The 70,527-nt window shown below is 41.9% G+C and overlaps 6 protein-coding genes and 1 non-coding gene across 9 annotated transcripts; 6 read left to right on the top strand and 1 right to left on the bottom strand.

The window, feature by feature from the left end:
• Positions 1-7,683: 7,683 nt before the first annotated feature.
• On the bottom strand, positions 7,684-9,167 carry LOC103696560 (uncharacterized). Its single transcript, XM_008778232.6, has one exon. It carries the CDS (start codon positions 9,041-9,043, stop codon positions 8,420-8,422), a length of 624 nt encoding a protein of 207 aa, XP_008776454.1. The 5' UTR covers positions 9,044-9,167; the 3' UTR covers positions 7,684-8,419.
• Positions 9,168-24,810: 15,643 nt separating this feature from the next.
• Positions 24,811-32,103, top strand: LOC103696555 (WEB family protein At2g38370-like). The gene is made up of 2 exons (XM_008778228.4): positions 24,811-25,191; positions 30,404-32,103. Exons 1-2 carry the CDS (start codon positions 24,988-24,990, stop codon positions 31,898-31,900), a joined length of 1,701 nt encoding a protein of 566 aa, XP_008776450.1. The 5' UTR covers positions 24,811-24,987; the 3' UTR covers positions 31,901-32,103.
• A 391-nt stretch (positions 32,104-32,494) lies between these two features.
• Positions 32,495-32,576, top strand: TRNAS-UGA (transfer RNA serine (anticodon UGA)). The gene has a single exon. It is a non-coding gene; the product is annotated as a tRNA-Ser (tRNA).
• LOC103699662 (uncharacterized) lies at positions 32,571-41,570 on the top strand. Of its 3 annotated transcripts, none has more exons than XM_089928068.1 (6): positions 32,578-32,737; positions 33,244-33,316; positions 33,793-33,888; positions 36,548-36,732; positions 40,903-40,962; positions 41,194-41,570. In XM_089928068.1, the coding sequence occupies exons 3-6, from the start codon at positions 33,798-33,800 to the stop codon at positions 41,338-41,340; spliced, it is 483 nt and encodes a 160-aa protein (XP_089784194.1). In that variant the 5' UTR covers positions 32,578-32,737; positions 33,244-33,316; positions 33,793-33,797; the 3' UTR covers positions 41,341-41,570. The 3 variants fall into 3 exon arrangements, with proteins under 3 accessions (XP_089784195.1, XP_089784194.1, XP_089784196.1); XM_089928070.1 differs by lacking the exon at positions 32,578-32,737 and adding an exon at positions 36,842-37,039 and having other exon boundaries at positions 32,779-33,316; XM_089928069.1 differs by lacking the exon at positions 33,244-33,316 and having other exon boundaries at positions 32,571-32,737.
• Positions 41,571-45,471: 3,901 nt separating this feature from the next.
• LOC149751066 (uncharacterized) lies at positions 45,472-46,193 on the top strand. The gene is made up of 2 exons (XM_089928322.1): positions 45,472-45,574; positions 45,681-46,193. The coding sequence occupies exons 1-2, from the start codon at positions 45,536-45,538 to the stop codon at positions 46,041-46,043; spliced, it is 402 nt and encodes a 133-aa protein (XP_089784448.1). The 5' UTR covers positions 45,472-45,535; the 3' UTR covers positions 46,044-46,193.
• Positions 46,194-52,653: 6,460 nt separating this feature from the next.
• LOC103720413 (CBL-interacting serine/threonine-protein kinase 14-like) lies at positions 52,654-54,331 on the top strand. The gene has a single exon (XM_008810101.6). The coding sequence runs from the start codon at positions 52,752-52,754 to the stop codon at positions 54,078-54,080; it is 1,329 nt and encodes a 442-aa protein (XP_008808323.4). The 5' UTR covers positions 52,654-52,751; the 3' UTR covers positions 54,081-54,331.
• Positions 54,332-60,196: 5,865 nt separating this feature from the next.
• On the top strand, positions 60,197-62,372 carry LOC103720418 (adenine/guanine permease AZG1-like). The gene has a single exon (XM_008810107.5). It carries the CDS (start codon positions 60,473-60,475, stop codon positions 62,111-62,113), a length of 1,641 nt encoding a protein of 546 aa, XP_008808329.4. The 5' UTR covers positions 60,197-60,472; the 3' UTR covers positions 62,114-62,372.
• Positions 62,373-70,527: the final 8,155 nt, after the last annotated feature.

Genomic DNA, 70,527 nt, shown 5'->3' with positions numbered 1-70,527 from the left:
TGCTTGGAAATGTATGTGCATATAACATAAAGTTTTTAACAGAGGCATGACCATCTAATGTAGGTTTTCGACTAACAAAATGGAAGGGCTTCAAGAAGGTCATGGAACAAATGTATCTCATCACTGTAAAATCAACGGTTGCCCTCATTCCTATAGGAGCTTCAAGTAAAACATAGCCACCGATTGCAACAGGACGTGGAAACTAGTTAGGCCTCAAGACTGTCTTTATCTGCTATTATTTGCATTTATCCTCTACTCCGAATCATAAAGAATACTGAAGAACAACTCTTTCTGAGAAGCAATCCATTGCTTCATCATATCAACAAGGTGTCCAACCAGCTTGGGCTTGTCTCAGAAGAACTGCATCGACTTGAAACTCCCCCTGCTAACACAGTCCAGGTCATATTCCGCACTTCCTAGTTTGTGCTATACTCTTCTAACTTCTTACCTCCAGGGATTAAAAATTGAACATGGTTTTCACAAAACGTTCTATACGTTCCTCTTAGTTCTATATTATGCCGGTCTGTGAGGATCCGTGCGGGCGTGTGTTTAGTCCCACATCGGTTATTCGCTGGGTAGATCTTGGGTACTTATACAGGATCAAGGAACCCAAATAATACCTTCCGGCTAGCCATTTTGGGTGAGGTTCTGGGTTGTTACAAATGGTATCAGAGCGGACCTGGCCCATAACCTATGTAGACTAGGGGACACTGCAGCACGGATCTATTGGGGCTGACCACGGGCCGATCGTGGTGTTTGTGATTAGATTTGAATGAATTTCAACTCTTAGCCTGACGAGGACATCAGGGCTTGAACGGGGGAAGTATGTGAGGATCCGTGCTAGCGTGTGTTTAGTCCCACATTGATTATTCGCTGGATAGATCTTGGGTACTTATACAGGATCAAGAAATCCAAATAATACCTTCCGGCTAGCCATTTTGGGTGAGGTTCTGGATTGTTACACAGTCAGTAGCCTATCAGTCAATCTAATTTCAGCATTTTTAACAATTTGAAAATGTTCGTAGACAGTTGTGTATATATGTTCTAAAATGTGTGATTAATCTGAGAATTGTTCCTTTGGTCGTTGGGTTACATAATTGTTTCTGTCAAGTCTTTGCTGTTTTCCCTTATTTATGTGCTGACTTTATATCATGGCTCAGAGTGCTTAAATACATATGTTACGTACGTACGTACTATATATGTATTCATGCATGCATGCCCGCCTGCCTTACTGCCTCTCTCTGTCTGTCTTTCTGAAAACCTAAACCTTCCACTTTTGCAGTGAGATTGGGCTGTCGGGAGTCATCTTTGGGTGTGGCATGATCTTCTTATCTGCTCGTTCCATCCAATCAAGTGTCTTAGTTTGGCTTTCGGTGTTCCTTTTGGATTGCTAGGAGCAATGACGTTGGGACTTGCAACAGACTGAACAATCTATGTAACCAGGTGCATCAAGAATGCCAACGACCCATTGAAGATTCTGTGATTGACATGGTTTTGTTTCTTTGCTTGTATCTTCATTTTTCTGAAGCTTTTCTTGGCATGTCTTCAGAACAATTAATATTGGGACAGCAACAGCAGGTCAAAACCAACTGAAACTGATCCTGTAGAGCATTTTTTTTCCAGTGACACGATTTCAGCCATTAATTATTCTCTGGTCCTGAGTTCTTGCACCATCCACCAGACCTGTCTGCTTGTCTCCTTAGCACTGGACAATACGGTGTTATGAGCCTATAAAACAGATCCTGCTCAAGTAAGCTCATCTTTCTTTGAATGTCAGTTTGCAGCATGATCAGCCCGTGTCGCAATCTTTGCAATTAAGTTAGCTGTTGGGATCCTCCCACACGCAGACAAAATTTCTCATATTGGAGGCGTTACAGGTTTTTCTTTTTCTTTTTCTTTTTTAGTATGGATTCTTGTGATTCTTGTTCTGTCCTGGTATGGATATAATGCTTTTTATTTCTTGTCACAAATTAATGGAAATATATTGAAACATACATCTTTTTAATTTCTTCAGATGAGATCATATGTACTAAGAATGTAATACTTCAACCCAATTGGTCTATCACCATGTTATTTGCTTGTCTGATCTAAAAAATATCTTCTTGCTAAGCTGCTTCAGACAAAATATTGTTATGATTAAAGTTACGTGTCTTTGCTGCTTTCATTAATTTGTTGGCCAGGTTATGTGGTAAATTTGTGAGATTTCTTGGATGATTCACCTTTTTAAAGGCTATAGTTGAAATCATACAGAGAAAAAAATAATCACTCTTTTTCTGACTCCTTCAAGGGAGAAATATTTCAGTGGAGAAATTCTGCTTTCCCTTAGTAAATATAAAAGAAGCCAAAGTCACGGAAGTAAACATTATATTCCAGGAATTGGATTTCATGGGAATTAAGATAAAAAAATGATCAAATGACCAAATTCTGCATTTCCTGAATGGGCTTGACCTATATCCAAGTAGTTTGCAGCAATACACTAGGGCAGTGTTTGGTTCAAGTTCCAAGCCTTGTGCCTTCACAGCTTTCAAAAGCTGGGCAAGATACAGCTATTCTGGTGGAACTTATGCGAAGCATAACTATTGCAAGGAAAGTTGTTATAAGACATTCCTTGTATGAATCCCTCATTCATGCCTTCCTCCTTCTCTTATGGACAAAAACACCCTAAGCCTTTTATTCTAGAAGCTGCAGCCCAATAAATGCAGGAATAACTTGTGGGATAATTATTGCACAGGCATAACTATTTCTATTCTGTTTTTTCTTATTTTCGAACCAATTGCAGCCTAAAGCATCAACATTATTTACCTAAAAATTGTTTGAACCGTGCAAGAACACAGTGCAGGTATAAAATGTTTCCACCTAAAGATCTAGAAAAGCTACAGCTCTGAAACCAAGGCTGCAATGAGCTTTAAACCTTTAATATCACACTCATGGGCCGGCAAGCATGTCCAGACCTCCAAAGAACCCTAAAATATGCCCATAAAGCTCATAACTAACAGGCCTTAAATCTGAAATTGAAGCATACAAGCATAGTTCTTGATCTGGCCATGAGGTCATAGTGGTCAGCAGAGCCTGGAATTTCTTAAAAGCAAGAATTATTGGAAAATAAACCATTTTTCCTAGTCGTTTCTTTCTCCTTCTCTGTGAAATTAGATCTATATCCTATTGTTGAACTGGAGTTTTTTAGCTAATGTGAGTTGAAAATTGCTTTCTATTTTGGAATCTGTATTGAAGAATTTCAGTTTGATAACAACTTATGCAGTGGATGGATATTAACTCATATTTTGCTTTCGAGATCACAAACTCAAAGGCACGTAGAAGACTTTGAAATTAAAACAATGAGCATGATTGAAGTAATTCATGGCCAGCAATGGTATGATCCTTGTTCTTGAATCTTTCCATCTTTGTGTTTGCACCACATGATTGCCTTAATCATGCAATCTTTTTCACTATGCATTCATGGCTTGGTCATACATCTGATACTTTATCAGATGGATCTTATGCAACTTGACTAAAATTAATTTTGATTGTTGTGAGCAGACACAATATTCTGGCTGGCAGAACAATAAAAGCAGAGCCTCAAAACAGGTCAATGACACAGTGACATAATTTACATGTAATTACAGCCTAAACAATAAAACTAAGAGATTCGACAAGTTTTGTTTGTTCTGACAATATAAATTAAGGTCTAAAAGTTGTTTGCAGAATATCTGTTACACCAAGGGTTTACAGCGAGGACCAGCTCGTGATGAATTTTGGTTTTTCAAAAGGCTTTAAGTGGGTAAATTTAAAAGCTTGAAAATTATTGTGCAGTAATTTCAATAAAAGAACTACATAATTACTAGTTGCACAAGAATACTCAATTTGCATCCAAGAAGATCTAATTAATAAAATTATAGTACATCAGCAATAAAATAGCATAATTAATGGTATTTTGATCTGATAAATGGAACCTTAAACATCTAGAGGATATGTAAAGAAAGGAATAGGACATCGGATGTAATGGCATCATCACAGTTAGGTTTTCTCGCCAAGCGGAAGGTAGAATGTCGAAGACATCATCAACTATGGAGGTTGGAATATTGATGCTATCTGACAATATTTAAACCAGCTTGACAAGGCTAATAGAACAGGGAAATCAAATATTAGGTTTCCTGTGGTGACCCACTTTATAACTCTAGTTAATATTTGGAAGAAGACAAAAGAAAGTATGCTCCGGGTATCCTGGAAACTGGAAAGCTTCATGAACGTACAAAATAAATATGCTCAAGATCTCAAATAAGGCAAGTTGGTGGATGAGGTTTAGGTTGAGGTCATGAAAATGATGTAGCAACGTAGGAGTGAAGGATATGTAAGCGTATGGGGCAGAAAATTAAAAATGACATTTCTTTCAAAGTTTTGTTTCACCACAATTAGCCATATTGCCTGCTGGTTTTTTTCTCATTTTATTTAAAGTTACTCTATTTTTTATTCTTCAGGGAGTTGGACTTTGCCAACAGGAAATTGGTTCCTAGAAACTATATCATCATTGTGACTGGATTTAATTATTTCAATTTTTCAAGTTATTAGTCTTGACTGCAACTCTATAGAAAAAATTGGATAAAGCCTTGAGTCATGCTATATGTAAAGGTAAAAGCATGGAGGGCGCTCTCAAACAATTCCTACATGCTAAAGCTTATTTTGTTTTCGAAGGGGACAATTCTAGAATGAAAGATTGGGGATAACTCTGTCCATATCTGCACCCAAAAAAATAATAATAATAAGGAGGGAACGTGGTGGTTAGAGAATGGTATACCCTTAGCTAAGTGTAGTATACTTGGGCTTATTTCAAAAACTGAATGCAGTTCACATTTCTATGCCAAAGTATGAGATGACACATGATGGAGCAAGTGTCACAAGGAATTTTTTTGTTTATTGTTTTATTTTGGCAATGGTAGCTAGACCTCTAAGTGAGGAATTATAGACACACATTTGCCAGCATCCATCCTTATATAATGTGGCATTTAAAGGGAGAGAAGATTAATTAGTAGAGAACACACAAAATGAGGCACAGAGGAGTAGGTAGATGGCATCCATTACAGGAATTTCTGCACAAGAACTCTGTTGGAATTAAGTATATCTTAGAACTTCACCTTGAGTGAACACTTGGAAAGCTACATATCACTGTGTTCCAGTTCCTTGTGCTGCTAGGATATCATAATGATATAACTTGGAAAAGAGATATTCTAATACAAATGGATTGTCATAACCATGCTATCAATATTGAAAAATATCATATCAGATTGTTCGAACTTGGTGAAGTTTGAATTAAGATTGCTTACTTGTGTAAAGATAGTAGCATCCCCATATTCGAGGTTAACTACTTAGGAATTCACATATCAGTTCTCTGCTCTCTGTTTTTGTGCTCTTGTTTATAATTAAATCTTGTCGAAGCCTTAACATGTCTTTCCTACTGAGACTAGTTTCTACACTATTATCTGAGTTGATCCTTAAGTTCAGCTTTTATATCAAATTTGATACCTGCGGCAAAGGATTTGATTGGCCTTTCAGTTTTGATGACTGCTTGTGCCTGCTGAGAGATCACACCTTCTCCTATTATCAGTCCTGAAACCATACTAAATCATGCTTGGTTTTTTCAATTGATGCAATCCAAAACATATACTTGATGGGATCCTAAAACATTATCAATGGGAGGATTATAATACTCCAGTGTTGGACCCATTGATCAATACACCAGCCATGCGCCAGGTTGACTGGTGGGGCTACATTTATCAATGTACCAATTGAAGTGACAGTTGCACTAACAAGTTTACTCAACGACCAACTACAGTACTTCGTATTTTTTAAGAAGCGGTATCTTTGTAGATCTGATCTTTTTTTCCCCCTCAAGGTACATGATACTGTATCCACTGCATAACTGAGATTAATTCTCTTGGTAATTGGATTACAAAACCCAACCACTTACTGTAGTTTATACTACTGGCCTTCCATGTGAGCTTACTAGCAACAACTAGAAAGAATGCTAAAGAAAAATTAGGCATTGCCGATGCTTTTTAATGTATATACCGATGCGAAAAAGCATCGATAGTTTTATTTGCAACGCTTTCTAAAGTGTCACAAAAGCATCGGCTATACTACCATCAAAAACTAACTTTATGATGATCTTTAAAAGCATCGTTAATTATAAAAGACGCCAAGGCTTGCACTAGTTTTATTTCTCTTCCTATTCTCTTATCTTTTATCCATATGTTTGTCCTAAATATTAATTAGATTTTTTTCTGGTTGCAGCGACCCACAGGCTCACATTAACTAATTGATCTGGTCTTTAATATATGGTGGGGAATTAAATAGTAGGGTGTACATCCTACCAACTCCCTTAGTAGCTGAGCCCATCTCTGTGAAAGAAGTCGGTAGATTGGCCCACTGATTGTTTAACCTCTTTAATATCCACAGATCCCTTGGTGAAGCTGAAAACAACTGCTGAGTGAATAATTCTCAAGTTTAACTTTGAACAAAAGACAGCTTAGAGGTCTAGAATGGTTCCTTGACTTTAATATCTGGAGGTTGTTGCGACTTTACTAAGATCTTGTGAAGGACAAGTATTAGGAATCGTAGGCAAGCTTGAGTGAATCACATGCAATGTATATGATTTTAAGCAGTGCTTGTCTAACTAGAAATCTCACTCATAATGACCCTAAAATGGTGTGGCATTTCCTCGCGGATTCATTCTTGTAGGTTGCGAGGAAAAGAAGATACGAGAAATTTCAACATCAATTGATCTGACTCTAGAGTGTATGTAGTTAATTCCTAAGGCTTTATTTGCGCTTTTATCATTTCGGGCTTTCGTAAACTGTGAAACAATCCTCTGAATAGGTAGATACAATTAGAAGCCCTTCTAGAGGAAAAGAAAATTACGGTTGACGTGTTGATGGATCATGAAACAAAGGTATCCCTCCCATGAAGCTCTCAACCCTTTTCAAATGTAGGAAATTAGTCACAAGTCTCTTGATACACCACCAAGAGACATACCATCAGAGTTGTTAGAACCTTCAATATCTGAGGATCATTTATCATCAGATATGTCTAATAGATTTTTATGAACCTTTTTACTCTGTTTGAACACCAGTCCTGGATATTAGTCTCATACAAATTCTGTTTTATGATGCATTATTTGGCATTACAGAATGCACAAAATTTTTACATAATTGCCAACCCATCAGCTCAACCCTTTCAAGCCACTTACACATGCAACTTCTTCAATGACTCACAAATATCGAACATTAAAACAAATCAAATAGCACTTTATGCAAAATATTTGATGAATTTGAATATACCGAAAATTAAGCAGATTCTATCTAGCAGTAAAAAATATTTTTCGACCTAGAGTCATTCTTCTTTTAGAGTAAGAAGGAAACTCTTCTAACTCTAACTGAACCCATACAGTTATCAAACTATCCCCTTCTAATATTTCCAAAAAAGAATGCAACAAAACAGCGTTTTAGTTTTTTGTTTTTTTTGGTAGGTAAGTGTTTCAGTTAGCTTATTAGCAGTAGTGGAAATCCTACTTAATTGGGTTTCTCAAAAAAGCTACTTCAGAATTTTTTGGTCAGAGTAAAAAAAAGAAAGAAAGAAAACTGGAACCCGCCTTGCTGACCGCAAGCTAGTCCATCAATTTCGCACCTAAAATGAAACACAAGGAGATCAGTCTCATTAATTAACCGAGCTGCTCCTCGATTCATTTAACTACTGCAAGACAGCCCAGTTTTCTTTTACTAACCCTGTCCCCTATGCCTCACGCTTCCTCACATGGAGAGAGAGACAGAGAGAGAGATTCCAATACACTTGCAAATAGAAATAAATACCGAGAAGGAAGCTGCACCCATCTTTCCTCACTTGATGTTGATATATGAGCAAGATTATCGATAATCCCAATAATAATGTCGAACACTCACCAGATGCCACATCAATTCAACTAGAGTGCTTAGCACTAACAACAATAGGAGACAACTGCCTCTGTTTTCTTCTCAACAACCCGGGTCACTTTACACAAAGGCCATGTAAAGCTTATTTCTCATTGCATTTGCACCAGGTCATCCAGGCCAATGCAGAAGCTGCTATCTTCACGCATCCATCAAACAAAACTCTATTTTTTCACCATGTCAACTTATACATAATAATAATTATTAAGAAGGAAAGCAGTGTGAAGAAGAAGAAGAAAAGGAAGGGCTGTGGTAGAGAATGCAAGGGAGAGCACGAGCTATGCTGATACAGACGTTGCCCACGTTATTCTTAGCATTGACAGGACTTGATGATATCTAGCTATAACATTCTCGGCTTTGCCCGCCTGCTCTTTGGTGGGTGATGAACACTAAACAAACGTTACAGCCCAAAACCAGAACACTAATTTGTGGAGTTAAGCCTTTTAGGAAGCAGTACCTTGCCTGGATCCATGATCAACGATCGACAACAATGTGTTATTCATGTTAACGACCGAGTGGCATCCCCTGAGCCTGTCGGTAGCCCCTCGCCGCATTCTGAAGCACAGAATCGAGGTCGGGGACCCATTGTCGGATTCCTCGTCGTCGCCCGGGGAGGGGAATGACAACCTCGAGCTTGAGGACCGCCGGCGCTGGTGAGTGCCTTTGGAGCCTATTGGAGAGAACAAGGAGGAGGAGGATGACGCCGGCGAGGATGACAGCGAGACGGACGGTGAAGGCGGTGCATGTGCCTTCCTCAGAGTGAGCCTGGGAAGGATGGTATGGATGAGCTTGGACTTGGAGGACTTCTTGGAGCTCGTGCTCGCCGGGCTCGAGTAGTACGAGGGTGGAGGGGTGAGGGGAGGGATGGTGGTGGTGGGAATGGTGTTCTTTGGCGTCCCAGGCTGGGACTCCCACAAGAAAGGCACAGACCCAGAGGCCACCCCATAGTAGACTCTGAAGGAAGAGTTGGCCGGAGAGCTCTCCTTGGAGAGGAGCCTGGTGTAGAACTTGTCATCCTGCCTTATTTGGAAGGACTTTTGGGGAAGATCTGAGCTTTTCGAGAGCATCTTTGGCTCAGAGGGTGAAGAGAGAGGAGGAGGAGTAGGAGGGTGGACTTTAAAGCCTCTTCAAAGGAGCAAACACCTCAGGCAAATGAATGCTTGATTTACGCCAGGGCTTTTGGGTTGTGGCTGTGAAGTACCCCATGAAGAAAAAGGCTTTGGACCCCCCATATAATATATAGTTATGGACTCAGCACATGAAGGCAAGGTTTCTGACTTTAGGAATAGTGGCAAGGTGCAACCTAGGATTTAAATTTTATCATGACCTTATAATAAGTGGTGTGAGCGAGGGGGCTAACATTTCTTAATCACCTGTGCCGTGGATCTTACTCCTTTGTTTAATTAGGATGGTAATTGACTAACTAACTAAATTGGAGACTATCGACCTCATGTGATGCAATAAATGCGGAGGTAAAGGAGATTGAATCACTGATGCAACCAAACTAAATAAGGTTTAGGGTCTGCCAAGTCGATGTGGTTGGCCATGCAGATTGGAGGATATAGATTTTAGAGGAGAGTGTTGGATAGAATTAATGCAGGAGTGGAAGACGAAGAAAAAGGATGGTTGCGAATAATTTGTGCTCTCGGTGCCGCAATGGATGGAGACTTTTTAAGGTTGTCTAAGAGCTCATGTCGCTACAGAGGCAGAGAAATTTTGAAGAATAAATTGATAGCTAATTGTTACTGGATATTGGACCCGGGGGCAATCTTCGGTCGAGGAGAGGGAGCGGCAGGTCCTCACTGGGGAGCGGCGATCCGTCGGCGAGCGGCGTCCTCCGTCCGGGTGCCTGCAGACAAATCGGTGGCCGGGTTTTCCGGCGCCGGCCCTCCGACGCTCAAGTCAGATGGGTGGCAAAATGTATAAAGAGAAGAAGAACAGTGTTTGTAGAGCGTGGAATTTTTTTCCAACCCCCCCTCTGAGGAGCAAAGGTCCCCTTTTATAGGAGGGTCGGTTTACCTGTGATGTGATGGGGCGAGGCCATTGTACGGCTCGGCATGTTGCTCAGATCGGCGCACGATCGAGTGAATTATTGCGTTGATGTCGAAGGTGAAGTCGTCGTACGACCCGAGCTGGCACGCAATCGGGCGAATTATTGCATTGGTATCGGGAGTAAGGCCGAGATCGGGAACTTATCATAGCTGATTGGACTCCGCTAGGCTGACTTGCCGTGGAGAGCTGTGAGTCCGTAGATAACAGGAGCCACGCGCATTAATTGTGGAGTAAGCCGGAGATCTGCATTAATTGTGGAGTAAGCCGGAGATCCGCATTAATTGTGGAGTAAGCCGGAGATCCGCATTAATTGTGGAGTAAGCCGGAGATCCGCATTAATTGTGGAGTGAACTAGAGGTTTGTAGGGGTCGTGCGCAATAAATGCCGGGGCAGTGGCAGGATATGGCCCTTGGCCGGACCTCAGAGGGGTATGGCCGTGGTAGGTGGCTGACAGGAGTAGACCTCGGGTGTCAGAAATTTTCCGGGTCGGGAGTTCTGAGGTCGGATATGTTGAGGTCGGACGTTCCGAGGTCGGACGCCGACTTCGGCTATCCAGGGTCGGCGATTGTGCGACTTCTTAGGGGTACTTGCGTCACTGGGGGGGGAAAAATCTTATTCCCCCAATACTACCCCCCGACTTCCGAGTTCGAGCAGCTTGCAGGCTCGGACGTGGGGAGTAAAGACTATCATTAGAGTTGGAGGGAATCTCATCCGCACCCTTACGCTTCTCGGAGCCTTTATGACGGGACCTGCGCCCTTTGGCGCTTCGAGGTCGCTTTATTCAGCGAATTTATGATAGGGCTCGTATCTTTATGTTTTTCGAAACAGCTGTAACAGGGGTGGCGCCTCTTGGATCTCCGAGATTGCTTCGTGCGGCGAACCCATGATGAGGGTCCCCGAGCCCGACGAGGCGGCGCCTCGATTTCGTGGTCGAGGCTCCCCGTCCATCAATGAGTATGCCGTTTCGTGCTTCGAAACAGACACTCGGCATGATCTGAGGTCGGACGTTTCCGATCTCGTATTATCGGATGATTGATCTGGGAAAGTGGAGGCTACATCGGGGCTCCACGTGTCCCAGAGATTTATTAAATGAGGGGAGTGGGGGTGACGTCCGCTCGTTCTTCAAGGTGATCTGATCCTGCGGACCCATGATGAGGCCCCGGAATTCGATGGGACAGCGTTTCGATTTCGTACCCGATTTATTGGTCCGGAGTGAATGCGGTGCCTCGGCCTCCGAGGTCGACACGTGGCGTAATCCGGTCGGGGGATGGGGACCGACCCTGTCGATCTGGGCCGTCAGGGGGGTCTATATAAACCCCACGGGTCTGTCCTAAGGGTTCCATTTGGTTGCCTTGCATTTTCGCCGTCCTCTTTCTTGTTCCACCCCTTGACTAAATCTTGCCGTCGGTGCCCGGAGCGATTTCCGGCGATGTCCCGTAGGTTCCTATCCTGTAACTGCTAGGGCCCTTCTTCCTCCTCCTTTCTCTGTTTTCAATCTAGTTTCATTCTTCTGCAAAATGGGTCTCGGTCCTGAGGAGGTAGGGTCAAGTCTGTCGTGGGAGGAGTTGGAGTTGATCCGCTCCCGGTTTTTCTTCCAGCCCGGGTTTCGTCTCGAAACTGCAGGGCCGAAAGATAGGGTGACGCGGCCGCCCCCCGGTCGGATCGCGGTCCATCGCGAGACGCTCTGGGCCGGCCTGCGGTTCCCTGTTCACGAGTTCGTGAACAACTTGCTGGTCGAGTACCAACTCGTCCCAGCACAGCTTGCTCCGAACTCGTGGAGGACTATAATCGGGTTCCTATCCTTGTGCCTCGGGCATGGGATCCCGATCTCGGTGAGCGTTTTCCGCCGGTGTTTTTTATTGAAGAAAAATCCGGCGGACGCGGAGTGGCTATACTTCGCCTTTCGGGGCGGTATGTCACTTTTTCATGGGGCCCCTTCCTCTATTCATGAGTGGAAGGGGAAGTTTTTCTTCCTCGCGTCCGAGGCGCCATGGGGGTTCAACCCGAGGTGGGGGCACCCTCGGCTGAAGACCCTCAACAAGCTCTCCGAGCCCTCGGGGAGGGAGCTGAGGGTCCTGGACTCTTTGCGGGCCCTCAGAAAGGGGTACGACCTGACCGAGCTCCTTCGGGAGGACGCCCTGGCGAGCGTGGGTCTGAGCTTGGCGCGCTCCGAGGGTAAGAGCAGTTGCATTACCTTCTTGTCTTTCCTTTTCACTTACATTGGTCTAACACTTAGGAAAATTTTTGATCTCAGATATTCCTCACATGCCGACCAGCAACGTATCCCTCTTCTCCCGCCTGAAGAGGCGAGAGGCCGAGGCTGGGGGAGCTATTCCCCAGCCTCGGAAGAAGGCGAGGTCGGCCGGTGCTTCTACGTCGGCCGGGGCAAGTGGCCCAGAGGCGGGGGCCTCCGCAGCCGACCCAGGGCGGACGCGGGTCGCCGGCAACACGGGCCCAGCGGCCCCCCTTTGTCCTCCCCCTATCGCCCAGCGGGAGGGGCCGGCCGTGGTCCAACTGCGGCGCCCGGGGCCCGAGCCGACCCGAGGCCCCGAAGCGAGCGGCTCCGGGACCTCAGGCTCGGGTGTGCCGGGCTTTTTTTGGGCTTTCCGAGAAGAGTCGGAGCCGGACTCCCCTGTTCCCGAGAGGAGCTCGGCTATTCATGATGCCGAGGTCGCACGCTCTGTATTCCGGCGTGCGATGCTTCCAGCGGACCGGGCCGAGTTCCGGAACTTGCCGTTGGAGGAGGTCGTTGACGGTACCTACTGCAACACCGCCCGGGTAAGTCCTCTTCGGAATCTCCTCGAAGTTATTAGTGAACTTGTGTGCTTTTCAACTCACGACCATCTTTGTTCCTTTCTTTGCAGCATATTTACGAACTTGACACCCTGGTGTTCATCGCCCAAGGGTGTCAAGAGGAGGCCCGGCGGCTCGGCCGATAATTGGAGCCGGCCAAGAAAAGAATCGCCGAGCTGGAGGCGGCGTTGGCCGAGGCCGAGGCTCGGAGGGAGGCTACCGAGGCCGGGCGCCTCGCTACGGCGGAGGTGCTCGAGGAGGAAAAGGCCGCCCACGCCTTGACCAAGTCGGCCTTGCGCGCTTCGGAGGCGCGCCTGGGGGAGGCCCAATGCGAGGTTGCGGGCCTCAAATACGAGGGCGGGGTCTTCCGCCTCAAAATCGAGCAGCTTGAGGCCCGGGAGAAGAGGGCGCTCGAGCGGGCCGAGCATGCCGTGGAACTCTTCAAGGAGTCGGAAGAGTTCCGCGATATGTTGGAGGAGGAGACGGTGGATGGGTTTCTCCGGGGTTTCGATAACTTCCGGAAGCAGATGGCTCGGATCTGCCCCCAGTTCGATCTTTCGACGGTTCGTCCGAGGATGAACCTGGGCTACGGGTCCGATACGGACGACATTCCCGCCATTTTGACATCCGAGGCGGGATTGTACGAAGGTGACGCCGCCGAGCCCGTGACGGCGGTGGCCGAGTCGGAGGCACCTGCCGAGGCCCCCGCTACAGATCCCGAGCCCGCACCTGCCGAAGGCCCCCAGGTCATCACCGTGGACGACCCCGAGGGTGATGCGGACGCTGCTGCCGCCGCTTAGGACTCGCATATATTTTTTCTTTTTCGTTGTAATCGAGGTCGGCTTTTGAATGGCCGACCTCCAATTTTGTAATTGGCCTTCCGGCCCTTTATTAATGAAAGGTCCCTTTTATCACTTCGTTTTTCTTCCTTTCTCTTGTCGTAAATGAGGCCGGAGCCTTAACCTATCGTTCCTCCGACTTTTAACTTTGCATCTTAGTTTTCGAGTTGCTTAACGAAGTCGCCCTTTTTCTTTGGCTATATCTTGGCCTTCTTAAGTTCTGGTCATTCCAACCAAAGGGAGCTCCGAGCTTAGATTTCTAGAAAATTTCTCTAAGTCCTACAACTCGGATCTTAGAATCGCGGAAGTTGCCATGTTTGGCCTTTAGGTTCCCAAGGCATCGAGGTCGGGCCTTAGCCCTTCAAGTAAGATCGTGCTAGGCTTGTATGTGCCGCTATTCGAGGAGTCTAGTCGGGCTTCCGAACTTGACTCTCCGGATCGTAGGATCATAGAAAAAGTCGGTGCCGTCCCGCAAGGAAGAGCATGAGCCAATAATCGAGTTGTCGCCAGGGTTTCCTAATTTTCATCCTCGAATTTTGCCGAGGTCTCGGTACCCTTAAAAGATACCTCGGCCCTTCCGGACCCCATTGGTATGTCTGCGGTCACGGTTGTCTTCGTAGCTCGACATGGAGACTACGTATGGGGGCCGAGTTGGGCCCTAATTTATGAGGACTTGCATAATTCGTGGAGACTTGACGGGCGGAGCATGCATAATGTTGATGGGAGATCGGTCTTAAGCCGACTCATGGGAGTGGTCCGACTTTGGGCGAAATAAGGCTCCGACTTCGACTGAGATTCCGCTAGCAGTGCGTAGATAAAATCTGACAAGGAGGGCGTCGAGTTAGATGTACCTTTTGCATTCTCAGAATTATACTCCACATGGCGGAGTGGGTTGTTTCCCTTCCTCGTCAGCTTTCGGAGTCGTTTTTTGACTTGTTAGGGGACTCGGGCTTCTCACGGACCCGATGACGCCCGCCGAAGTCGAGAGGATCTGGGAAGGCTTCATTGATCCGTAGCTCTTTCCGAGGTCAAGGGAGTTTGAGATCTTACGGTCGGACCTCGGGGCGCCCCAACCTTGGTCGAGGGATCTTGCGTCAGGTCGGCGGGTCTGAGGACGCTTTGCTGACCTGCGGTGCATCCCGAGGTCGAGGGAGTTTGGGACTCTACGGTCGACCCTCGGGGCATTCCGACCTTAGTCGAGGAATCGTTCGTCAGGTCGATGGGTCTGGGCACGCTCTATCGACCTGCGACGCTTTCCGAGGTCGAGGGAGCTTGGGACTCTACGGTCGACCCTCGGGGCATCCCGACCTTAGTCGAGGAATCGTTCGTCAGGTCGATGGGCCTGGGCACGCTCTATCGACCTGCGACGCTTCCCGAGGTCGAGGTAGTTTGGGACTCTACGGTCGACCCTCGGGGCATCCCGACCTTAGTCGAGGAATCGTTCGTCAGGTCGATGGGTCTGGGCACGCTCTATCGACCTGCGACGCTTCCCGAGGTCGAGGGAGTTTGGGACTCTACGGTCGACCCTCGGGGCATCCCGACCTTAGTCGAGGAATCGTTCGTCAGGTCGATGGGTCTGGGCACGCTCTATCGACCTGCGACGCTTCCCGAGGTCGAGGGAGTTTGGGACTCTACGGTCGACCCTCGGGGCATCCCGACCTTAGTCGAGGAATCGTTCGTCAGGTCGATGGGTCTGGGCACGCTCTATCGACCTGCGACGCTTTCCGAGGTCGAGGGAGTTTGGAACTCTACGGTCGACCCTCGGGGCATCCCTACCTTAGTCGAGGGATCTTGCGTCAAGTCGATGTTTCGTCGTCCTGCGATACTTCCCGAGGTCGAGGAAGTTTAGAGCTCTACGGTCGAGCCTCGAGGCATCCCGATTTTAGTCGAGGAATCTGAGGATCACAGACGACCCAACATTAGAGGAGAATTATAATCATTGAAATAGGCGAATCATTCGCAGAAAAGATACTGAGTCCATAGTCCTGATTGTCTGGAACCCCTAGGAGTTTCATTGGTAGTACATTCGTAGATTTTCGGAGTTCCAGCTTCGCGGAATCAGAGTCCCCTTTAGGGACTTTAATTTGTATGCTCCGGGTCGCTGTACTCGGGCGATCTGATACGGCCCTTCCCAATTTGGGGCGAGCTTTCCTTGCTCGGTTGGTTGAGAAGCCTCGGCTCTCTTGAGGACGAGGTCCCCTACTTCGAAGAGCTTGGGCTTGACTCTGGAGTTGTAGTATTGGGCCGTCCTCTGTTGGTATCTCGCCATACGGACCCGGGCGACCTCTCGTGTCTCTTCAACGAGGTCCAAGTTGCTCCTAAGCCGGGAGGAATTGGTGTCGGGGTCATAATGCTCCACCCTTGAAGAAGAGAGGCCGATCTCGAGCGGGATGACGGCCTCAGTGCCGTATGCTAGGTTGAAGGGGGTCTCTCCCGTCGGTAGTCGGAACGTAGTCCGGTATGCCCAGAGGACGTTGTACAAGTTCTCGACCCACTGTCCTTTGGACCGATCAAGCCTAGCCTTGAGCCCCTGCAAAATAGTACGGTTAGTTACCTCAGTTTCTTCGTTTGTCTGGGGATGGGCAACCGAGGTGAAGCGGTGGTCAATGCCGAGCTCAGAGCAAAATTTCCTGAAGTGGACATTGTCGAACTGCCGACCATTGTCGGATATAAGGATACGGGGTAGTCCGAATCTGCAAATTATGGACTTCCACACGAAGTCCCGCATCTTTTGCTCGGTGATCCGGGCTACAGGTTCGGCTTCGACCCATTTGGTGAAGTAGTCGATGGAGACGACCAGGAACTTTCTTTGTCCGGTGGCCAGGGGAAAAGGCCCCAGAATGTCGATCCCCCATTGGGCGAACGGCCGGGGGCGATAATGGAGGTCAGCAGGGCTGAAGGTCGGCGCTGGATATTAGCGTTCCGTTGACACCGGTCGCACTTCCGGACGAAATCCGTCGCATCTTTCTGGAGCGTGGGCCAATAGTATCCTTGCCGCAGGATCTTATGGGCTAATGCCCGACCCCCCAAGTGATTTCCACAGATTCCTTCATGGACCTCTCGGAGGGCATAGTCCGCCTCAGAGGGGCGGAGGCATCTGAGAAGAGGAGAAGTAAATGATCGACGATAAAGTCTGTTTTCGTACAAGACATACTGGGGAGCTTGGCGCTTGATTCGACGAGCTTCTGCCTCGTCATGGGGTAGGGTTCCGTCCTGAAGGTAGCAGACGAACCCGTCGATCCAGCTCGGTTCAAAGTCGATACACATGGTAGGTTCTGGCTCCTCCGTGCTGGGAGCCTGTAGGTACTCGAGCGTTGTCCCCTTGGGAAGCTCGCTCATGCGGGAGGTTGCCAGCTTGGACAACTGGTCTGCCCTGAGATTCTCCGCTCTGGGAATGTGCTAAATGTCAAAAGAGTTCAGAGTAGACGTGAATTCCCGCACCTTTTGGAGGTACTTCTGCATGGATGGCTCTTTTGCTTCGAAGTCTCCCTGGATCTGGCTTACCACCAGCTGGGAATCACTGAAGGCTCTTAAGTCTTCCACTTTCAGTCCTTTCGCCAGCTTGAGCCCGGCGATGAGAGCCTCGTACTCAGCCTCGTTGTTCGAGGCCGGAAACTCGAGGCGCAAGGCTTGGAGAAGAGGAATTGGTAGGAGCGAACCCCAGTCTTCAGAGCCGACATGGCTATCGACTGGTCTAGCTCGCGAACTTCCCACGTGGCGGCGGTAAAGCGGTCCAGATACTCCTTGAGGGATTCCCCCTCCTTCTGTTTGATGTCCAAGAGGAAATCTGACGTCCGTCGTTGACGTCGGCTGGCAGCAAAATTGGTGGCAAACTGCCTGCCGAGTTGCTCAAAGGAGGATACCGTGTTCGGCTTCAGTCCAGAAAACCAAAGCCGAGCGGTCCCTCGAAGGGTTGCTGGGAAGGCCTTGCAGAGTATGGCCTCCGAGGACCCTTGTAGAGCCATAAGGGCTCGATAACTCTCAAAATGGTCGAGGGGGTCGGTCATTCCGCTGTAGGGCTCTACTTGAGGCATTTTGAACCTTGCGGGGACCGGCTCATCCTCGATCTGGCAGGAAAAGGGGGACTTGGTAGTAAATTCGAAGTCTCCCTCCTGCCTCGCCTTCTTGCTGTGGAGCGTTGCAATTTGGCGCTCCAAATGCTCAACTTTCCTGTCGAGCTCCCCCACCCGTGGGATTGTCGCCGTAGTCTGCGCCGGCCAACGGTGGTCTGGGGCTGACTCAGCCTCAGAAGGTTGGGGTCTTCTGTTGAAATCTTCCCCCGGTAGCTCTCTTTGGGGGGAAGTCCGCTCTTCATTGTTGGCTCTGGAGGAGCCATGCAAATTCTGGCCTGGGAGAACCGGGCCGTTGGGAAGAAATTCCGGCAGGACCTGGGCCTGCGGGGGAAGCGTTGGTAGGGCCTCCTCGCGCCGCAGGCCTTGAACGGCGGCGGCCAGGGCCTGGACTTGCTGTACCAGGGCATTAAACTGTTCCGGCTGGACCTGAGGAATCGGGTCAGCCGGAGTAGGCGAATTCTGGATGGAATGTCCAGGACTCTGTGGGGGACGTCGGGAGATGTTGGAGGCTTCCTTGCTTCTCAACTTCATGATCGCTACTCGGGCCCTTCCTCTAGCGCCAACTGTTGCTGGATATTGGACCCGGGGGCAATCTTCGGTCGAGGAGAGGGAGCGGCAGGTCCTCACTGGGGAGCGGCGATCCGTCGGCGAGCGGCGTCCTCCGTCCGGGTGCCTGCAGACAAACCGGTGGCCGGGTTTTCCGGCGCCGGCCCTCCGACGCTCAAGTCAGATGGGGGGCAAAATGTATAAAGAGAAGAAGAACAGTGTTTGTAGAGCGTGGAATTTTTTTCCAACCCCCCCTCTGAGGAGCAAAGGTCCCCTTTTATAGGAGGGTCGGTTTACCTGTGATGTGATGGGGCGAGGCCATTGTACGGCTCGGCATGTTGCTCAGATCGGCGCACGATCGAGTGAATTATTGCGTTGATGTCGGAGGTGAAGTCGTCGTACGACCCGAGCTGGCACGCAATCGGGCGAATTATTGCATTGGTATCGGGAGTAAGGCCGAGATCGGGAACTTATCATAGCTGATTGGACTCCGCTAGGCTGACTTGCCGTGGAGAGCTGTGAGTCCGTAGATAACAGGAGCCACGCGCATTAATTGTGGAGTAAGCCGGAGATCCGCATTAATTGTGGAGTAAGCCGGAGATCCGCATTAATTGTGGAGTGAACTAGAGGTTTGTAGGGGTCGTGCGCAATAAATGCCGGGGCAGTGGCAGGATATGGCCCTTGGCCGGACCTCGGAGGGGTATGGCCGTGGTAGGTGGCTGACAGGAGTAGACCTCGGGTGTCAGGAATTTTCCGGGTCGGGAGTTCTGAGGTCGGATATGTTGAGGTCGGACGTTCCGAGGTCGGACGCCGACTTCGGCTATCCAGGGTCGGCGATTGTGCGACTTCTTAGGGGTACTTGCGTCACTGGGGGGGGAAATCTTATTCCCCCAACACTAATCATATAGGAATACTCCACCTGATTTTTTTATATATTTTATTTCTTAATTCATTAGGATGTATTTTTACTATATTAGTTTAATAAATTTGATTTTAACCAAAAGAAAAAAGAAAAACAGATTGGTGGCACAAATGATCTTTCTATTATTGAGAATTTTCAAAACCTTAAATTCTAGGTTTGATATCACGTACCTTTACTTAAAAGGAGCCGTGAATGAAGAGAGCAGATTTAAGGCTTGACAAACATGGTATGGAGAATAGCTTACCAAATAATTGAAGCAGCCCGTCACAGCAATGATTTCATGTGGACCTCAACTTGAAGAACATGTACACAATGGTTCCTAGGGCGCTGGCCAGTTTCGCTGTTTGACGCTACGTTATACTGGATCTAAATTTAACCACCGATTGGCAAACATGGAGACACTTGCACTCCAAACCAGCTCAAAGATGGGAAGTTTAATTGGGAGAGCAACCCCATGACTGGACCGTGTGCAACTGCCTTGCCGACGTCCTCACTAAGTTAGCTAACCCGAGAAGGCTGGTTGCCATACTGGCAACCTCAATCACTCTCTCAGAAAAATTTGCTTTGGGACCGCCTCTTCTACCACCAGACATAGCAATGGCCTGGATCAAGACTACAAATGAGCTTTACTGATTGAGAAGGGAAAAACAGCATATATGAGATAGGTTTTGTGGTGAGAGTTTACTTCGCTCCATCGAATATCCTACCTTATAACTCAACCTTAGTAAGATGGATTTTGTCAAACCCAAACCGAATCCGAGACGGGCATGGGTAAAATAAGATCCATCCCGAACCCAACTCGGATGTGTATGACTCTTTGCAAATCGTCTTTCCAAGATTAAAATAATAATAATAATTTTTATAATTTTACTTGATCCAACCTATCTAATCTGTCCAATCTAACTCTACCAACCTGCCCTACTTTGTCCTAATTAGTACCAAACAGGTAGAATAATAGCCTTTCCGATCTCTTGCGATTCTTAGGTACATTACATGTGGCTCCTAATGATCAAGTACAAAGAGGTAGCTAAGATTCATATATAGCATCTCTCATGTACTACAGATCCATCTAAAATTGATGAACCGTTCGAAGATAGAACAGCGACTTGACAGTGGAACATTGTTTATAAGTCAACTAGATATAGGGGCTGTTTGTCTAATTGCCTCGCATGTGTGGGAGAGGTTTTACATAATAGCTTAGGGGTTTGAAGCGGCTCCCCGGCACTGAAATACTTGGAGCACGTGCAGTCGGCCGAGGGCCATGCGTGTGGGCTTCCGCCATCTCTCCTATTCCTTTTTTTTTTTTTTTTAAATGTATTCCACCAAGGAGATCCCAGATCTAGGCCGTAACAAATGATATCTTATTCATTGTCACAGTTACATTAATAAATACTCCACGTCAGAGGCCATTTATTTCATGCAAGACGTGGACGGCATTTCATGTTAACGACTTAGGAAAAAGGTTGGGAAGTCAATCCCTGGTTACAGAAGTTCTTACCGTTTCTTGAAGGCAGTGATGGCCCGTTCTTCACTGCGTCCAAAGATTCTCCCCTAGGCTCCTTCCATGGCTACATGGTTTTTGTTTTCTGAGCCCACAGCTGGAAGCCTCCAAAACTAGAGATTCAAATACTGGTTTATGATGGTATGAAAGGGAAACGAGGAGAAAGCATGGAGTTTTTTTTTTTGTACATTATGGATTAGGACACCTTGTGTAAGCTTTTCAAAGGCTAAAGATGAAAGTGATGGATTGGTCTGTGCATTTTGTGATTTAGAGACTGGGGTCTATGGGATTAGCCCACCAATTAGTTTAGTGGAAAGGGATGTATGTTAAAAATTTGCAAGAATTATTGAAGGTATCTCATCAGTACTGGACTCAGTGATTGGCATTCTTAATGGGCGCCAGGGATTTTTATCCCTAGATTTGAAGGTTCATTGCCTGATCTACTGGAAACATGGTACTTGTGCAAAGACCTTGAGGCTGTTGAGCTTTATGTATGGAACAAAGATATGGGAAGCTTCGGAAGTATATTTAACAAGCTGCAACTAATATTTGATTTAACATTATTGGATTATTGAGAATCCTTTCATTAATTCATCGATCAATTTTAGTGATAGGATACATTCATATCCATAAGAACTAATCATCTTATCCTGTTTTGGGATAAATGCATTCACCATGGATGTTAGACCCTCTCCTTTTTCTGAGAAAGAGGGGGGGGGGGGGGGGGGGGGGGGGGGGGGGGGGGGGGGGTGAAGGAAGAGGAGGACCTTCTGCACTATAATTATTTAAGTCCAAATTTTTAGATACACAATATCATGATATTTTAAAGCAAATTTCCCATTAAAGAATTTTAACAATTTATGTGCTTTTCAAATGCATGTATTACTATTTGAGAGATGATAAACCTTTATGCTGCATGAGCCACACCTCTCTTAAATGGATCCAATATCTAGTATACATTTACAATAAGTAGAGATACGGTGGATATTTGCATCATGCTCTTTTTGCCTGCAAATGCATGAAGGTTGGTGTATTTTTTATGTTTTTAATTTTTTTGAGTTAAGGTTTATTACCTACATATGCATCTAGGTCAAGCTACTTTATGCAATATGAGTTACATACACAACCCTCTTGCTTGGTGGCCTTTTTTATTTAAATAATTCAAAAAATTGGCCAATAGAAACATGCATGTGCTCTCATAAATTTTTGGCAAAAAAGTTGCAAATATGATTTGTTATTGTGTCATCATGTCGACGATCAAGTATTTGTTTCAAGTGCCACAAAAGCCGACTCTAAAATGATTTCAAGCATCAGAAACTCAATCTTAATTCCTAGGATCATTTGTCTCGTAATACCTTCCCTCTCTTTCTCTCTCTCTTTATTTTTGGAGCAAGTTGGTGCCTCAATAAATCATATCAATTTTTCTAGGGCTGATACATGGATGGTGAAAAGCCATAGTCAGAACTTTGATGTCTTCAACTGGGGTTCTTTAATGGCGCAAGCATGAGCCACTTGGAGAGTTGAAGGAGCCAGGATGGTGTATAACTTATAAAAAGAAGACAGCCCATGCAATTTCTGAATTGCAAAATATCAGCTTTGATGTCATTCCCTTGTCTGAGAATTGAAAAATTCTAATGTGATATCGCCTAGAATTGGTCCTTTTGATGTTTGGCTGTTGGGACGGCAGCGTCTAAAAATTAACAAGAGCTTCAACAGCATCCCTAAATTTGGGTTTGAATTTTCATCTTAAGTCTGCTTGTTGTGATGTAATCTCATCGAGACTTCAAGTTGATTAATTAAAAAAAAAAAACTGCGTTTCTCTGATAAAAGACAAAAAAAAAATTGTTAATAGTTCAGAAAGAGAAGTAAGAGGCATTGCAGTCAACAAGCAATGAAGGTAGCCTCCTCTTTCGGTCCAATCAGGTTAAGAGCTAGCCTTATCTCTCTCCACATTGAAGCCTTGATTAATTCATGGCTTCTCTGCCGATCAAAGATAGAAAGCCACCTTTCTTGAAATGAGCAAACAGTGTGAAGCAAAACATAGACGAGGAGCAAGAAATCATAGATTCTACCTCAAACGACGTCTTGATTTAGAGCAACTTGGAATGGCTCCAAAGCAGTCTAGAAAACAACTGTGAGAAAGTTTTGGAGGCCAAAGGAGCTGGTTAACAGAACTGTGCTTCTACATATTAGAACAAAAAAGATCCATCAGATCAGGCCTAGTCCACCATTCTCCAATGTCTTTATACGTAAGCTCATCGTCTGGGCTATTATCTTTCAGCCCAGTTGGCTAGCCCACTAACATTACTAACTAGAACATAGGTTGGCAAAAATTGGGAAAGCTCATCATGCAGAAAGAGTTCGGCCAAAGATGGATCGAGAGATAACCTACAAATTGCATCAGAATTTACAAATAATTTCCTTCACAAATCAGATCATGATGTAAGACTTTATAAGAGAAGTTTAGCCTAACTTGCAGCACAATGAGAATTCTTTATTGCTTTAAAAGAATCTTTTTCTCTAACACGAAATTGGAGAGCTCGAGCATGTAACAAGCTTATCTATGTTGGTGGTGCTATAGTTTTGTTTCTTTTTTTGGGGGATCGGAGTTGGTGCTATAGTTTTGAAGGGAAGCAAAAATCAACTAGTGAGTAAGAAAGTCTGCTGCACATAAATCATGAGATGCAAAGCGAAAAGCTTATGCTTGCGAAGTAGCAATAAAGGTGATTTCCTCTTGTTTGATCAACATGGAAGACTAGTCCTTGTTAGATTTTTTTTGATTTAGATGTTTAAGAGTACAGAAACTGGAAGCATAGCAACAAACAAAATTCATATTATGGCAAGACAAACGTTTAAGAAGTTCAAAAAAGAAGAAGAAAAATAAAGGAATTAGTCTTTGGTTTATAATTATAGTTTTTGTTGTAATATTGGAAAATATTGGACAATAGGTTAGAAGTTATGCATGAACCATGCTCGTGGATCTCAAACTAAATTGTATTCTAGTAGTTGCATATTTCTTCCATTAGAAAGAGGATCCATGTTTTAAGCTTAGCATGTGTTTTTCAAAAGATTTATGGAAACAGTGTCTTCGCATGTAAGGTAAAGCTACATACTCTTCTCAAAACCTACAGTGCTCGGAGCCTAATGTATTAGGCTAATATTTTTTCTGACTCTTTTGAAGCCTATTATATGTATGAGATAAATAGAACTTTCTATTAATATTATCTAAAAATAAATGAAAAAACATGTCTAAATAATAATCCACAACTCCACCTTTGTCTCGGTATTTCATATCGAATATGGATCAAATACTTGTTAAAAGCTCCTAAAATTTGAAGTCCAGAGGCCTAGTGCCATGAGGAGTGGTTTAAGCTTTGGCTAGTAGGGATAGCCAGAGATTTCCACTACATTGTATTGCTCCTCTCCAAACTAACCAAAAAAAAAAAAAAAAACACTCGGAATACATAGAGTTATTATGATATAGGTTTTACAATAAACAACACCATTATGTCAGTTTACCACATTCCCTCAATAAAAAATTAAAAATGTGATCACTCGCTTGAGATTTACTTTTTGTTTACAAAATGATGTTTATGTTAAATCCATAATCAAAAACATCAAACAACTTTAACGTTATCTTTCGTCTCTCCTTTTACAACTTTGTGAAAAGCTGGGTCGATCTCTTCCGCCTAGAGCCGTTGATATTCTATAATTGGGTCGGTCGACCGTTGGACCTCAAGGGCCCAAGTCAACGAGACCCGTTAATGGCATTCTTGATAATTATGTCATATCCTAAGGTTATTATTGTCATATTAGGTTTCTTGGCTGCACTCCGAATCGCCCAACGGTCTATCTCTTCTCCTCGCGATTCGAGTCGTCTCTCACGGTGGCCAAAGCAAAAGCTAACGGGCAGAACTCTGACACAAAGGACCTCTGTTATCGCCACGCTCTTTTCTCAAAAAATTTCCATTCTTTCTCAAATTGAAAGTATCGACATTGGAGAAAGAGAGAGAGAAAGACTGGTGTAGGAGTATAGATACTAAAATTGAGCGTGTAGGTATTAGCTTCCACGGCTACTTAAGGGCAATTGCGGAACGACAATTTTCCCTGAGAAATAAAAAATCAAATCCTTTTCCCTCTTTCTTTCCTTTTTCCGTTCTCCCTCTCGTTTCACTTCCACAGTCTCTCGACTCTCGCTCTCCCGAAATCGTTCTAGGGTTTCGATTTCTGCCAAACCCTGAAGAGGAGAAGAACTAGAAGGAAGAATAGAAGTGAAGGATCGGTCATGGAGGTAGTCATGGATTCGGCTTCGAGCGGCGCGGAGGCCACCGGGCCGCCAGGAACCCTAGTTTTGGACAAAGGTCCGGAGGCGGCGGGAAGGGCGGAGATCGACACCTCGGCGCCGTTCGAGTCGGTGAAAGAGGCTGTGGATCGATTCGGGGGCAGCGCCGTCTGGAAGTCGCAGCTCAAGCAGCTGTTTTCTCCCGAGGTTAGTCGATATGGAGTTCAAGATTCCTCTTTTTCTACTGTTCTTGTTTAATTGTTCGCTGTGTTAGGTTTTCTTCTCTATTTCTTGTTGCAATTTCTTAAGTCTTACTCTTTTTTTTTTCTGCTGCGTTTTCTTTACCTTATAAAAGTTCCTTTTCTTGCCTCCGTTTTCTGAATTTTGTTAACTGTTCAAGAAAAGGAAAAGGAATGATAGGTGAAAGATTCTGATAGATTTATGGGAAATGCATAGATAAACTGATATGTTTAATAGGTTGTTTCATTTGCCATCAAGATTTTTTTTTAGGAGTACCTTTAAAGCGTAATATCTTCATGCATTTAAGTTTTAGCTATTTTTGTTGGGAGAAACCTTTCTCGTTCAACCCGATTGCAGGTATCAGTTAGCAGTTGTATGTAAACTCTAAAGTATGCATTGCATACCAAATTTTAGATAAATAGATGTCTTATTCTTCTTGTTGTTTCTTCGCAGCACATCATTTATCTTTAGGCTTCATATGTAGCTAGCTCGTGCCAGTTATGCAGCTTGTATCTCCCTAAGCGTCAGCTTTTAGGAGTCATGGAATACTAGATGGTGAAGAGGTGCAGTTCCAAAATCGCCGGTTCTCTGTATGTTATGGAATGGTCGGTGATTACATGGGCCCCACCATCCACAATACATATATTTGCAGTGATTTAAAACTAGACCTTCCCAGTTTAACCTCGAACTGGAGAGGATCCGAACTAAATTACGTACACCTATTTGTTGCCCTTCAGCCCAAGAATGCATCAGCATAGTAAATAAAATATTTGTGTGGGTTACATAATATGTTTGATTGTCATGTTTTAGAAGTTCATAGGGAGTGGTGGATTTAGGGGTCCTTACATCATTCCTGTTCTTACACTTGTCACCTATGAATTATTGTCGATGTACTTTATTGAGTACTTGTGTTGATATTTATATGGATTCAGTGTATGATTACATGTGGGAGATGATTATTCATTGCACCTGCTGAGTGAATCAACAATTATCATTGTGGGCCTTATCTCTCTACTATTCTTGTTAAACCGAAATAAGCAAAGAGAAATGGTCAGCAGAGACAAATATGAAAAAAGAGCGGTCGTAGATTCAAGTAGGGATATATGAGCACATGACAGGTGTGGGATTGGATGAACAAACAAGGGGTAGCTTCATCATGGCCACAAAATAGTTTGTTATAATAATATTTCATAAGAGTGAAAATAATTGATTCAAGATAGTTGTTGATCATAGAATGGCGTGGAGCTTCAATCTTCCTCTTTTTTAATGAAGCATTGATTCCACAATTTTATAGAAATATCCTTAATTTATCCACATTCGGTTTATCAATTTAGAACAAAATTAAATAAAAGGTGAATATGCCCGTTGGTCATATACAAATATGTCAGCAATTAACCTTGTTTTGAGAATTTGCATATAAGCCCTCTCTATGTTTGATTAATTGCATACAAATAGACACATATTTTACATATTTGCAAATAAAAGACCTCCTTATTCTAGAAATTGTCCAATAGGACCCCGGTTAACTTTCCATTAGTGAAATTGAAATATTTATCATGTTTCTTTCCCTTCCACTCGTCAATCAACCCTTTGGAGCTTCTAACTTGTGAGCTGCATTGCTCCTCAACACTATTATCTTCAAATTTGAGATAGAATTAAGATCTAAATTCTAGTAATGATGTTGGTCAGAAAAATTAACGATAACGACAAGAATCTTACCATTTAGAACCTCTAAAGAGCCGATTGAGGGGCAGAATGGGAAAAACCTGATATATTCCATTATTAAGAAATTTGGGGGATATTTTTAGGATAAGAGAGGTCTTCATCTGCAAATATCCTAAAAACAAGTGTGCCAATAATGATGTGCAAACATTTTGTTTTCTCAAAATGCCCATATACTAGAATACTCTTATAATGTTTCATCTATTAAAATCCTTCTCATTACCCCTATCTCATAATACCTTTGTCAAAACCTCATGCAGAATTTCTATATAAGTGTTGCCAATAACAATGTGAAAACTTTTCCTATTCTTAGAATGCCCCTATCCTAGAATACTCTTATAATGTTTCAAAATTTATCTCAAAACATCCCCTTGAAACCTCCTCAATGCCCTTATCCCAAAATACCTTTCCAATGCAAAATATCTCTATTAATATTTAAGATATCTTGAACTTTCTAAACCTCTTCGTGAATATTGTTTTCCCACTTATAATGTTTCAAAATTTATCTCAAAACATCCCCATGAAACCTCCTCAATGCCCTTATCCCAAAATACCTTTCCAATGCAAAATATCTCTATTAATATTTAAGATATCTTGAACTTTCTAAACCTCTTCGAGAATATTGTTTTCCCACATGCTTGAAATGGGAGAGCTGCAAAAGAAGTGACATTGCCGCTCTGGACTCTTAAATTTTCCTAGGAATTACACTTTAAACAGTTATCAAAACAATTATATGTAAAGACAAATAATAAATAAAAATATTAAGAAACTTTTTTGCTCTTCCTTCCCTAGTCCCGTCAGCAATTTAAACATGTGCATCGAAAGGCTTCTTCTCAAGAAATGCATTATAAGCTTTATGATATAATGTAGATACTACTATCATCTACATTTAATTAGTTTCTCTTTTTTTTCACATACAATATTATATTTATCATCTATTATTCAAATTTAATTATTTGTATACTTTTAAAATTTTTAAGCATTTCAAATTTCAAACTCTCTCAAATTTTTAAGTATCAAATTCTTCCTAAACGTAATAAGGATACAAGCTCATGACAACGACAATCATGCATGACAATAAATGAGATTCACCAAATCAGCTTAATAAGGATACAACTCATGACAACAACAATCATGCACATCAATAAATGAGATTCATCAAATCAAATTGATGTGCATGATTGTCGTTGTCATGAGCTGTATCCTTATTAAGCTGATTTGGTGAATCTCATTTATTGATGTGCATGATTGTCGTTGTCATGAGCTATATCCTTATTATAAAGAAGATTATGAACATCTATTACTGTTACTCACATAGGAATATATACATGGGTATGGCTACAATCATGTCCTAAGATCAAGCTAACTGAGCTGTACAATAGTAAACACAGAGACAAAGATAACAATAAGCTGATTTGGTGAATCTCATTTATTGATGTGCATGATTGTCGTTGTTAATGAACTATATTCTTATTAAACTGATTTGGTGAATCTCATTTATTGATGTGCGCGTGATTGTCGTTGTTGTATCCTTATTAAGCTGATTTGGTGAATCTCATTTATTGATGTGCATGATTGTTGTTGTCATGAGTTACATCCTTATTAAGCTGATTTATTGAATCTCATTTATTGATGTGCATGATTGTCGTTGTCATGAGCTGTATCCTTATTAAAATGCCTAATTTGTGACTATGTCCCAAAATACTCTTATGAAGTCATGGGAGGAGCAGGCTAGGGTAGTCCTATAAAAGCAACATGAAAAATTGCTCAGATATCTACAAGTGAGGCATATTTGGATTGTGTTATAAATTATTTGGCTAAACCTATTGATGTTGAGAGGTGAAATTTCAGCTAACGGATCTTGGTTAATTAAATCTCTGACTACTACTGCTGCCCCTTGCTTTCTTAGGCAGAACACCTCTGACAAACACCAAAATATAAGCGATAATTAGTGGGCCAATGAAACCTCTCAAACAAAGGCTTCTATAGCTAGTTGGCCAAAATGTGGATCCTAAATTGCATGAGCAATAGGTCCCTCTTCCCTGTTCTTTCTTCAGCTTCAGTTATGGGAGAAGGAACTGAGAAGGAGGTACTGGTTTTATGATGGGATGGCTCAGATGTTCATTTCGATTTATTATGCACCTTAGCATCTAGCATAAAATAGACCTCTAAAATGAATTTTTTGCCTTTATAAAATAAAATTAATGATTAATATATTTTAATTTTAAATTAAAATTTTAATAAATTATCTTAAATTCAAAACTTTTAGCAGTTAGGCACATTTGCGCGTGCCTTGTTACTTGTAAAAGAGAAATCTTTATATGCAATTTATTGATAAAAGAAGGGTTGTACAAAAGCCCCCTCCTATGTTACCTTTGACCCTAATAACATGACTCGATAACAAGCAATCAAAATTGATTCTCAGTTACTGTACTTGCGAGGGTCTTTAAATCTGCTTTGAAGTGTATTTTGATGCCGAACATATCAATTTTAAGCTGAGAATTATACAATTTTGGTCTGGAATTTGGAGAAACGTCAATACATACAACACAAAAACATAAACTTAATTGCTTTCCTTATTTATCTGCCACTGATTTCATAATTTATACTTTGCCTATGCAAGCCCTTTAAATTGGAAAATATCTTTTTAATTGTTCATGATCCATCCATCGAAGTCTTAAAACATTTCTTCTTTCTTTCTGATTCTTGAACCAGATAGTGATAACCCATCCTTTTCTCTTTTGTCAACTAGTTTCCATTAGGAGACCAATTTGGAATATGTTGGATCAAAAGTTTTGCTTGCTGCAGAAAGTTGTGGAAGAAGTAGTTACAAAGTGTAAACAGAAGGCCTCAGCTAACCTAACCTACTTCACTGTGGCTTCCTGTCCAATAGTAATTCCTCCAGAATGATTTCTTATAATCATTAAATTCCATACGCTTCTTTGGTTCCTCTATCTCCTTTTCAAGCTCATCAACTTAAATCTAATTATAATTGTCAGAGTTGTCTCGTGCCTATGCACATATCTTGGCCATATAACTGTTTTCTTTTGTTATATTCTAAATCAGTGGTGCCCCCAACTTCCATACTGTATTTATTTCAGATTCCATATTTCCAATTTTACAACACACATTTTAGTGTTCTCACTTCTGTTATGCTCAAAATTCAGAAACTGTATTGTCATTTCCCCCCTTTAAGTTGTACTAGTATTTTAGTGTTCTCACTTCTGATCATGCAACACTCTTAGAGGCACATTTCCATTTCATCCTTCTTCCTTTATTCCTAATTGAGCCACTATTATCTATCGTCATACATTGGCATAAATTGATCTGTTATTAAGAGTGTGGTTGCTTCTATAGTTTCATGTATGTACATTGTAACACATAGAAAGTGCATGAAATTTATGGCCTTCGTAGTAATGGATCTCTGACTTGAATATGGCACCTTTTTCTCTCTTAGAAACATGATTGCTGTGAGGATTTTGATGTTATAAAAGTGAAGGAACAGACTGCACAGTTAGAGAAGGATCTGATTTTGAAAGAAAGAGAAACACTAGATGTATTAAAAGAACTGGAAGTGACCAAAAAAATTGTGGAGGGTTTAAAATTGAGGTTACAGAAAGAGACCTTTGAAGATGCTAATGCCCTGGCTGTGAATTTTGATAGTACAAACGTGCATCCTGTTCCTGAAACTGAAGAGCAGGGTCCAATAAATCTCAGGAACCATGTGGAAATGGACGGTCCAACTATAGAAGCAAATCAATCTCCAGGGCTGATCTTAATGGAGCTGAATGTGGCGAAGGTGAACCTGAGCAGGAGAACAGGTGATCTGGCTGAACTTCAAGCTTCCATTGTATTACTCAACAGTAAAATAGAAGAGGAGAAAGTCTTGCTGGAGAAAACCCAAGAGAGTCTGACTGCTAATACTGCTAAAATTTCATCACTAGAAGAAGATCTGAATCAAACAACACTGAAGCTTCAAATGACCAACGATTTAGAAAGTAAAAGGCATGAGTATCCCTCAGATATTTCAAGGAAAATCAAACAAATGAATTCTGAGATAGAGCAGTTTAGGAGGATGGCTGAAGATAACAAGTCTGAAGTTTCGAAGCTGACCAAGGAGATTGAGCAGGCAAAAGCTAGCATCAAGACAGCTGAAATCCGATGGCTTGCAGCCAAGAAGATGGAAGAAGCAGCCAAAGCTGCAGAAGCTGTTGCTCTTGCTGAGATCAAAGCTCTCATGAGCAGTGATAACTCAACTGGAGACCTCCAAAATTCTTCTGCAGTAACTCTGTCAATTGAAGAGTATGTCAAGCTTACTCATAAAGCTCAAGAGGCTGATGAGATCTCAAGAAAGAGGATTGAAGCTGCGGTGCTTCAGATAGATGAAGCAAACCAATCTAAATCGGCTTTGCTGAAAAAAGTGGAGGAAGCAGCAGCAGAGGCCAAAACAGCTAAGAAGACACTAGAAAGGGCCTTAAAGAGGGTAGAGGCTGCAAACAGAGGGAAGCTTTCAGTTGAAGAGGCTCTTCGTAGATGGAGGTCCGAACATGGTCAGAAGAGACGCTCCATTCATAACTCCACAAAATTCAAGAACTACTACTCAGTTCACCATAGAAGAGACTCTCGCATGCTAGATGTCAATGGGTTGGATTTGGTTACTGATGGGTCGAAGAGTGCCCTAAGGCCACCATTGTCTATTGGGCAAATACTCAGCATGAAATTGATGGCTCCTGAGGAGCATGATACAGTTAAATGGAAGAGAACAACTGAAAAGCCAAAGGTTTCGCTGGGTCAAATGCTGAGCAAAAAGCAAGGTGTTTTGTCTCCCAAGATGGCTGAGGATGGATCTGCGCATAAGCAGTTCTCTACAAAGAGAAAGAAGTTTGGATTGGTGGGTTTCTCACTTCTCTTGACAAAGCCAAACAAGAAGAACAAGAAGAAAAGGCATTGTTAAAGAGTCCAAGGTAGCTGTGAGCTGAGGTTTTCTGCTGTTGTCCAGGGACATAGTCTACCTTTATATGAACTAGGGACATAGTCTCAATTATTTTTCTTTGTAATATGGATAGATGGTTGTGAAGTTGCTTCAGGTGTATAGTATTAGTGCAGCTGCAAGATTTCTTTTCCAGCTAAATTTAATTATCAGGCCATTTTGCAATCTGTGTTAAGGCTCGTGCTTGGCTTGAATTTGGGTTCCATTATTCCACAATGGCTTGCTCCATCTGGAAAGTAATGAGTTTGAGATTCACACACTTTTGACTTGATTAAGCTTGAAATATCAATATATAAGTAAATATGTTGTGTCTCACAATGCAAAATTTATGTTTTATGTAAAAGTGAGATGTGGTAAACAAAAACTCAGCAGGTGGTGGGTAGAAAACTGAGAAAGATTTCTATATCTTTCCATTATAAACCATGAATAAGAGCTAGGATGTACCCTCGCAGACCCAGTGGACCTCCCACACAAAATTGTTGCGTGAGGTTTTCGGTGTCATGAAGCGCGTGAAGTATGTTAGTAGAAAAGAGACTACGCGCGCCTTTAATTGTTGTCGTCGATATGTCCGAGTGGTTAAGGAGACAGACTTGAAATCTGTTGGGCTCTGCCCGCGCAGGTTCGAACCCTGCTGTCGACGTTTATATGTTTTTTTTTCCTAAAAGCTCCTCCAGCCGGTCACGCTTCCTTCTTTTTATCCAATCCCTACCCCATGGCAATGGCGGCCGCCTCCCTTCCCTTCCGTCGGAGGCTTTCGAGAGGAGGAGATCCGAAGTCCCCGCCCCTCTAATCCTAGCCTAGGTACGAATCGACATCGTTATAAGAATTAAGTTTCGTTGGAAAGATTTTGTTTTGGATGGTAAAGTCATCTTTTCTTTGGTTATCATATCTGTAATTTTAATGATCTGATGATCTTTTTTTTTTTTATCGGTAATGACCTATAGAAAGAGTCACCGGTGGCTGTCATCTTGGGGCGAAATTATTGTTTTTCCCAAATTCATTAAATTTGAGATGTTGATTTTGTTTTGAACGGGAAAGTGAAGTTTTGTTCTTATTGTGCTTCATCTCTTAAATTGTCTAAATGATGACTTCTCAGCAGTGAGGGAAGCTATCACCTTCATGATAGTGTCTGCAGGGAACTTTTGCACCTCTTATTCTTATGATGATGTTTTCGGATTGGACATCTTCAAGAACAAGTTTTACAATCCGAAACTAAAACCCCAAATACTAAGTTAGTTGGGGTGGTATCTGTAGCCATCTGTTTTTAATAGTAACTTTAATCTGATTCCATTTTGAAATTGTAATAGAGATTGCTGCCAAAGGATCAATCTTTAGGGATTTGGAGACCTGCCAAGATGTAACAAGATACAGCTTCCATAGGTAGACCTTTCGTAACTCTTAAAATTGGTTTTCTTATAGATTCATTGTACACCTAAATTTTGTCGCTATTGCATTGAAAAGTTATATAAATGGATCGTTGATTGCTGGAATTGTCAGTTTATTGGCGTTCAGGGCAAAGTAATGTTGCCTGTATTTCTGATGATCTTAAAAGATAGTTTTCATATAATTCTGGATGATTCTATTTTTGCAGTTGATGTTTGCATAACAATAAAGTTTAATGATGCCTTTAAAAGTGATTGCAAACTGAAGGACACATAGTTAACACCCTTCTGTTATTGGTTCAGTTTATGCCTACCTAAAAGCAAAAGAAGTTGGAATATTTGTGTTCACCAATCCAAGAATGATGTCCATGGATTATGTGACTGATGTAGAGATGATTTTGTTTTTGTTGTGGGAATGATTTTTTTTTTAACAGTCTAATGCGAGTAAATATGACTTCCATGTGTACTTGACAGGTATAATGGGTTTGAGAATGAGGTTCATGCTTCTTCTTATGCTGGCCAGCTCTGCCTGTACAAATGCTAGAGATTTGTTAACCTTGGATATCATGGGTATGTCATTAACAATCTTTCTTTATTATGTTTATCACATCCCCTTTGATCTGTATTTTTATATTCAATCTAACATTAAATGCTACAGGTCATTCAAGCATTTAAGTAATTGAGGTAACTAATATGAGTAATGAAATTATTTTCAGAATGAAGAATATTATAAGAAGATAAATATACATAGTCAAGGTAGTTCTTTCAGCTTCAATTTTCTTAGTATGAGTTGATTGAAACTATTTTTTGCTCTTTTCTTTTTCCTTTTTCTGCTTTTACTCTTTTCATGCAGATTTTGCTTGTGAAAAAAATTCCTTTTATCCATGCGTATATCTACTATTTAGTGGAAAATTTTGGATATAGATGTATATTTTATGGGATTTTGTCCTTAGATTGTAGAATATTATCAAAAGGTACATAACGATGTCATATAATTGTGGTACCATGTAACCTCACATATTTGCAGTACTACCAAAAATATTAGCAATTTTTTGACAAATAATAAAGGCAATTTGTTCAGGTTCTACTTATTTATGTACATTGCAGTTTGATGAGTATGAAGTTTTTCTGTTCTTCAAAACTCTAGTCTTTACCAATGTATTGTAGACAATTACATGATATTGAGGTAACTAGTTTGACTAATGAAGTTTTCATGGTAAAGTTTCGGATATTGTAAAATGGCGCTATATCAGTTTTTAGGTCTGGTCGGTGCCATTATTTTTCCCCACTAACCAATTACATTACGACCACAGAACATAATTCATCTTGCAAATTTATGCTAGAGGAACTTGATTTTTCTAGTTAACATAAAATGTTGAAGGTCATATTTCGAAGCTTATAAAGGGCCTTTATTAGACACAACAAGAGATTGACTTAAGACAGATAATCATTCTCTTTATCAATGATAAAATCACCTTATCTATTCAAACTTATATGAACTGCATTCAGAAAAGATAATAAGACACCAAACAATCTGGAAATATGGACTGAAATTAAGAACTATACGTTTCATACTCTAGTTACTTTAGTTGAATCAGCTTAATAGGCACCTTCAGCCTGGAATATCAAGAATTTCATAATGCGAATACTAGAAAATTTACATTTTTCTTGTTAGGAATGATGATTCCCTTATCTTTCCTGCAATATTAGGGATTGAAGCAGATAAGAAACCTAACATATAAATTAAAATAATCTAGTCTTTTTAGTCTATCATAGAATTTTGAATACCTCAACAAGGAAATTGAGGAATATTGATAATGTGTGTTTTGTGTAAAACTATCTCTGGACCCACTGCATTATGATTCAGTATTATACAGTTTGTCAACTAAATTGGAATGAGTTTTTTGGAGCTTGTTGCTGAGCATCTATTGTAGTCTATAATAAGACTTGAATTAGCAAGTCCATTAATACTTAAGCATCTAATTTTATGTAATTAAAGCAATGTTTTAAAACCTAGACCGCTCTTCGAACTGGAAAAGTGACCAGATCATGGGTTACTGGCTTAGTTGTCAGGTTAACCAAAATCAAACCATGATATTATCTTGACATAATAAATATGTATATTAATAATTATTATGTATTAATAATTATTTATATATAAAAAATTAATTAAAGTTAAAATATATATATATAAATAAAAATAAAATCCAAGTTTCATTAGCATTTTCCAGACATTTTTTAGTACTCTTTTTGGATCCATGAGCAGAGTGTCTACGAAGAATCCCGACTAAATTAATTTTTAAAAAAATCATTAAATTAAGTTGTGCTTTTCCTCCAACATGCTAAAATTGTCAATTGGGAACTTATTCATAGTAAACAAAGTTTATCGAGTTAAAGGTTAAAGATTTGACTATCTAATGAGACGAGTGGTGGGAAGTGGATGAAAGAATAAGAGAGACTGAAGAAATGAGAGAAAGATCGAGTGCAAAGAGGAGAAAGGGACATGGAGAGGGGCAAGCAGACAGTTTGCTACCAGCCTACTGTTCGGGTGCGATGCCAAGAGGGTTGGCAGCAAAGAGGTAGAGAGAGAGAGAGAGAGAGAATATGGTGCTACTCCTAGGCTCTGGTTGTTAAGGGGGCCGAAAGCAGAGAGGGAGGGGTATAGATGTGGGGTGGAGGGAAGAGGCTTGACAGGTGGATTGGTTGGTTGGTGGGTGGGGGGGGTGGGAGAGAGAGAGAGGGAGAGACTAAGAGGGAGTGGGAGAAGGGGGAGAGTCACAACGAGAGATGGGAAGCATGCCTAATTTCAAGTTCCATGGGAGTTACTGGTTGTCTTCCGCCTCCATCCTCCATCTTCATTCTAGAGGAAGAAGGCATTGTGCTCGTGCCAGTGAGAGAGCAATCAAGTCAAAAACCCAAACCTAATCCCCAATTGCAAACAGAGAGGCTGAGTTTTATGTATCTCAAAAACTAACCAGTTTGTTCAAACTTGGAGCGGTTCAAACAAATTGCTAGTTTAAGCATGGTTTGTTCTGGTTTTAATGATAGAGGTTAATTTTCCTCTCCTCACCAATTTTATGGGCATATCCGGATGAGAGCCTAACAGGTTGATGGTTCAACCAGTTGAACTGGCTGGTCCAGTCTGGTTTTTAAAATATTGAATTAGAGAATCCTTTAACTTGATATCCAGAAAAGTTGGTGATTCTTTTTGTATTTCCTGTTATGCCAGTGGATTACAAGATACAAAGTGAAAATAGAATGTCTGAATCAGTTGCAAGGAATCAAGAATTGTGCACACTATGTGAAGAATTTACTTCCCAGGCTATATACCATTTTGGTGAGAATAAGACCCAGGCTGAGATTATCAATACCCTTCATCAAGCATGTTCTCGTCTGCATTCTTTTGAAAAGCAGGTAAGCTCATCTTGTTTGGCCTATGTAAATTTGTAATCCAAATATCACTTTCTTTATCTTTTGAAATGGCGATGATGGTTTTGTGCTCTTAAACATATTTTCCTGGTAGTGTGTTTTGTTAGTAGACTATTGCGCACCTCTTTTCTTCATCGAGATTGCTACGATACACCCAGAGCAATTCTGTGAGAAGGTGAATTTCTGTAAAAAGACAATATTGATTCCTTTGCCAAAGCGTGATGATGCCTGCACAATCTGCCATCATGCTGTCGTGGAAATTCTTACCAAACTGAAAGATCCTGACATGCAGGTATGCTAGTACCCTTCTGGTCTATGCAGTTTAGGGCTGGAAGTGGGCTCGGGCCGGCCCGAAGCCCATCGGGCTGGGCCGCCTGCGGGCCGGGCTATGGGCTCGACCCAATGAATTTCGGGCCGGGCTCGGGCTGCAAACTTAAGCCCAATTTTATTTCGGGCCGGGCTCGGGTTTCCCATTGGCCCGGCCCGGGCCCGGACCAAGCCCGAGCCCAATGACAGCCCGAACCAAGCCCAAATTCACGGCCCGAATTGCATTTGGGACTAACCGGTTTAGGGCCCGAATTGCATAGGCGTCGCTGTTGGTGGTATTTAAACCCTCCGGCCGAGAGCCTAGGGTTTCAGAGCTCCCAGGGCTCCTGGCTAAATCCTACTCTCCCGTCTCCCTTCCCTTTGATTCTTTTCTTCTCCTCCTCCTCCTCCTCCTCCTCCTCCTCCTCCTCCTCCTGAAGCGCGATTTGTAGAGGGCCAGAGCTCGTCGTCGTCGTCGACCATCGTCTTCTTCGTCTAGGGTCCGGTGGAGGCGTGGAGGCTCGTCGTCGTCGGCTCTCAGGTTAGGGTCCCTACTTGATACTTCTGATTTTGCTGTTTTCCTGGGATGGTTAGGGCCTCCGGCGTGTGCTCTTCTCTCCCGCCAACGCCTCATACTCATACACCCCCTTTCCCCCCACCCCCACTCTCTCCGGCGTGTCCTCTTCTCTCCGCTTCACACCCTCGACGCTCAGCAGGACCAGAAACTCATGTTCGGCCCAGAAGGCGAACTTGGAGAGGGGGGAGGAGTGGTGCCAGCGGAAGAGGAGGCGGGCGGCGGAGGGGTGATGGTGGAAATGGTGGTTGTGGTGGGGTGGCTTCTCCATCTTGGACTTGCCCGGCGTGGAGGGAGAGCCGTCCATCATCAAATAATTACTTCCAGGCTTTCTGATTACTACTTTCAAGAAGAAGAAACTGGACAACAGAATCCTTGCTTGACTCCACCCCCTCCCCTTTTTTTATTTGTGGTTCGGCCCTTCCCTCACTCTCCTTCACGCGCCTTATTTAGTCTTCCATCCCTCTTCTCGGAGTTTCCGTTGTGTTTCTAATTAGGGATTTGGAAAGGGAGGGGATGGTTCCTTGTTCTTTGAAGAGAGGGGAGGGAAAGGTACTATTATTCATTGCTGGGTTGATCTTATTTATTCTATTGGAGATAAGCAGTCAGTTTCATTTCTATTTCCCTTTCTTGTTTTATAATTTTAATACCGAATATGCTGATTGCACATTTTAAATACCATGGCCATATGTAACTTAAAAATTAATTTTTGTACCTTAATATTTTGCCCCTTAATATTTTGTTGAGTTGTAGTGGCAAAATATTACACAGTGTAGGCTATCTGCTGATTGACCAATGCGTACATCTTTCATTTGGGGCTTCTGAAGCTGTCTATAATTTCCAGTCGGATAATTACTAATAAAAGCTTTCTTTTTGTTGATTTTGGTTGTGTCAAGTCATATTTTATCCATTTCTCATTAATAATCATTATGGAAAAGATGTCTCATGTAATCTGAAGTGTTGACTTTTTTTTTTTTGGTAAATTATTATCGCATGGGTTGTGAGAGTTTTAGTAGATTTAAGTTCAAAATGACAAGGAATTGTAAGAAGTTTGACAGTTCATATTGTTGGGTATGGGTGCACAACCTGCATCGGGAATTCTGGTGACCTTCATGAAACAGTATCTGCTGCAATCTCTGAGAATGGTAGTGTTTCTGTTATTGATCAACATAGTTCATTGTCTTCTCTTTGTTTGGTAGAACTTGTTCATGCATATGTAGTTCTGAAGTTGGTTGTGTATTTTCAGACATTGTTGCAGCAGCTGTTTTAGCTGGGAATAGAAATTTCGAGGGACGTGCTGGGGATCGGGCCGGGCTCGGGATCGGGCTGGCCCAAACGAGCTGGCCCAAACGGGCCGGCCCAGGTTAGGGCCCAACTGGGCCGGCCCAAATGGGCTCGGGCCGGGCTCGGGCCTTGTTCCTTAAAAATTTTTCGGGCCCCGGCCCGGCCCGAAGTCCGAAAAAAAAATTCGGGCCGGGCTTGGGTAGGGGTTTGGCCCGACCCGGCCCGGCCCGAAGTCCGAAAAAAAAATTCGGGCCGGGCTTGGGTAGGGGTTTGGCACCTCTTTTCTTCATCGAGATTGCTACGATACACCCAGAGCAATTCTGTGAGAAGGTGAATTTCTGTAAAAAGACAATATTGATTCCTTTGCCAAAGCGTGATGATGCCTGCACAATCTGCCATCATGCTGTCGTGGAAATTCTTACCAAACTGAAAGATCCTGACATGCAGGTATGCTAGTACCCTTCTGGTCTATGCAGTTTCATAACCAGGTTCTTGCTTGCATCTTATGCTAACAATGATCTCTGATATTCTGGTTGGGAGATTCTGAAAACAGTCATCTTCGAAGCATTAAATTTTCTGTTGTCTAGATAGTTGTTATATGTTCTTCACTGTTATCAAATTCACTACATGCTATTAAATGTGTAACTCTCTCTTACTTTGCAGCAATACACTTTCATATTTATTCATTTACGAAATTGATTCTACATGTCATGCAGTGGTCACTTAATGGTACATATACTTACCATAGAACGTTATGGTGCCATTTTTGCATCCATCAGTATAATTATATATAGTAACATACTGATAGATACTTAAGAGGAATTTGAAGATACAATGAAAAAAATGATCTTTTCTAATATAGACTATTCTGTGTGGCTTTGATGTAATAGCATATCCTATACAGCTTTATTGCAATGACTAGAAATGTTCCAAGCTTCAAAGTAGATTTTTATTTCTTATAAATACATATATTAGCTATAACCAACAAACAACAAGCCCAAGAATCTTGTGCGGTCGGCTCTAAAATTGACATTGAACCTTTCAAATGGGCGCCAAAGTACTTGCCTGAGAAGATCGGCCCAAGACATGGATTTTAAAGTCATTTAACTCTACCTCATTAATTGCTTTGGTTAAATTTATGTGACCAGAGAGCAACCCTCCAAAGTTCAAAGCGTTTATAGACAGATTCTAGACAGAGAGTGTAAAAGGCAAGGTTTCTAATGCAACCATCAATTGCCCAGGACTCAAATTTGGTTACACACTATTGTTTCTAAATACATCATATGCAATAAGTCCTGCATCTCAAATACATGCTTATTCTATAATAACATTGAGACTGGACATGGTACTATGTATTTCTACTGCAAACTACAAATTAACATTAAACTTGCATAAATTCGCATAAATGATAACATCTCTGGCATTACTTGCATTTCAAAGGACTTCACAGTTACAACTTCAATAATATTGTCTCTCATACATACCATTTTGTGTAAGGTATAATAGATTGCTTAGTGATATCAATTGATGGTAGGTCAATACTTGTTGATGCGTGATCTTTACCCAGTATCAGAATTGTATGGTGTTGGTGACGCCACAGTTTGTGATACGGAGTGACTAAGGACAATATAACTTGGCCATGTTTGAGTACTTTCATCTTTACTGGTTAACAGCAACGTTCTTAAGACTATTCCCCACCAAAATTGTACTTGACAGTTGTTCTCTGTTCCTCTTTTCAACTAACTTATGATGTGGTCACATCTTTTGCTATCGTAATTGATCTATGCAGCTTAGGTGACCTCTCATTTTTTCCTCGACCATGGCCTCTTTTGGAGTAGAAAGGATTTTATTGCTCTGCACAAGTTGTTAAGAAATACAGTTTGGCCTCTCAGGATTTCTTGCACTGAATTTATGGAGGCATAATTATTGCTTAAGCATAGACATTTATTGCTTAGCATGACCATCTATTTTCTTGGATGAAAAATCTGCAGCTTGAGATAATTGAGATGCTTTTGAAAGTGTGCAACAAGGTGGAGAATTTTGTGCAACAGGTAAGCAACATACTGCCTATCTGCTAGATGATCAAGTATTAAGTCACACAAGACCTGCAACCACCAAATACTTTTAAATAATGGTGGAATTCCTAGTAATCACTAGATAACTGGGGTGTTAAATTTGTAATTCAATTTATCCTGTAGGCTTTGCATTTTGAAAATTGAAGGTGGTGATGACCTTCGTTGTTCTCTTGTGATTTCATCTGTTTTTTTCATTTCCTTGTGCAGTGCAAGAGATTGGTCTTCGAATACGGTCCTCTAATCATGGTGAACCTTGAGAAGTTTCTCGAAACAACAGATGTCTGTGCTTTAATCCATGCATGCAAAGCTAGTCAAGAAGTGGTGGTGAGTTCAGAATTACTAGCTGTTGCTTGAAGCTATAGAAGTACAGTTACCCGAGCCCAAGAGGAGGCAGTACAAATTGAATTTGTAAAAGATTTGGGTTGGGAAAAGAAGTTGCTATAAAGTAACATTTTGCCCTCCCTATTGTTGTTAAGCCTGTAATTTTAAGGTTTGCATCTCCGTATTTTGCCATAGTTGCAAATTGCCTCTACCATTGGATTGTGACATTGTTGGTTAGATCTGTATATGCTATCGTTTGTCTACTTGATTGCAGCTTCTCCAACCCGGAAAAAACTTTGTTTCTTAGATGCACTTTCAAATGGTCACAGCATTGTCTTCTTGGCTTCCCGCAAGGTTACATCCCATCTTCCACCTTCAAATTTGAGTTTGATCCTCCCATCTTGAGGTTGTCCCAGGTATTATTTACCAGCACCTCCTTTTACTTGCCTCCGACACCACCCAAAACCATAAGAAAGTTCTGTGCTCTATTTCTCTCTCTGCTTCGAACTTATACCAAAGGTTTATAAGGCCTCTGTCCTATTCATCAGGCAATAGGCGTTTATAAGAAAAATAAGAACCAAAAACGTCTATTACTTTTTGTACGTACTTTTTGAAAATGATCAGAAAAAATATACTGGATTTTAAAATAAAATAAAATAACGGTAAATAATAAAAATATTAAAAGTAAACAATTAAAAAATAGTTTTTTTTTTGTTTTGCTTTTTCTTTATTGATCTTTTCACATTCTGTTCCTCGTATCATCTGATAGGTTTTCAAACAATGACCTTTGAATATTTGGAAAGTGTTTTCTTTGAGGAATATCCGAATTCTTTGAAGTTCTTTCCCGTGCTGTAAAAATCGAATTTCTTCCCATGATTGGCGGCGGAGGCTTCAGTCTCGCGTCTGCTGGCCGCCATCCATCCGTGGCCTTCTCTTGACTGGATCTCATCATAGATCTCATTAAAGAACACATATCCATTGGTAAGACCGCTAGAGATACGGTGGCCGCAAAGATCATCATCTTATGCAGAGTCGTGAAGCAGTAGTCTGCTACTCGGCCACTCAACGTCCCTCTCAAAGCACGAGGAACACGATAGTCTCCTGTCACACCCGGTACAACGGACAGGCCCACTGGAGACCACCTAAGCTTTCTTCCCGGACTTTGGAGACCTCTAAATGCTTCTTTGTTTTGTATGGCGACTCCAGCAGTCACCAAGTAGCAGACGCCAAGGGGATAATTAAGATAACACGACGCTTCCATGAGTTCATAATTATACGACCTTAATAATAAAAAAGGGAGGCACGGTCTCCTTCACTAGCTTTGTATGACCAGGCGTGTGAGGCGGCTAGCTCTCCTCTCTTTCTTTTTTTTCTTTTTTTAAAAAAAAAATTATTAGTAGAAAATGGTATTTAAATTGCTCTTAACTTGCCTAAGTCAGAAGCAACCAAATGATACAAGGAAGGAGGAACCTCCGCGATAGTAGTCCAAAAGAGCTCTCCAGAGTACCGAGCTACGTAGGAAGTGACCCAGTCTGCGACTCTGTTCGTATCTCGATACACATGCGATGCTTGGAAAGAGGCCAAACACCTAATCAGTTTGCGGGCCTCATGAATCAGTGGGTGGCCGTCTCCATATCGGTCCACTCCCCATATCCAATCGATCACCGTAGAGCACTACCAGAAAACACGCGTATAGTGACGGGAAATTAGTGACGGACCGTTATCAGTTACTATTTGTGACGGATTAGTGACCGACAGAAATTTGGTCACCGTGGTGTAAACTTAGTGACCGTTTAGTGACAGACCGGTCACAGAATGCGCGGGTAGGATGGGCGCCAAACCTTAGTGACCATCATAGTGACGGGGTATCTGTCAGCAATATGATAACCAAAATTGCAACCAGACAGTGACAAATGCAGCCGTCACAAATATAGTAACCCTAGTATTTATAAATTTTTAAAAGATTATTTTTGGCAGTAACAGATTATTGACAAAAATTTCTGTCACCAAATTTAATTTTTAATTCCAAAAATATTAAAAATATTATTTTTGAGTAAACCTAAATTAAAAGAAAAAATAAAAGGAGGAATATCCAAAATGAAACTAAGTGTGCCCGCCGTTCCGCCCAAATTTCTTCGATAATCCAAATTCCAATCGCTCTCTATAAAACTCAAATTTCTTCTTCTTATTTTAAAATCTCATGGTGTCGGCCATGACCCATTTGCACCCCTATTGCAAGTTTCCTGCTTTATAGAATTTTTTTACCATACTTTATAGTTCAAAAATATTTTTGCCTTGCAAGTCCCATCCAATCAGCCTTATAAATAAAAAAAAAATTTGATATGAAATTTGGCTTGCAAACCGATTTAGCCCAAATCACGATTTAGCCCAAATCAGCCTATATACAATTTGGCTTGCAAACCGACTTAAATACCAAAACCCTAACCTTTCCCTTCCCTTCCCTTCCCGTCCCTCGCTAAGAGCAGCCGCCGCCCCCCCCTCCCCCACTCCCTCGCCCCCCCTCCCTCGCTGAGAGCCGTCGCCGCCCTCCCTCGCTGAGAGCCGTCGCCGCACCCCCTCGCTGAGAGCCGCCGCCGCACCCCCCCTCCCTCGCTGAGAGCCGCCGCTGCCTCCCCTCCCTCGCTGAGAGCCGCCGCCGCCGGCCCCCCTCCCTCGCTGAGAGCCGTCGCCGCCCTCCCTCGCTGAGAGCCGTCGCCGCCCTCCCTCGCTGAGAGCCGCCGCCGCACCCCCTCGCTGAGAGCCGCCGCCGCACCCCCCCCCTCCCTCGCTGAGAGCCGCCGCTGCCTCCCCTCCCTCGCTGAGAGCCGCCGCCGCCGGCCCCCCTCCCTCGCTGAGAGCCGCCGCCGCCGCCGCCCCCGCCCCCCCTTTTCCCTCGCTGAGAGCCTGATAGCCGCCTCCTCTCGGTGTCGTCGCCTCTTCAACGACCGGCCGGCGGCTCTTCGCGTCCTTCTCCCCCGGACGGCAACCTCCGCGGCTCCGGTCACCGACTCACAGTCACCGGTAAGAGTTTTCTCCTCCTCCTCTTCAAGCTCGATCCCGGTAGATTTTGCCCAAGCCCGGAGAGAGAAAGAGAGAGAGAGAGAGAGGTGGTGGGGCAGCGAGACAGCTCGGAACAGTGGGAGAGTGGGGAGTGGGGACAGTGGTTTTGTTTTGGGTGGAGACGGGAGACAGAGAAAGAGAGGAGGGATTTTTTTTTTTTTTTTTTGCTAAAATAGACGAAAGAAACTTTGATATATCTGAGTAGCTGCTTTTATTATGATACTTGGACACATCACTTGGTTGGGTAAATCATGATACGGGCACTGTGTCGAATTTACTGTTGCTAAAATAGATAATAATAATGTTGTACTCGAGGAGCTCCTTAATATTATGCATTTTTATTCTGACACATTTGTTAGTCCTACCAATGGTTTGCATATATTTAGACTGCTTCACTGATTATTGTTGTAATTTTGATGGTTGATGGGTTGGGATTATGTAAAGTTCATGGATTTTAATTTTTTCGTCATGTTATTCATTTTTACAATCATTGTTCATCTGCAAGGAATAATGGAAAGTGGTGGAAAGTGGTGTTGCTTCATGGTTGTGAGTTATTTCCAGTGTGCAATCAAGAAGCTGGTCAAAAAGCTTGCTAAGAAGTACCATGCTTTCCTAGCATCAGAGGCGATCATGTATATTCACATTTGTTCTATGTGAAGCAGATAGTATTCCATATGTAAATTTGGATGATTTGACTTGTATTCCTTGTCTTTGTAAAGATTAAATGCTTTTTGAATATTGCTGGTATTAGATGAATGAACAGATAACTTGTAAAGGTTAATTCCTTATGTTCAGCTTTTTGTAAAGATTGAATGCCTTCTTAATGTCAATGATGCTGGGACAAGATTGAATGACTTATTTTTGTCATGCTTATGATAACTTCTCATCTTCATAAATATCATACCAGTTTTTGTTTCTTTTACATTTTTTACGATCTTGCCTTTCGTGTTTTTAATGGTTCGGTTTTTCTTATTTTGTTTTCTTTTTTTATCATCTCTCTAATATTTTCTAGGCTTTCTTATGTTGTTTTATTTTTTTGATTTTTTTTAATGGTTCGGTTTTTCTTATGTTAATGAATTTTTTCTTTTCTCTTTTGTAGAAATTAAAGTTAGGCAGGGAGCCAACAATAGGTGAATCTTTTAATCGGACGCATAAGACAAAGCAAGGCATGGGAGGATATGTAGATAAGAGAAGTGAAGCTGTCATGGTAAGTATAATTTTTTTATGATTCATAAATATTATTGAGCTTGCTCATGTTTATCTCTTGTTTGATCCACCATAATGTTTTTCTCTTCTTTTAAATCAACTGGCAGGCAAAGTATTCAGCTGAATACTCCAAAAAATATGGTGATGCCTCCACCTCAGATGCTCATCCACGTGATTATGACTTGTGGTTTGAGGCAACTGGTGTCCCAACTCATGGCCATGTCTATGGCTTTAGTCTCCTAGAGGATCTCACTGGAATTATTGGGCAATCATCATCTGCTTCCACCTCTACAAGTCAAGCTCCAGAGCTGTACACTCATGAAGACCTTCTACGTATTCTTGAGCAGGAAAAGAAAAAATGGCAAGAGGAGGTTCTTCAAAAGATGAGAGAAGAGATTGGCTTTGGACCAAGGCATGCAGATCGGGGGAGTAATGGTGATTCTGGTTCTGCTGATCATGCTTCATTATAATTGTTTTTGCCTTAGATGATAGGTCTTTGCATTCCTAGGAGGAATGAAATCTCTGTTGATCTTTATGACATATTTTTAGACTTTGATTTTGATGGATTCAGGACATGTTGATGCCAATTTTGAATGACATTTAAAATGACTTTTGCGTAATGTTGAATGCCTTTGCTATTAATGATATTATTGTTATTATTATTATGTGCCAATCAATGTACCAAATGTACCAGGTTATTAGATTGTGATCGGTGACCAAATTTTGGTTACTAAATTGTTTACCAACTATTGTGACGAGCAGTCATAAACTTAGTGACAGGATTTTGGTCAATAAAAATTGATTTTGCTCAGCGCGTTTGTAACCAATTAGTGACCGTAAACTTATCACTAGGTCAGTGACGGGATTAATGACAAATGTAGTGACAAAATGTGTGACCATGTCTGTGACGACTAAATCTGTCACTAAAGGTCGTGACAGATTAGTGACCAAACTTGTGACCGCATTCTGTGACAAAATCAGTGACCAAGTTGCCTTCGTCACTAACTCCGCAACTGGATAGTGACGGGAAATACATAATTTCTTAAATATTTAATTCTTGAATTTGTAACGGCTTAGTGACGGCGGTTCTGTCACGGAGGTTAGTGACGGGAATCGCCGCCGTCACGGAGAATTTAGCGACGCATGTTTTTGTAACGAAGTCAGTGACGGGAGCTCCGGTCACAAATTCCATATTAGTAACCGGAAACACGGTATAGTGACGGGAATCTCCGTCACTATACGCGTGTTTTCTGGTAGTGGAGGAGTCCCCCTCTAGGTATATCCTGTCTGCATCCAGCACCCTCCTCGCGTAGGAGATACCCTCCCATGCTGCTCGAAGCTCCGCCTCAATGGCCGTCACCTCGGAGGTGCATCGACCTCCTGCCCCTACCAGTGTACCCTGGTGGTCTCTAATCACAAATCCGACTCCTTCATATGCTCCATCCGCCGACCTACCGCCATCGAAGTTCACTTTGAGATGACCAAGAGGTAAGGGCACCCAAGAGAACAAGGCAAACCTGAGCGCTAAAATAGTGGAACGAATGTCCCTGGCCATCCCAAAGAAACTCACCGCTGCTCGTCCTTAGCCCTTTTCTTTTTGTTCCTATTTCAAATGGGCACGAATATTGTTTCCAGTCCAACCATTTAGCATCATCTTGTTGGCACGTCAATTTTTTATTTTTGATTGGAGTTGACACGTAAATTTTAGGTCACCAAATTTAGCACACGCTATTTGGCATGTGGGTTGCAAGCTTTTGGGATAGCAGGCTGGGTGTGTTTTAGTGCGTATTTCTTGCTCTTTTCTTGGTTAGAATTGAGTTTAATCTTTTTCATAAATAGAAGTTAGAGTCTGCTCTCCAAATATATGAAAAGAATTTTTTATGAGTATTGAGATAATAATGTGCCAGCATCATATTCTAAATATCGAACCTCCCTTAATTCTAGAAGATGAAAGCTAATTGATAGAGCAAACAGCTGTTGATATTCAAAGCAAAAAAAAAAAAAAAAAAAAAAAAAAAAAAAAAAAAAAAACAGCTGTTGATATGGCTTATGGAATGAATTATTCTACAAGTTTTGTAGTTTTTTTTTTCTTGATTCAATTTATCACGAGAACCATTAAGTACTTGCTTGCATGGTATAACCTCTTGCCATTTGGGGTAGAGGTTCAACTCTAAAAGAGATTAGGCCCTCCTAAACTCAATAAAAAAAACCTCTTAATCTTAAAAAAGAAAATAGTACTGCTGCCAACTATTTTTTTTTGTTTTTTTTTGTTACTTGCCAACTATTTTCCTTAATCCTTCAAGGTGAAGGACTAGGTTATGGGACTCTTCTACCACTCGAACCTAGCTTTTAGATCTTCCATTCTCTAACTCCCATGAATATATTTATACCAAAAAAAGTATAATACCTCAATCCTACCAAAAAAGCCCCCCAAAAAAAATCTCATGAAAGTATATTTACCGGTTAAAATAAAGTCATTATAAACTAAAATTTTATTTGAATGGTATTATGTTATCAAGCTCCCCAGAAGTACTTTGTCTCCGGTTGGTCAATTAATAGTCTTTTTTTTTTGTCTTTTTGTTCTTCAATTAGGCAGCTAATAGTCTCTTTTTTTCCGTCTTACTTGAATTGTTGTATGGCATGGACACGTAGAATTCTTGTTTCCTTTCTATCTTTTTCTTTTTCCTTTTTGACGGGTGTATAAAACGTCTAGATTTCTTCAATGAATGATATATTCCCCGACTGCAGGAAGATCTAGTGAGAGCAAATTCAAAAGGAAAATCTATAAAATATCTCACCTACCAGATGAAGGAACTTGTAGATGAACTTCGCAATAGAATTTGACTAGCAACTTCTGAAGTTTCTACGTCATCATAGTATATATCATCACTGCTCTTATCAGACTTTTATGGCAACCTTCTGAAACTCTCAAAAATATCTCACACACACACCTGTTCGACTTGAGGTGCCTTGGGTAGACGCTCGCCACGTTTAGACTGTTGTGGGCTGCCATGAAGTTTCGTCGAAGGTTCAGCTGCCATTGTATGTGGTGGGTGGGCCTTAGGATATATTAAACGTCATTATCCATTCTAAAGTGTGTAAATTATGAAGCGCCTGGTCGAGTTTCAAGTCAATAGTAGATTTTTCTTTTGTTTTTTTGAGTAAAAGGAAGGCCTTGCCACCCAAATCAATAGTATTTAAAAGACATGGATAACCTCCCCCCGCTCGCCAGTTTTCATGCAGTGACATATCCCCTCTCCGTTCTAGAACGGCAGTTTTGTCTTTTAAATTTATTACTGAAGGACAACCATGGAGGTGAATCATACGAAAATAAAATGGGTGGCTAATCAGGCGCCGGATAGAATTTCTATGTGATCTATCCGGAACTTAGTGTAATTTTCTATGGATGTCTTTGCTTGTAAGCCCATGTTACGTGGCACCAAGAGGAAAAAAAAAGTATTATAATATTTTTGCAAGATCAATCACTCCAAAATTTAATAAACCAATCAAAACTGTTAGCATAATTTTAGGAATCACGTAACAACCTGTATCGGCTTATAATATTTCTTTTATTAGCATGATTCTGTATCAGTCGGTATTTTTTTTTTTTTTAGTATGATTTGATTAGAGTGATTTTAAAAATCATGTATCAACTTGTGTCATCAAGTAATATTTTGCTTTGTTAGCATGATCTTATATCAGCCTATATTATTTTTCTTATATTAAGTCTGTATACATGAGTATATATAACCTCTAAGATGTACTGGATATGATAGAAACAAAAAATAAGATTACTTTTCTCTCTCTTCTTTCCTATTGTTTTTTTCTTTTTCTGCAAATATATTAACAAAAACTCCTTTCTTTTAGATGGGTCATTATGATTTAAGAGAATATCCCTAATAGGACTTGGGTTTGGCTCTTGGCGCCTCTCTCCTCCGGATGTGTAGGAAAAAGTTTCACGTTCTAATCTTCACTTGTTTAGATAGACAAAACTGCAAATATTATTATTAAAAATATTTCTAATATTTATTATTAGAAAAATTAGTACTTCGATGATCATAATTCTCACTTAAGTAATTAAAAGACCTAGTGATGTAAGCACCTTTGCTGTGCTACCTCAAAGCCACACATGATCCTTACATTATCAGATAGATTGAACATGGATTGTAATACCAAAAGAAAAAATGGTGCTTTGTGGATATGTTTATTTTATAGATGGATTAGCAGTGGTATCAGGCAAACTAAGCAGCTTGAGCTCGGCTTGCGTTCAATTCAAAGACATAGAATTAAGCTTAGTTTGAAACTAAACAAACTATGCTTGAATCAGCAAATTGAGCTTAAAATTAATTTTAAATAGAGCCAAAAATCAACTTGGCTGGGTAAAGCTGGAATATATTAGTAATGTGTATTACATATTATAGACTTTATATAGTGGATTATTAGATTAAGATTGAGCTTGATTTAAACTTAATTTGACTTCAGCTCAATTTGGGATTGTCTAGCCGATCAAGTAAACTCATGCTTAGCTTTATTTGAAATTAAGTTCAAGTTCACTTTAACATCCTGATAAACAATTTAAGTTTGATCTTAGAGTTCAAGCTCAAAATTAATTTCAAAACCAAGTTGGATGAGACTCAAGCTTGATTGCTATATCTATTTAGAGAGAAACTTACTAGAAGAAAAGTGTACCTTTTTTGAGTAAGAATTTTTTTTGAAATTTACCTTAAAAAAGATGATAACTTGCGAGTTATGACCATTAAAAATCCAAGATACCACATAAATACATAATTAAGTCCAAGAGAATTTTGAAACATCCTCCTCTAGCTACCCGTTGTGGAATATAGGTGAGTTGTAGAAATCTTGTCTATATTGGTGTTGACATCAATTATCCATACATCTATGTAAAGCACAACAGAGAATAAGCCTTGCTCATCTTCATATATCTTGATAATTCTTTTTTTGACAGTTACACATGATTGCTCGCGTGAATGATGCTCTTTATTCTCATAATTCCTCTTGCATGGTTAATTATATTAATCTACATCGAATATTACTTCTGTATCAATAAAATTTGGCCAATCTCGATCATTATGAAGTGTCAAGATATAAATAATTAATAAAATTTTCTTATAGTACAGTTATTTTTTCTTTTTAATGCAAACAGAACATGATGATGGCATCCTCAAGTATTCCAGTCCGATGGGCTCCGGAGACAAACAAAAAGCCGCCGCGGCCGCGGACCCCACCGACAGCAGGGTATGGCCGTGGGCCCCGCGCCCACGTCATCATCTCATCCCCTCCGAGACCGCCCACCGTACGACCCTCCTGGTGGTCCCCACTTGGCTCTTTGTCCTGTTCCTAACTCGTGATCACGACCATCCACGTGTCCCGAAGGAGCGGATAAGTAATCGACAAATCTCCGCCTGTGTGCGCCGATCCAACAGCTGGATCCCTTTTTGATTTGATAGGAACAGCTGGATTCTTAATAGCCGTACGCGACCCGCTTGGGCCCATGAGAGGTACGGTCAGTTTTGATGTCTTCTCTGATAAAGCGACTAGCGTATCAACCGTCGAGGGAGGTATCAACGGCCGCATCGGCGCACGCGTCTCCGTTCTTTTGTGTGCAAATCACATCACGCCATCAGATTGGAAGGCTGTCGGCGGTCCGATCTGTTGCCAGGCGGTGATAAGGTCCTTTGTCGCTGCCGGGTGGCTATCAGCGCCTTCTGGGAAGCAGCGGGGAAACTTCGCTGGCCAACCGGCGTTGAATCGCGCCGTGGGTCGGTCTTGGGCGACTTGGAAGCTCCGCCTCTTACCGCTGGCTGCAAGTGGGTATGGTCCAACCGAGACTAGTGTACACTGTTCCAAGTTGTTCCCTAAACTAGTCCAACTCTATCTCGGTGCTGAATAAGATTCGGATATACTTCCAATTGAATTCCATCATAAAAAAAATATCTGTGACTGCAAATAAGAGATTATGCCAAATTATATTATCATGAATTTCCTTTCACAATAGCTAGTTTAGATGAAGGCTCCTAGGAGCTGACCAGATAAGAGATTATGCCAAATTATATATGGCTGTGTTTCATCTACACCCCAAAATGAGCCTTGGTTGCACCATATGTTGCACATTTCGTGCCAACCATCTTCCCATAGTGTTTAGGGTTTTTTTTTGAAAAAAAAAATCTTAATTACCACTTTATAGAGATAGTTAATTAAAAGTAGGCTTGGATATAGATGTTAATGTATATCAGCTGCTACTTTGTCCTAGGATAAATGCCCTTGCAGCAGACTTTGTTAGATGATATGTTGTCTAATTCTCATTTAACCAAACAAAAAAAATGTATATAACAAGATAGGATAATAACAGACATGGAGATAAGTTCGTGATTGATGGGCCATAGGTACTCTCTATGGAGGCACTTTCCGAAGGAAAAAACCATGGCCTCATAATGTCAACTGGTAGCCCATTGTTTCAGATAAGTTTATCTCAAATACCTAAATAAACAAGTAATTTTATACTTTTGCTTTTAATATTTAAGACTTATTAAGATCGTATATTTCAACTAAATTAAGCATAAAACAATTATTTACCGCATACTTTCAACAAGTTCTGAATCCTTAAAATACCTTAGCAGGTGCCAAAACAACTTTTAAGTAAAATATATTAAATAAATAAATTTTCATGAACTAAACATGTTCCAAAATATCGGTATAACAATCATTTCCGTGCCGCCTCAAATAATTTTTAATTTACCTTCAGGTGACGCATGACAGGAAGAAACGCGATTTCCTAATCTTGCCTGAAATAGATTACTAGGAAACGCTACCACGGTGGTTGTACTGCAAGACATGGAACTCGTCTACGTTCATTCCCTCCCTCCCTGTTGACCTTCGTTAAATATAATTCAAAAGAACAATACTAGTATACTATTTAAAGAAAGAGGAAAAATTAACTCACTTTAGAGTACTTGGAAAACTCCTCGCCATCTCACGCTCAAGTCTCCAACCCTGGAACTTCTAAAACACGAATACCACGCGGACCACCAGACCGCGTCTTCCTCTTTATATATCACCCTGAAATTTCGTTCCCTCCCACTCCACTCCCTCTTCGAAACCTTTCTCCAAAAGAGAGAAGAAAATTTCACAAATACCAGAGCGGCAAAGTTGCGAGCTTCATGCAGGACTCCGGCGGCTGGGAGGCGCCGCGGCGGGCGGCAAAGGTCCTCTTCGGGAGGTACGAGCTGGTTGGCCTTCTGGGCTTCGGCGCCTCCGCCCGCGTGTACCTTGCCCGCGACCTCCGCTCCGGCCAAAGCGTCGCCCTCAAGGCCATTCCGAAGGGCCGCGTCGCCAAGGGCGGCCGCGCGCCCAACGTCGTCCGCGAGATCTCCATCATGCGCCACCTACGCCACCCCCACGTCCTCCGCCTCCTCGCGGTCCTCGCCTCCCGCTCCAAGATCTACATCGTCCTCGAGCTCGCCCGTGGTGGCGAGCTCCTCGCGCGCGTTGCCCGCGGCCGCCTCCCCGAGGACCTCTCCCGCCGCTACTTCCGGCAATTGATCTCCGCCATCGGATACTGCCACTCTCGTGGCGTCTTCCACCGGGACCTCAAGCCGGAGAACCTCCTCCTCGACGACGCCGGCGACCTCAAAGTCTCCGACTTCGGCCTCTCCGCGCTCCCCGACCAGATCCGCGGCGACGGGCTCCTCCACACCGTCTGCGGGACTCCGGCGTACGTCGCGCCGGAGATCCTCTCCAAGAAGGGCTACGACGGCGCCAAGATCGACGTCTGGTCCTGCGGCGTGATCCTCTACGTCCTCAACGCTGGGTATCTGCCGTTCAACGACCCCAACTTGATGGCGATGTACCGCAAGATCTACCGGGGGGAGTACCGGTGCCCCGAATGGACCTCACCGGAGCTCCGGCGACTCATTGGCCGGATCCTGGACCCGAATCCCGAAATGAGGATCACCGTCGACAGTATCCTCCACGACCCCTGGTTCAAGAAGGGGCTCAGCGAGGAGGAGCGGGCGGCGGCGGCGAAGTTCCACGCGGCGGAGACGGCGGAGGCGGAGGACGGAAAGTTCTGGATGTCGGAGGAGCCGGACCGGGCCCTCGACGCCTTCGATCTGATATCCTTCTCCTCCGGGCTCGACCTATCCGGTCTGTTCGGACCGGCGTCGGACCGTCAGCGGTTCGTCTCTGCCGAGCCGGCCGAGGCGATCCTCGCCAGAGCCGAAGATATTGGAGCAAAAGAGGGGCTGGTGGTTCGGAGGAAAGGGGAGAAGGGGCTCGGAGCGGTAGAGGTGGAGGGGCAAATTGGTAATTTGGTAGCGAGGGTGGTGGTCCGCCGGCTGGCCGAGGGGTTGGTGGTGGTGGAGGTGGAGGGTGGTGGCGACGCCGAGAGGGTTTTCCTTCAAGGGAAACTTTTGCCGGCGCTGAAGGGCCCGGTGAAGGCAACCGCGAATTCCGGTTCAGCAGCCGGTCGGCCGTACCCGGTTTTATGAGGGTCTAGTTATTTTAAATTCATTTGACTTGGCTTGCCCGGAATATTAGTTCGGGAGAGACCATCAACGGTCAAATGCCGTTTCGCTTCATGTAAGGGGTGTGCGCTTGTAAATAGCTATATGAGATAGAAAAAAAAAATCTAAGCTGTTTCGGGTGATCATCTTACATTTGATTACCTACAGTAATTGGAGATTGGTTAATTAATTATTTTTTCAAAAATATTTATGAAAAGGGAATTCCCTTTTAATTCTGGAGTTGTTCCTACAAGAATTTTACAAGAAAAAATCATTTATTGCTACATTTGCAAAAATAGATATTTCTTTCTTTCTGTAAAAAAATAATTTATTGTATTTCACTATACAAGCATACCACCATTCTGAATTAAATATAAATATTCAATTTAATCGACACAGACGTGTTGATTGGATATATACAAAAAAAAAAAACAAATTAGCAATTCTTTTGGCTACGGAACGTTTTTCCCCCAAAGCTCCTTTCGGGGAGATTAGGTTTTTGGTTAACAACCGGATTCAAAAGGCAGAATTAGGGGGCTCCACCCTCCAAATACTCGGTGTTCTCAAACGCCGAAGTCTTGCAGCTTCTGGTGTAGATTGAAATATTTTTATAAATATTAACAGAGACCTAGTATCATAGTTGAGTAAGATCCAAAATATATCATTTTTGCAATAATGTAAAAGCAATCCGTTTCTAAGAATATGAAAACAATAAGGATTTTTCTTGCAAAATTTTCTTTATTAACTATATTGACAAGTTTAAGAATTTTATTTTATTGTCACATTTGCTAGATCATTATGCCCTCGCTTTAGCTTGGTCAATATAGATGGATGAACATATAAAAAGTTTTTTTATAAACAATCGATATAATGATCTGTTGAAGCCCAAAGAGACATTGTTGTAGAAATAAATAATATGATACATTTTTATTAACATGAAAATAAGGTGGATCATTTTTGGTGGAAATTTCTCTCATATGCAGCTAGACATCCTAATTAGAGACACGGTGGAAGTTTTTGTACTTAAAAGCAGGCACGAAGGTTATTGATGGTTGGAACATCAAATCATGTCCCCGATTAGTACATTGCTGACTAAGCTTCAAACTTTTTTAGATGAGTGCCAGACGAGCAATCAACTACCGTGGCACGGTTTGTTTGTACAGCTCAGCTCACGAGGTTTGTTATTCCCTTTGCCATGAGTTAAAGAAGCAGATCGATGTCTCCCATGTTAAAAGATGCCTTCGATCCACTGAGGTTTAGGTTTAATTAATGATGATTGGCACCAACGCAGAGAGAAATTCTCCTGTAGATAATTTGATCATAAAGTTGGCACAAATAGTCTGAGAGATCTGATAGGGCGCACGCGTAGGAGCAAAGAGAGTATACAGTGTAGATAACTCAAGGGAGAGATCTTGATAAGGGATGCATATATACAAGCTTTGCTTTGAGTCTTTTACTGGACCATGTGCTCGTATGCAGGCCAAAAGCAAGAGCATGTGCTCGTACGAGAAGTGTCCAAAATATACTTAATGCGAGGTGTTCCCCCTTGTCGGAGCATGGGCAAGCAAACTCTCTTTATGGCCAGCTCATGTTATTGGTTGCAGTAGCCACCGAGCAGGGAAAAAAAATGATGTGTATTAGTTAATGCATTACATGGTAAACACTGCTCCGAATAGCTGCTTTTCTGAGATTGTGAGGGTCCACGCAGATGTGTGTTTAGTCTTGCATCAGTTATTCACTGGATTGATCTTGGATACTTATATGAAATCAAAGGATTCAAATAATATTTTCTGACTAGCCATTTTGGATGAGGTCCTGAATTATTACAAATGGTATCAGAGCAGATCCCAACCCATAACTTACGTGAATTAGAGAACATGGCAGCACATATCTATTAGGGCTGACCATAGACCGATCGTAGTATTTGTGATTAGATTTAAATGAATTTGAACTCTTAGCCTAACGAGAACGTCAGGATTCAATCAAAGAACTCAAATAATATTTTTTGGCTGGAAGTCTGGGTTGTTACAGAAATTTCGAGGACTAGCAAGAAACTTCAGGCTTCCTTTAAAATCTTTTTGTGTAAAACAAATCTTTTGACTGTCGGAAATTATTTTAACGGCCTTGCGAAACCATTGGTCTAGAGCTTTGTTGGGAACGAGCTAGTTGTAATTATGTCAGTGGGGTAGCTCAACTTTCGAATTCATAAAATAACAGCCTAGTGTTTATTGTAGTGCAGAGGAAAAAGCCAACGCGGCTTTCTGGTCCCTGAACTGGGGCCTTTCTCCCGATGGAGGATGGTGCGGCCGTTTGGCCTGTAGCCCAGCCTGCCTATATGGAGGTCTTTGAAACTTAAATATTAATCTTGCATTCTCGCTGTTGCCAAGAAAACTTTAACAAATCTACATCGATCAGACCATGAAGATAAAATAACATGGAGCTCTAGCTGGCCTTTAGCCACCAAATTACCTTCTCAGAGTCACCCTCAACTAGAAGCAGGGAAGCACCACAAACTCTCATTGCCGTCTTAGCTTGTTGCCGAGCTCCCCGCGACTCAGCTATGTTTATTGGTTTATGCAGACTGATGAACGCATCCAGCAGAAAGCACAGCTCTCCAGCCATAAAACCAGTCCCAGCCACCCGAGAGTGGAAATGGGCCGAAGGCGCATGACTTCCCAGAAGTCAAGACCGTGGATGTCTCTCTGCGACCCTGAAGGCTCGAGGCATGGACGAGGAATCATGATCTCTGAACTAGTTCTCGTATCCTCATTAACAGTTCTTTCCAAGGAGCAAACTTGTGTTCTATTATGGTATTTGTTGGCTGGAATACGTCCTCCAATAATCCCTCGCAGCTTCTGAATCATATTCTGGCAGGTCATACTCTCACTAATATGCCTGACGGAGCCAGTTCTTGACGGAGCATGTACTTGATATGTTGATGAATGGATCCATTCCAATGATTTGACATGAAACAGTATTAATTGGGCCCACAGTTCAGCCCATCAGCGTTCATCTTTTGCACATGGAAGTTTTTTTTTTTTTTTGGTAAATCAGTGCCTCACACATATCGAGTGTGAGTGCAGCCCAAGGAGTCAAAAAATAGGAGACATCGCAATGGAGGCGGGATAGAGTCATGGTTTCCTTAGATGAAATTTTTCGCAGTATTGTTGGCCTCTCTGTAAGCATGAGTAGCCCCAGAGGCGATGCACGCGCCCAAAAGACGACGGATATTGAGGAGCAGCCGCATCCCTCCGGTAGCCCGCTCGGAGCTCTAGATCCCCGTGATAACCGTGGTGGAGTCCCCCTCAAAGATGACTCGGTCTGCCCCAGTCTATGCCTTGCATATGAAACTCCCTCTCAAGCAGCCCTGATCTCGGCACCGATGATAGACTGGTCGAAGATGCGCCGGCCCCCATCGGTTACTAATCTGGCATGCTAATCCTGGATGATGAAGCCAACGCCGCAGCAGCCACCCTCCTTGACACTGCCACAAAAATGCACCTTGAGAAAACCAGGGGTGTAGGCTCCCAAGAAACGAACACAACCCTGAACGCTAGTAAAGTGGAATGGAAGCTCCTTGGATCGTGCATCAAGATGCGACAAAGTGCAATCTATCTCATGTGCATTGCATGTGACAGCAGTTCTTGTGCATCTCAATGAGCGATCCAAGGGTCTGCACCACAACAGACCCAACAAATTTTCTTTGCAATTAACCACGAAAGAATGAAACATAGGTTGGAAACGGGCAAGGCCTTGTTCATAGCCAATCTGATATTTTGAGCCTCCAGCCCCCATTTCTAACTCTATAAAGCATATTCAAAGCCACTATTGCAAATAATTATAATTCCTATGAAATGAGAGCTGCACTGGAATCAACAACATTTGAGTAGCATGTCTCAGCTTAACAAAATGTGCAAACAAACATAATACTGAATGGAGAGTAGGAGACAAAATAAATAATACACCCCATTATCAAAATATAGGATGAATCCAACCATATGCCCAAAAAAAAAAAAAAAAAACTATATCTGATGGATATGTATCTTTGGAGAGCCCAGGTGAAGGGGGAAGTGGTACACGCTGCAAGGGACCAAAGCAGGGATGGTACAAGATCAATAAAGATGAGGAAATGACAACAAAGAAGTAGGTTTCAGTGACATTATAAGAAATAAAGTAGGGGGGACCTGCATGGGCCACTGCCGGCCAGGGCCTTGGCCTGTTGTTAGTGATAAGTAAGGCATTAAATTATAATGTGACAAAAATCCGGAAAGTTTTGAAGTTCTTATTCAATGTCAACTTATCTTCCAAACATCAGCTACTTGGCCAATATGAAAGGGAGATGGCCCTTAAGGATGGTTTGCCGGCTGGTTGCCTGGTCGAATAGTCTGAAGATTTTTCCTTTTAATTCATAAAGAAGCCAATATTCTGCTAGTCCAAATGGGGCATGGGTCAAATTAGCAAGTGGCATGGAAAGTATTCTGTCGCTGAGTTGATGATATTGGCAATTAAATCCTTAAAGAAATTGTTAGTCTTTTTGGCTCAATTAAATTATCTTCAAAATAAAACACTAAAAAAATTAATTTTTAATAAGACATTTAACTCCATATAAGAAGTTAGGGCATACATTTGCCTAATGCAAGATAGGACATACATCCATGCCACAATGCCAAAATATGGTTGGCAATGTACATTTGGTTCCAACCACTAAAGTAATATTTTTCTAAGTCTTCTAAATGTTACAAATCAGTATGGCCCACGAATATATTTTTCACTTAGAATAAAGCCAAAGATTTTATCAATAGGTTTTATAGCATCTCCATAAAATTATAAGTAAAAAATATTAATGGAATGAGTATGTTGCTGCAGGTCCCAGAGAGGTGTTAGTATTGTGCAACTCATGGGAGCATGGGCATAATTAACAAAAAGTCGAGCTATACATCAGTTTGGGAACCAATTTGACATATAACATTCTACATTGGCAAACAACTATTTTATCATTAAAATTGGTAAATAATATCTTAGCATGGCCTCGTAGCTTTTGTTCTAAAAGAAAATAGTCACAAGTTTAGCAAGTTCAGCTTTATATCAGCAAGTTCTTAAGCACAGCTCTAAGGTTTTTTGCCTCTCAATTACTAGTGGCATAGTACTATATATATATCTGTGTGACAGTGAGCCTACCTGAATATTTTGTGTCTGGTTGGGCCACGGTCAACCAAATGCCAAGTGGATACTTACAATCTGAAGGCTAAAGCTGTTCAACACTAATAATAGGGGTACAAAGAGGCCAAAGAAATAATCTTGGTCGAGGGGTTTAGTACTCGGAGCAATCCTATCAGTATCAAGTATTGTCTCCTAAAGAGGAAGACAACATCAAAAGGCCTCAAACCAAAAGGATTCAACTAATCTGCGCTCTCAGCGGAAGTGCTCTTTTGATTACTGGCCCACTCTCTCTCTCTCTCTAATAGTTGGTCACACAAGATCTTAAAGTTGCGATCCTCGATAGCAGTCCAAATCCAGATGTCGCCTTCGATGGAGCCTGCTTTAAGTACACTTTATTCTACATTAGCAATAATTACAGCTGTATTAACAAAAATTAACTTACCCTTGTTCAAAATCATGCCCCATCAACAATTTTTCATCATTGCTGATGAAGTACTGCAGAAAACCCAAGACAGAGCAAAATTGAGCTTAGTAGCTATTTGTGTTCCAATTTGATTCACATTTCAATCATATAAAGCAACGACAAGCACCAGGCTTGATCTCAAGATTTTTGTGTCAGCATCTCATTACGCTTAGTTGTGAGGATTCGTATAGGCATGTATTTAGTTTCACATTGGTCATTCGTCGAAAAGATGCTGAGTACTTATACAGAATTAAGAAATTTAATAAACAGGCTCGAAGAATTAGTATTCTACATTATGCTAAGGCGATTGCTTGCAATTCCACTACCAACCAAGCTACATAGTGGGAATGCATGCTGAAATCCACTCAAACACTCCTATGAGCTCATTCCTCATGCACTCTCTTTTTCCCAAAAATTCGTCAATAGTCGTTGGTCGAACCTTTGCATTTAAATAAACGTGGCAAAATTTTCGAAGACAATAAGAGGAATGACGAGAAGGGAAGCAAGAATCTCGTGGGAAAGCACGGAAAATATTAGAGTCCTAAGACGAAACGCTGGAGGCAGAACAGGAGGAAATAAAAGTAAACGGAAGAGAGGTGCGTGAGGCTTAGAATCCTGCAGAAGATCCCAAAAACCCCAAAGAATCCTGAAATATTTCTAACTAATCCCTAATTACACCCCCTCCCCCATCCTCTTTAAACCAACCCACCCCCACGGACTCTCTCTCTCCCCCTCTCCCCTCCACAGCGGATCAATGGATCCAACGCCGGCCGCCTCGCCGTCGGCCAACTCCCGACTCGGCCGGTTCAACTCGGCCGTCGCCAGCTCTTGGCTCGGGAAGCGGTTCAAGCTCGCCGAGCGCGGCTCCACCTTCACGACCGAGCTCCGCGCCGGCACTGCCACCTTTCTGACCATGGCCTATATTCTCGCCGTCAACGCCTCCATACTCACCGACTCCGGTGCCACCTGCTCCGTCTCCGACTGCGACAACCCCTCGCCGACGTGCAAGTTTCCGCCGGTCGACGCCGGATACGCCGCCTGTCTCGACCGCGTCCGCCGGGACCTCATCGTCGCCACAGCCGCCTCCTCCATCATCGGCTCCGTCATCATGGGCGCCTTCGCCAACCTCCCCCTCGCCCTCGCCCCCGGCATGGGCTCCAACGCGTACTTCGCCTACACCGTCGTCGGATTCCACGGCTCCGGCAACCTCTCCTACGGCAACGCCCTCGCTGCCGTCTTCCTCGAGGGTCTCCTCTTCCTTCTCATATCCGCACTCGGCTTCCGCGCGAAGCTTGCCAAGCTCGTCCCCCGCCCGGTCCGTATCTCTTCCCCCGCTGGTATCGGACTCTTCTTGGCCTTCATCGGCCTCCAGAACGACGAGGGCGTCGGCCTTGTCGGCTACTCTTCGTCGACGCTCGTCACCCTCGCCGCCTGCCCTCGCGACGCGCGCGCCTCCCTCGCCCCCGTGCGCTCCTTCTCCAATGGCACCGTCGAGCTCATCCCCGGTGGCACAGTCTCCGGCGACATCCTGTGCCTCCACGGCCGCATGGAGAGCCCCACCTTCTGGCTCGCCGTCGTCGGCTTCCTCATCATCGCCTTCTGCCTCATCAAACGCATCAAGGGCGCCATGATCTACGGCATCGTCTTCGTCACCGCAGTCTCCTGGTTCCGCGGCACCGCCGTCACCGCCTTTCCCGACACCCTCGCCGGCGACGACTCCTACAACTACTTCAAGAAGGTTGCCGACGTCCACCCCATCCGCTCCACTGCCGGCGCCCTCAGCTTCTCCGGCATCGGCCGGGGCCATTTCTGGGAGGCCCTGGTCACCTTCCTCTACGTCGACATCCTCGACACCACCGGGACCCTCTACTCCATGGCCCGCTTGGCCGGATTCGTCAACGACAAAGGCGACTTCGAGGGCCAGTACTTCGCCTTCATGTCCGACGCCACCGCCATCGTCGCCGGCTCTCTCCTAGGCACCTCGCCGGTGACGGCGTTCATCGAGTCGTCCACGGGGATAAGAGAAGGCGGAAGAACCGGGCTGACGGCGTTGACGGTGGCGGGGTATTTTATGCTGTCATTCTTCTTCACGCCGCTGCTGGCGTCGATACCGGCGTGGGCGGTGGGCCCGCCGCTGGTCCTCGTCGGGGTGCTGATGATGAAATCGGTGGCCGAGATCGATTGGGACGACATGAAGGAGGCGATCCCGGCGTTCTTGACGCTAATCTTGATGCCACTAACGTACTCCATCGCCTACGGGCTCATCGGCGGGATCGGTACCTACATCGTGCTCCACTCCTTGGACTGGGCCTGGGCCGCGCGGGCCCACCTCGGCCTTGGCCCCACTGATAAGACCGCCGTGGCGGTTAATAACGGAAAAGGGAACGAGGTCTGAGCTTCCTCATGAGAAAAGATTGGGATAGATAGGAGGAACTGTACTCATAGATTTCTGTCTTTATTAAAAAAATTTACTTTTTCCTCCCAGCCTTATTTATCTTAGTTAAATAAGTAGATATTTGGGAAATGTAAATAGGCAACTGTTGTTTAGAAACTTAGGATAATATAGAGATTATTTTTCTTAATTTAGAACTTCTCACCATGTATACCACTATAAATATCTTATCACCTTGCAAATTTACCACTCATTATAAAAAGGATTTCTTTTCTATATATATGCTGTCACAAATTGTCTATTTATGAATATACCTTTAATTATTTCTTTTGCATATAAATAGTAAGTCTACAAGAGATGGCTGTAAAAAAAATTATAAGGATGTATACGGAAATAGAAATATAAGAGTATAAATGTAAGTTCAAATATCTACTATATATATATATATATATATATATATATATATATATATATATGAAAAATAGCTTATAAAGATATATATGTAAACAAACTTGTAAGGATGTTCATGTAATTTTAGATATTTATAAAGGTATGCATGAAAAAAAAACTTTTTTAATATGCCAAGTTAATTACGTGATGATGATACTATAAATTTAGTGAGCTTTACAATGATTTCTTAGTCTTAAATTTGTCACTCTCTGTCAATAGATGGTGATTGAACAGATGACAAACTCAATCCTAGCCTTTAAAATGTTGGAATACATGGCAAATATGAGAAGAGAGAGAATATTGGAAAGATATATGTTTATTCTTTATATCTTATGTACTAGTTACAATAATATGTACAGCCATATATAGCCTAATAATATAGCCAGTAAGAAAAGTGTATCAAGACTAACGAAGAAATATCAATCAAATTTGGACTAATACAGTAACAAGATGGTAAATATTTAGCAAACCATGGCTTGATAGATTCCCAAACGGTGGAAAACAATGGATGAGTGACAGATATATCCGTTAGTATAAGAATCAAAAAGGAATGAAGTTCATGCTTCGGAGTGTTGCTGGAAACCTTTGACATTGTTCACTTGGAGAAGAGCAATATATATATATGCAGGATTTATCTACAATCCATTGCAAATTCTCTCTTTTGATGCCCTTGGGAGAAGGGCCAAAACATTCCAGCGAGAAGCAAGAACATTGCGTGGTGGAATGATCGGTGTCTTGAGAAGGAAATACGGAGAAAATTGGTTTTCTTGCTAGAATTGTATTTCTTCCTACGGAAAAAACAAGTTTTTTTTGTAGTGTACCATATACCATGTTATCTATTTCCTCTAAATATTCCTATCTTCATTTTAGAATACTTCCAACACCAACTTTGTGGCCCAATTTCAAGTTTCAACAAGTGGAACATCTATTCTAGGTTCAATATATATCATGGTGATGTAACCGTGGGATCCACCTTGATTGTTTCCACATATGCATCCCATCTGTGTTCTCCTAACCTTGTACGCAACAAAAGCAATTATTCATTTAACAACCTAAAAGCAACATGATTTCTAACTAATTTTTCGAGTAAGAAGTTCTATAAAAATCTTCAATCCTTTATGTAGACAAGAAGAGGAAGATGATGTGATTTTTTTCATGGCGTGTCGTCAGTAAGTTGATGCAGAGAATGAGATTCAAGCCCGTAGATCAAGAAGAAAGTGCTCCATGCAGTGCCTAGTTGCTTCTTGGATGGTCGCAAAAGATTTCTTGGCAGTGAAATAGAGTGCTAGGAAGTGGGTGCGAGCACACTAACATAAAGAGTTTCACCCCATAAGCCCCAATCAAGAAAAGAGCCAAGTATAATTTTTTTAAAACTTCTAAGATCTAAGTATTAATATTGTAAGAATGCAATTAATGAAAATGTTTGCTTTCTGGTACTAACGATGTCCTTATCTCTTATATCTATAGACAAGAATAACATGTTATAACTTTTTTGACATTGTTGAATCACACTTCATACTTTTGGGGTCCAACCATATATATAATAAACCTTTAGAGGATATCAAACACCTATTTGACAAGTTACTTGCCGTATGTGCATCTTTTGCACCAATTTGATTGGGGAAAGAGAGCATGCGTATGAGACCCACCAAGTTGTTAGAAAATTAAAATCACATGTGATCAGTAATATTTTTTTTCTTGAAAAAACTATAGGGTCTTTCACAGGTGGCCATCACTTTCAAAGGACATTGAATGGTGTGAATGAACACCCTTATCTTTGCTTTTCTCCAAAAGAAGAGGTTAGGCCTCCTTCCTTTGCGGCTTTAAGTACCTTGAATGTCATGGGTGCATCATCCCCACATGATGCAATTTTTCTTATTAGTTGCTTATGCACCACGCCAGACTCATGGTAGTACTTTATCTCAATAAAATAAAATGAACAAAATATATTTTTAAAATAATTGATAAAAATTATTAAAATGATTGGAATTAAATAAACCCTGGAAGCAGCAACTGGATGACTTGTAAATCACAATAAAATTCTTCAACCATTATAACTTTACAGAATTCTCTGTAAAAGTCCGTTTAGTTAGGATATGTTTGCAATCCGATGATTTCTAAAAAATATTTATTGAAAAAATAACTACAGGAAAAAATAAATTTTACTGTGTTTGTTGATGGAAATATTTAGTTGGTCGAAATAATACTTTGGAAAATAGCATCGAAAAAGGATTAGTATATTGGGTTAAAGGTAATCTTATATAGGAATATTGGCAAATTTTTAGTGATACCCTTGAACAAATAGTTCGGTTAATAACATTTTTTTCTCGGTCCATTTGTTGGCCATTTATAACCCATTTATATAAACATTATCAATATTGGCTATTTCAAATATTGAAATACATTTACATGAGTTAATAAATACTTTTAAATTAATAATATATATTAAAAAATATTTCTTGTTATAAATAAATTTCACTATGTTTTGGTATATAAATAAATATATTAATCAATAATAAATCTTATGTTAGATTTATTAGTAATTAATAAATATTAATATAATATAAGTGAGAGAATTTTTATCAAAAAATGATATTTTCAGATTATCCCCAATCCAGCACGAAAAAATAAATACCATTATAAAGATAATTATTTTATATTTTCTTTCCCAAAAAAAAGATAATTTAATATAAAATTTATTTTTTCGTGCAGATTATTTGCAACCAAACGACCTCTAAAGGTGAAAACTTTTTAATACAACATGATGGAACCGGATTGGTGCAAACCATGAACATCAATGCCATGCATGGGGGTAGTGAAATAGTGAATTGTTTGGGGGCCAGTACTATATGGGCCCAAAAAGAACTTTGATGTCCCTTAGCAGTTAAGCGGTTTTCCAGAAGAAATGGATCACGACATATCGGCAAAGCTAATCAGCTGCATGAAAGTAAGTGCCAAAGTGAACGATAGGGGTCCATCGAGACTTCTAACTAAAGATGGGTCGAGTTCGTTGGTATATATCTCTAGCTCACACTACATAGCTTGCCGACATATCAAACTTTACCCAGTGGAAACACTTTTTTTTCTCTTTTTACGTTTGAGGTTACAGTGAAAACACCTTTTAGAAATGTGGTCAGCGTTTGTCTCCAAAGTTGCAAGCCACTACCTCAAGGGCAACTCTGCTCGCAATGTCAACTTTCCTGGTCTTCCACATTGTAATAGGATATTATGCGGTGCCTAAAACATGAAACGTAGATAAACAGGCTGGTGACCTGGTGCCTCTAAAAAAATTATCTTTTATTTTCAGTGCTTAATTCCTCATTATAGTTCCAGTGTGGTTCGATGGAAGAGGATGCATCTCTATCGTGCACGGACAGCAACTTAGGTATGGTCATCGTCAAAAGATGGATAACCATCAAACAAGACAGTTCATAAGCGCGTATTGTATCATATACAATTTGCATTGTTTGATGGTGGTTTATTTTTTGATGGCATGCATAGTATCTTATGGTACACAGCTAAAAGGAATTTGGTTGTTAGTCCAAAGGTCTGAAGTTGATGGTTTTACAAACATCAGCGTGTGCGTGCGCGTGTTTGACCTTGGCCAAAGCTAATTGTTAGATATGGCTTGCCTTTTAGACTACACTTAGGTTTTTGACTTTTCTAGGTTGTAAGTGGGATACGCCAACTCTGGACCTAACGAATCTAAGCTAACCTAACCTACGATTTGACTTGGCTGTTGGATCATCGTTGTTGGACGAAAGTGATGCTTGATGTCTACCAACCGATGCCCTCCCTCAAACATGTCAGGTTAATGTATTCCGGTTTTGTTATGGTTTGTACACTGGTTGATGCTACAAAAATCGATGTATTTATCTTAGCTCACATCAATGCAAGTATCATGATATTAATAGCAACATTAATACTTTTAATAGGAAAGTCCAACGAGATCTTATACTCTAGTTCAAAATCAAGATACGATCCTGACCTTTTACTTTAATTTTCAAGTAAAGGAGGATAGAAAGTAGGGATAATTTAAATATTAGAACACTAAAATTAGGTAATTACTAAATAATTGATTTATTAATATGGTGAGTAATTGATAAGGAATAAGTTGATGTTATATTGATATTAAATTGACTAAGCATGTTATATGTGGATTGATAGCATTGTAGTTGTATTAGATTGCGATAGAGGTAAAAATTTTTGTACTTGTTCATCATATATATATATATATATGTTTATTGTTTTGTACCGGTGGATTTGCATCGTGAGATTTACATTGATAAATTTGGTTTGGTATGTGATGATATGTTTTATATAATTTCTAGTATAAATATATTCGTATGGTTATTATATGTACCAGAAATTGAGAACATGATTATGTGAATAAAGATACTTTGAATTTTAGAAAAATTCGCTGTATAAGTGGTAACTGATTTAATAAAAGTAACATGTAAATTAGATAGACAAGATATAGTTTGGACTAACTTCGTCATAGGATAGCGTCTATGGGCCGACGTATGGGATAACCTCCATGAGCTTATGCGTGGAATAATCTCCACGAGCTTCCATGTGGAATCTTCATAGTGCTATAGGCTAACACATGGAGATGGCTTCCATGAGCTTATGTGCAGGATAGCTTCTACAGGCTTATGTGTGAAATCTTTATAACGCCATAGATTGACACATGGGGATAACCTCCATGGGCTTAAGCTTGGGACAACCTCCACAGGCTTACACATGAAATCTTTATATCGCCATGGGCTGACACATAGGGATAGCCACCACGGGCTTAGGCGTGGTATTTTGTCAGTTTTGGACTGAGTCGTGATCTTGGTTAGTTCAAAGCTGAAAGTTAATCAATGAGAAACATAGAAATCAAGTAAATGAGAAATGAATAAAATAACATAAGAAATTTTTGTTAAGCAATTAGTTATATTTAAGGTGTATCCATATATGTATGTATGTATATACATGCTTCTTTGAAAAGATGATAATGAGAACTTATATGCATGTTATTTGTATGAACTTTCCAAACATTTATACGATATTCATTTTATATTGCTAACTGATTATTTTCTTATTACTTATGGTATAGTAGTTCGGAATTCTTACTAGGTTGTAAAGCTCACTACCTTTTTCCTCTTTCTCTTTTTCAAAGTTTCATGTTGTATAGTACTTGCTATGGTTAAGATCACAGATAGAAGGAATGAATAGATCAAGTATAACTGATCCTGGTTGAATAATTTAATTTTGTAATTAGACCGGCTTTGTTATTCGTAATAAATTTAGATCATTATAGTTTTGTGATATTGAGGTTGTGATAAATTTTCAAACTTTGCATATTTTTTGGGGCTCTACCTAAAAGGGCGTGCGGACATGTCACGTGCCCGGATCCGGATGATGGGTTCGAGGCGTGAGACTTGTAGCCTCATTATATTAAAATATCCACAATTAGCTTTCTACGTTACCCGTTATTTATTAATCATGAAACATAAATTTTCATTGAGAAAAAAAGAAAGAACAGAGATTTTAAATAAGAAAAATATGATTGTCGTCCCAGAATAATTCTTGTAGAATATGATTGCGGTTTCTCCATATATCATACGAGGTTAGCTTTCATTGGCGTATAAAGCCAAAGCAGCCATAAGTTCGGTCGAATTTAGGCACAAGACAAAGTTATTGGTACGGATGCTTGTGAAAGCATATTCTCAATACCGGACAAGGCATTACAGCACCTCGTCCTCCGAAGAAGAAGCGTAATAGATTCAAAATGGGAATCTGGTAACACCTAATTTGTTCTCGGACCAAATTATAAAGTGGAGTAGATATAACTATGGATCAATTAACCATTAACACAAAACTACTTTGAGATTAGTTAATCCAAGAAAGCCGACCATATCTTTAAGTTAGTTCAAAAAGATTAGTCGTACATGATTTTTTTTTTTTCATTCATAACTTTTTTCCTTTTCTAAGAAAGGATTCTTGCAAGTTTAGTCGATGGAGGAAACTATCGTCAAAAAAAAAAAAAAAGTCTATGGGGAAAACAGAGCAGGGAAATGGCAAACAACTGACGTTTCAATGGCTTGAAGTGGGTGGGCAGCGGTCCAAGAGGCGTCTCAAAAGAGAGTTGCGGTCGTGCCAAGCAATTGACCACTTGGCTAGTGCCGCACAAATACCATGAATTTTCAGCAACGTCGCCTCCAAAGTCGTTGGCCACCAACTTTCAGGATTTCTCTCTGTGTGTGTGCATGAAAATGACCCAATTCTCCAAAATGCAATTCCTATTCTTCTCTAGTATTCAAATTCTATTTGGATTCCAATTTTAGTCACAAACCCAATATGCTGAATGATATGGCCATTCTGATTTCAATTCTAATCCATTTTGATTGCTAGCCAAACATGGGAGGGAATGAGAATGGGTGACTCATAGGCGTTCCGATTCTAGAAGGAATGAAAATGGCCCAATTTTCCAAAATGCAATCCCTACTTTTTCCTAGTGCTCAAATTCTATTGCGATTCCGATTTTGGTCACGAACCTAATATGCCGAAGGATATGGCCATTTCGATTTCAATTCTAATCCATTTGGAGTCTAATTTTAGTTGCTAACCAAACATGCGCTTTGAAGGATTTGGACCCCACATGCTTTCCCTTGGGCATGGGAATGTTGATTTTATATATATAGTATCCATATCAACTACTAAGCTAACCAATAATAATTACTGGATTGTACACTGGTGGGCGGTGCCCAACTCTGAAGTAGGTTGGTTTACTTTGAAGCGATATAGATTATAGCACCCTATGAACCTTCTTAGTACCAGATTCCTGGGTTTCAAGACCTAAGGAGTTCCCTCTAAAAGCCCTATTTTGGAGGTTCATTGAAGGTTGGAATGTCAGCATTTGTGAATTCTCTTGATCCGGGTTGAGGAAATGTGCTTAATTTTGGGCCACACGTGCCAAGCATTAGGGTTTCCAAAACATGATTAAATGTTACTAAGTAACCATAGGCCCGAACCCAGCCCATTAACAGCTTTAATATGACACCCTATCTGGGGTTTTGATCCCCGTCAGGCATTAGGAGAATGGGGAAGGTTTTGGAAAATCTAGTGACCTGAGAATGGCTTGAAGGGGATCCAAGCTTTGCTGGTTCTTCCACAGTGGTGTCATGGATCAACAAGAAGTCTACTTCCTGTTCTCATCCATATCTTATTGATGTTTGGGATCACAAGGACAACCTAGAAGAATGCCGAGCATCCCATGTTCTTAACTGCCGATTTTGTTGCAGGGATTGCTTCTTCCATTGCTCGTACTATTATTTGGATGGGGGGGTTTCCAAAGCTTCCTCATGTTTATTAGTCCAAAGAGAGTTTTTGCAAATCGAAGAAGGAAACATGATATTGGTCTTTTTGCATGTTATCGCATTATTAGGCATCAACATGGATTTTTTCTAGCAAAATAAAATATAAATCGTATATCTAAAGAAGGATTTCTTGTAGAACGATCACATTGCTGATCAACTGCAGAAATTATGACTAGGGGCATTTTTTTTGTTTAAAAAAAAGTATGTTTTCACTAAAAAAAAGAGAGCTGATTTTAATATCTTTTGCAACCTTGTATTGCGCCGCAGCACCTTGGGTTTCTTTGTTGATGGTTATGATGGAATCCCCATCAAGAACACCAAAGTCTTTGGAAGAGCATCTATACTATTTGCATCAAATTTGGAGGTAGCAGCTACCAAGAGAAATTCCTGCAATGCTTGGGGCAGTCATGCTAATTCTGAGGCCATCACCAGCCCGACACGAGCGAGGTACAAAATTTTCCAAGGAAATTACACTACTAAGTACTAAAAAAAAAGCAACTTAGCTGCTAAGGAAAAAGAACCACTGCAAGAGGAGGGTTCACTCATAACTTCACCCACCTTAAATACACTACTAAAATCTAATATTTTTTTGCATAACATGAA

Source organism: Phoenix dactylifera, chromosome 17, assembly GCF_051530095.1.
Source record: "Phoenix dactylifera cultivar Ajwa chromosome 17, Ajwa_hap1_PhDact_Kaust_v1.1, whole genome shotgun sequence".
Lineage (NCBI taxonomy): Eukaryota > Viridiplantae > Streptophyta > Magnoliopsida > Arecales > Arecaceae > Phoenix > Phoenix dactylifera.
Note: the sequence above shows the minus strand (reverse complement) of the source record. Positions and strands in the feature narration are given on the sequence as shown.

Excerpts from the sequence above, each read along its gene's own strand:
- LOC103720413 (XM_008810101.6), top strand. The coding sequence starts at position 52,752 with ATGCAGGACTCCGGCGGCTGGGAGGCGCCGCGGCGGGCGGCAAAGGTC.
- LOC103699662 (XM_089928070.1), top strand. The coding sequence starts at position 33,798 with ATGGGTTTGAGAATGAGGTTCATGCTTCTTCTTATGCTGGCCAGCTCT. Across the intron at positions 36,733-36,841 it reads TGCATTCTTTTGAAAAGCAG|TGTGTTTTGTTAGTAGACTA; the intron begins GTAAGCTCATCT and ends TTTTCCTGGTAG. Across the intron at positions 37,040-40,902 it reads TGAAAGATCCTGACATGCAG|CTTGAGATAATTGAGATGCT; the intron begins GTATGCTAGTAC and ends AAAAATCTGCAG.
- LOC103696560 (XM_008778232.6), bottom strand. The coding sequence starts at position 9,043 with ATGCTCTCGAAAAGCTCAGATCTTCCCCAAAAGTCCTTCCAAATAAGG.
- LOC103720418 (XM_008810107.5), top strand. The coding sequence starts at position 60,473 with ATGGATCCAACGCCGGCCGCCTCGCCGTCGGCCAACTCCCGACTCGGC.
- LOC103696555 (XM_008778228.4), top strand. The coding sequence starts at position 24,988 with ATGGAGGTAGTCATGGATTCGGCTTCGAGCGGCGCGGAGGCCACCGGG. Across the intron at positions 25,192-30,403 it reads AGCAGCTGTTTTCTCCCGAG|AAACATGATTGCTGTGAGGA; the intron begins GTTAGTCGATAT and ends TTTCTCTCTTAG.
- LOC149751066 (XM_089928322.1), top strand. The coding sequence starts at position 45,536 with ATGGGAGGATATGTAGATAAGAGAAGTGAAGCTGTCATG. Across the intron at positions 45,575-45,680 it reads AGAGAAGTGAAGCTGTCATG|GCAAAGTATTCAGCTGAATA; the intron begins GTAAGTATAATT and ends ATCAACTGGCAG.